The sequence below is a fragment of the Marmota flaviventris genome, chromosome 1, assembly GCF_047511675.1.
Source record: "Marmota flaviventris isolate mMarFla1 chromosome 1, mMarFla1.hap1, whole genome shotgun sequence".
Classification (NCBI taxonomy): Eukaryota; Metazoa; Chordata; class Mammalia; order Rodentia; family Sciuridae; genus Marmota; species Marmota flaviventris.
In genome coordinates this window covers 6,694,743-6,766,831 of record NC_092498.1, presented here as the reverse complement: position 1 = coordinate 6,766,831, position 72,089 = coordinate 6,694,743, and the positions used below count along the sequence as shown (strand labels likewise).

At 40.8% G+C, this 72,089-nt stretch overlaps 2 protein-coding genes and 1 long non-coding RNA gene across 6 annotated transcripts; 1 reads left to right on the top strand and 2 right to left on the bottom strand.

Annotated features, from left to right (window-relative positions):
- Nucleotides 1–23,668: 23,668 nt before the first annotated feature.
- On the bottom strand, nucleotides 23,669–36,344 carry Gimap7 (GTPase, IMAP family member 7). 4 transcript variants are annotated; one of them, XM_027943389.2, is made up of 3 exons: nucleotides 36,239–36,344; nucleotides 24,762–25,681; nucleotides 23,669–23,922 (listed from the first exon to the last, which is right to left on the bottom strand). In XM_027943389.2, the coding sequence occupies exon 2, from the start codon at nucleotides 25,639–25,641 to the stop codon at nucleotides 24,763–24,765; it is 879 nt and encodes a 292-aa protein (XP_027799190.2). In that variant the 5' UTR covers nucleotides 25,642–25,681; nucleotides 36,239–36,344; the 3' UTR covers nucleotides 23,669–23,922; nucleotide 24,762. The 4 variants fall into 4 exon arrangements, with proteins under 4 accessions (XP_027799190.2, XP_071466988.1, XP_027799191.2 ...); XM_071610887.1 differs by having other exon boundaries at nucleotides 24,767–25,681; XM_027943390.2 differs by lacking the exon at nucleotides 36,239–36,344 and adding an exon at nucleotides 36,143–36,226 and having other exon boundaries at nucleotides 24,767–25,681.
- On the bottom strand, nucleotides 30,021–31,141 carry LOC139703369 (uncharacterized). The gene is made up of 2 exons (XR_011705749.1): nucleotides 30,983–31,141; nucleotides 30,021–30,896 (listed from the first exon to the last, which is right to left on the bottom strand). It is a non-coding gene; the product is annotated as an uncharacterized lncRNA (long non-coding RNA).
- A 6,168-nt stretch (nucleotides 36,345–42,512) lies between the features above and the next one.
- LOC114079710 (GTPase IMAP family member 1) lies at nucleotides 42,513–66,749 on the top strand. Its single transcript, XM_034635476.2, is given in 2 exon segments — nucleotides 42,513–42,602; nucleotides 65,976–66,749. Coding segments are annotated over 2 exon segments (849 nt in total). The 3' UTR covers nucleotides 66,735–66,749.
- The last annotated feature ends 5,340 nt before the right edge of the window (nucleotides 66,750–72,089 follow it).

Here is a 72,089-nt window from a genome sequence, read left to right as displayed (position 1 = left end):
CAGAAGGGACAAAGAAGGACATTTCATACTGCTTAAGGGAATTATAAATCAACAAGACATAACAATTATAAATATTTATGCACCAAACAGTGGACCATCTAAATACATCAAACAAATCTTCTCAATTTCTAGAATCAAATAGACCACAACACAATAATACTGAGTGGCTTTAGCATACCTCTCTACCTCTCTCACCACTGGATAGATCCTCCAAACAAAAACTAAATAAAGAAACTATAGAAATAAAAAAAATAATTAATAATTTAGACTTAACAATATATATAGAATATTTCATCCATCAACAAGTGAATATACTTTCTTCACAGCAGCACATGGATCCTTCTCTAAAATAGACCGTATCTTGGGCAACTCTTAGCAAATACGAAAAAACAGAGATAATAACTTGCATTCCAACAGATCATGATGGAATAAAATTAGAAATCAACAATAAAATAAAAAATAGAAGCTACTCTACCACCTAGAGAATAAATAATATGCTATTGAATGATGAATGGATAGCAGAAGAAATTAGGGATGAAAAAAATATTTACGGGTAAATGAGAATAGTGATACAATACATCAAGAGGAAGATGGCCGCTGCATACGGGGGTTGCTGAAGTGCTGAGCGTGGTGCTCAGAACAGCGGCTTTAATAGAGATTTCGCACAGTCTGTTAGAGCTCCTTTCACCATTAATCTGTAGCGGACCACTTTGCCAAGCAACAGGAAGAACAAAGAGATAGAAAAAGAGACGCTTGGCTCCCGGAGGCTTGGCTGCTCAGAGCCGCGGGCGCTTTGCTCCCATCTGCTTCCTCTTTCGCTTCACTCCGGGCAGAGAAGCTGAGTGTGTAATCAGCAGTGGATTGTAAGTACCCGAGGCAAAGAAAGCTCAGTGCGCCCCGCCTTTTTTTTTCTTTTTGAATATTTTTTATACAGGGAGAGTTTGTGGATTGGGATTGTTGGCAGGGCTGTGGTTTCTGTGCCGAAAATCCACTCCGCGGGAGCCGCCATTTGCTTTCTGCTTGCTGTCTTGATGGCTCCGTATACATTGTCCGGCAGCCGCACCTAGAGGTTGGAGCTGGGCTGTGTGCCGAGCCCTGTCCTCCGAAGGCTGGACTGCAGCCTCGAGCTCCTCGGTGGCCTGTTCGCCGCTGCACCTTCGGGCAGAGCCTGCTCTGGGGTCGTTCTGCACCCCCCTGCCAGGGGACCCGTGCTCCGGAGGAGGGGGACGGAGAGCCGCGGCGGCAGCCGCTTGGGCCCCAGGGGCCGGGCACCGGGCTGAAGAGCTGCGGAGGCCAGGGCAGCTCTGCTACGGTCGAACATGAGCGCAGCGCCCGTGAGCGCGGCCCAGAGACGGAGGTGACGGCGGCAGGGTTTCATTCCTAGAAATCTGGACTGGAAACAGAAGCAGCAGTTTGTATAATCCCAAGAACTTGCTTATGCCAGGAAGCTGTAAGGGCAACATGAATATTACTGAGGAGATCTAACATGGTGGCAGGCGCAGAGAGATCAAGTCTCTGACATCTTCAACTGCGCGGGCATAGGGAGCCGTAAACTGTCTAAATGCTGTTTGCTCAGGATCACTAGGCAATGCTGAGCTGACGTGGATCTGGGGTGTACAGGCTGGGCCCCTCAGAGCACACACACAGAGCCCGAATCGGAGGCAATTAAGCTCCAGTTCGCCTGCTTCATGTGACTCAGCACTAACGATCCCACTGAAATAATTGGTCGGCCCTTAGGAACTTACAGAGGTAAAAGCCAACCGAGCCTTCATAGGCAGTGGCCACAGGACTGAAACGGGGATTGGGAGAGACAGGACCCACCCGTTGCATTGGTCACCCGGCAAAGGGAATGAACGGTCACCATTTGCATGGGAAACCACCATGGCAGAGAAATGGCGTCACGGGCGGAGGAGATAACTGCATTGAAACCAGCGCGACAGGTGTGTAATCCCCTAGTCATCTCTCTCCACACAGCGGGGAAACCTTAAGGGCCACTCCCAGCTCTCCTGTGAACGCAATAACCAGACCGAGGGAATCAGGAGTGGCGCGGGACTCGCGGCGCGGAACTCCCGGCTACCGCTCCCACCAGTGCTGACAACTGAGGGCTCTTGCACCAGCTACCGGGGGCATGGCTACAGGAGGGCAAGCAAATTCGCTGGGGGATCTCAGCCCCAAGCTCTACAAACTTAGGGTCTGAGGGAGGCAAACAGGGAGAGTGAGCCCAGGTGTTCATGAAAACAGGGCTCCCAGGAGCAGCAGACCTGGCGTGTAGACAGTATTGTGGTGAGCGCCACAGGTGAGCACGGCCTGGCTTGAGGAAACACAAGACAAGGCCCTAGACACTCAGGATTGGAGACCAGCCCAGTCTAGGAGAAAGAGCTGCTGCACAGTGAATGGTTCCCACCTACTGAGAGGAGAAGCTTGGCCCAGTGGGCACAGCTCCACCTACTGGAAGAGAAGTTAATAGAACTCTAGGACTGCATTTATTATAATTATTATTATTATTATCATTTTTTTTCTTTTTCTTTCTTTTTTTCCTTCTTTTTCTTTCATTTTCAATTTTTATTTGTTGATGTTCTTTTACTTTTTTCAATGTTTCTATTTTTTTAATTTTATTATTATTATTATTTTTTAAATTTTAATTTTCATTTTTTTATTATCATTATTATTTTTGTTAAATTTTTTGTTCTCATCTTTTCTTTCTTTCTTTATTATCTAATCTTTGTTATTTTTGTTCCTTTTGTCTTTTCATTTCTTTTCAATTTTCTTATTCCCCCTTCCTTGAATTCTACCTGCCTACTCTCACTCTCTTTAGTGACTTCTTCCCTTCCCTTCTAATATCTTTCCTCCCAAGCATCAAATAAATCTATAAGAGTAAACAGAAACTCAGAAGTCAAACAGAACAAGAAGTAACATGAGCAGCATAAAAAATCAAGGAAGAAAACGAGTACAAACAATGAAGGACAGCCTAAATATTCAGGAGGACCTAGAGTCAGCAGAAAAATGGTCATATAAAGAACTCAAGGAATACCTTAGACAAATGGAATGGAACCTTAAAGAAGATACGAGACAGCAAATCCAAACAGTGAAAGAACACTTTGAAAATGAATTACATAAACAGATAAAAGAAGAAGTTAAGCATCTTTATCAGGAGATAGAGATTATAAAAAAAAAACAATAATTCTAGAAATGAAGGAAACGATAAACCAAATTAAAAACTCAATTGAGAGTATCACCAACAGAGTGGAGCAAGTAGAAGCCAGAACATCAGATAATGAAGACAAAATATATCATCTTGAAAAGAGCCTAGCCAACTCAGAAAGGCTGGTTAAAAACCACGAGAAAAACATCCAAGAGATATGGGATAACATAAAAAAACCAAACCTACGAGTCATCGGGATAGAAGAAGGTACAGAGATTCAAACCAAGGAAATGAGTAGCCTGCTGAATGAAATAATTACAGAAAACTTTCCAGAAATAAAAAAGGAAACGGATATACAAATTGTAGATGCATACAGGACACCGAGCACACAAAATCACAGTAGACCAACACCAAGACACATTGTTATGAAGATATCCAATATACAGAACAAAGAGAAAATATTAAAAGCTACAAGAGAAAGGAGGCAGATTACTTTCAGGGGTAAACCAATAAGGTTAACAACGGATTTTTCATCACAGACGCTGAAAGCGAGAAGATCCTGGAACAACGTATTTCAAACACTGAAAGACAATGGATGCCAACCAAGAATTCTGTATCCAGCAAAATTAAGCTTCAGGTACGACAACGAAATAAAAATCTTTCATGATAAACAAAAGCTAAAAGAATTTGCAGCCAGAAAACCAGCATTGCAAAGCATCTTGAGCAAAACACTACACGAGGAAGAAATGAAAAACAATAACCAAAACCATCAGTGGGAAGTGCCTCGGTAAAGACAGAGGGCAGGGGGAAAGCTAACCATGGAGAAACAAACTAAATTAAAAAAAGAAGAAGAAGAGGAAGAAGAAGATAAATAATCAAACATGGCTGGAAGTACAAGCCATATATCAATAGTAACTCTAAACATTAATGGCTTAAACTCTCCAATAAAGCAACATAGGCTGGTAACATGGATTAAAAAAACAAATCCAACAATATGCTGCCTCCAGGAGACACATCTGATTGGAAAAGACATACACAGGCTGAAGGTGAAAGGTTGGGAAAAAATATACCACGCACACGGTCCTCGTAAGCAAGCAGGGGTGGCCATCCTCATATCGAATAAAATTGACTTCAAGACTAAATTAATCAAAAGGGATAAGGAAGGACATTATATACTGTTAAAAGGAACCATTCACCAACAAGACATAACAATTATCAATATTTATGCACCAAATAATGGTGCTGCGACTTGCATAAAACAAATTCTCCTCAAGTTCAAGAATCAAATAGACCACAACACAATAATTATGGGTGACTTCAACACACCTCTCTCACCATTGGACAGATCCTCCAAACGAAAGCTGAATAAAGAAACTATAGAACTCAATATCACAGTCAACAACCTAGACTTAACTGACATATATAGAATATACCAACCATCATCAAGTGGATATACATTTTTCTCAGCAGCACATGGATCCTTCTCAAAAATAGACCATATATTATGCCATAGGGCAACCCTCAGTAAATATAAAGGGGTGGAGATAATACCATGCATTTTATCTGATCATAATGGAATGAAACTGGAAATCAATGATAAAAGAAGGAAGGAAAAATCCTACATCACATGGAAAATGAACAATATGTTACTGAATGATCAATGGGTTACAGAAGACATAAAGGAGGAAATCAAAAAATTCTTAGAGATAAATGAAAATACAGACACAACATATCGGAATCTATGGGACACAATGAAAGCAGTTTTAAGAGGGAAATTCATCACTTGGAGGTCATTCCTCAAAAAAAGGAAAACCCAACAAATAAATGAGCTCACACTTCATCTCAAAGCCCTAGAAAAGGAAGAGCAAAACAACAGCAAATGTAGCAGAAGGCAAGAAATAATTAAAATCAGAGCGGAAATCAACAAAATTGAAACAAAAGAAACTATTGAAAAAATTAACAAAACTAAAAGTTGGTTCTTTGAAAAAATAAATAAGATCGACAGACCCTTAGCCATGCTAACGAAGAGAAGAAGAGAGAGAACTCAAATTACTAACATACAGGATGAAAAAGGCAATATCACAACAGACGCTACAGAAATACAGAAGACAATTAGAAATTATTTTGAAAACCTATATTCCAATAAAATAGAAGATAGTGAAGACATCGATAAATTCCTTAAGTCATATGATTTGCCCAGACTGAGTCAGGAGGATACTCACAACTTAAACAGACCAATAACAATAGATGAAATAGAAGAAGCAATCAAAAGACTTCCAACCAAGAAAAGCCCAGGACCGGATGGGTATACAGCGGAGTTTTATAAAACCTTTAAGGAAGAATTAACACCAATACTTTTCAAGTTATTTCAGGAAATAGAAAAAGAAGGAGCTCTGCCAAATTCATTCTATGAGGCCAACATCACCCTGATTCCGAAACCAGACAAAGACACCTCAAAGAAAGAAAACTACAGACCAATATCTCTGATGAACCTAGATGCAAAAATCCTCAATAAAATTCTGGCGAATCGGATACAAAGGCACATCAAAAAAATTGTGCACCATGATCAAGTAGGATTCATCCCTGGGATGCAAGGATGGTTCAATATACGGAAATCAATAAATGTTATTCACCACATCAATAGACTTAAAAATAAGAACCATATTATCATCTCAATAGATGCAGAAAAAGCATTCAACAAAGTACAGCATCCCTTTATGTTCAAAACATTAGAAAAACTAGGGATAACAGGAACTTACCTCGACATTGTAAAAGCTATCTATGCTAAGCCTCAGGCTAGCATCATTCTCAATGGAGAAAAATTGAAGGCATTCCCCCTAAAATCTGGAACAAGACAGGGATGCCCTCTATCACCACTTCTATTCAACATAGTTCTCGAAACACTGGCCAGAGCAATTAGACAGACGAAAGAAATCAAAGGCATAAAAATAGGAAAGGAAGAACTTAAATTATCACTATTTGCAGATGACATGATTCTATACCTAGAAGACCCAAAAGGTTCTACAAAAAAACTACTAGAACTAATAAATGAATTCAGCAAAGTGGCAGGATATAAAATCAACAAGCATAAATCAAAGGCATTTCTGTATATCAGCGAGAAAACCTCTGAAACGGAAATGAGAAAAAACACTCCATTCACAATATCCTCAAAAAAAATAAAATACTTGGGAATCAACCTAACAAAAGAGGTGAAAGATTTATACAATGAAAACTACAAAACCCTAAAGAGAGAGATAGAAGAAGATCTTAGAAGGTGGAAAAATGTACCCTGTTCATGGATAGGCAGAACTAACATCATCAAAATGGCGATATTACCAAAAGTTCTCTATAGGTTTAATGCAATGCCAATCAAAATCCCAACGGCATTTCTTGTAGAAATGGATAAAGCAATCATGAAATTCATATGGAAAAATAAAAGACCCAGAATAGCAAAAGCAATTCTAAGCAGGAAGTGTGAATCAGGCGGTATAGCGATACCAGACTTAAAACTATATTACAGAGCAATAGTAACAAAAACAGCATGGTACTGGTACCAAAACAGGCGGGTGGACCAATGGTACAGAATAGAGGACACAGAGACTAATCCACAAAGCTACAACTATCTTATATTTGATAAAGGAGCTAAAAGCATGCAATGGAGGGAGGATAGCATCTTCAACAAATGGTGCTGGGAAAACTGGAAATCCATATGCAACAAAATGAAACTGAATCCCCTCCTCTCGCCATGCACAAAAGTTAACTCAAAATGGATCAAGGACCTAGATATCAAATCAGAGACTCTGCGTCTGATAGAAGAAAAAGTTGGCGCCGATCTCCATATTGTAGGGTCGGGCTCCAAATTCCTTAATAGGACACCCATAGCACAAAAGTTGATAACAAGAATCAACAAATGGGACTTATTTAAACTGAAAAGTTTTCTCTCAGCAAGAGAAACAATAAAAGAGGTAAATAGGGAGCCTACATCATGGGAACAAATTTTTACTCCTCACACTTCAGATAGAGCCCTAATATCCAGAGTATACAAAGAACTCAAAAAATTAAACAATAAGAAAACAAATAACCCAATCAACAAATGGGCCAAAGACCTGAACAGACACTTCTCAGAGGAGGACATACAATCAATCAACAAGTACATGAAAAAATGCTCACCATCTCTAGCAGTCAGAGAAATGCAAATCAAAACCACCCTAAGATACCATCTCACTCCAGTAAGATTGGCAGCCATTATGAAGTCAAACAACAACAAGTGCTGGAGAGGATGTGGGGAAAAGGGTACTCTTGTACATTGCTGGTGGGACTGCAAACTGGTGCGGCCAATCTGGAAAGCAGTATGGAGATTCCTGGGAAAGCTGGGAATGGAACCACCATTTGACCCAGCTATTGCCCTTCTTGGACTATTCCCTGAAGACCTTAAAAGAGTGTACTACAGAGATACTGCTACATCGATGTTCATAGCAGCACAATTCAAAATTGCTAGACTGTGGAACCAACCCAGATGCCCTTCAATAGATGAATGGATAAAAAAATGTGGCATTTATACACCATGGAGTACTACACAGCACTAAAAAATGACAAAATCATAGAATTTGCAGGGAAATGGATGGCACTAGAGCAGATCATGCTTAGTGAAGCTAGCCAATCCCTAAAAAACAAATACCAAATGTCTTCTTTGATATAATGAGAGCAACTAAGAACAGAGCATGGAGGAAGAGCAGGAAGAAAAGATTAACATTAAACAGATACATGAGGTGGGATGGAAAGGGAGAGAAAGGGAAATTGCATGGTAATGGAGGGAGACCCTCATTGTTATACAAAATTACATATAAGAGGTTGTGAGGGGAATGGGAAAATAAACAAGGAGAGAAATGAATTACAGTGGATGGGGTAGTGAGAGAAGATGGGAGGGGAGGGAGGGGGGATAGTAGAGGATAGTAAAGGTAGCAGAATACAACAGTTACTAATAGGGCATTATGTAAAAATGTGGATGTGTAACCGATGTGATTCTGCAATCTGTATTTGGGGTAAAATTGGGAGTTCATAACCAACTTGAATCTATTGTATGAAATATGATATGTCAATAGATTTATAATGTTTTGAACAACCAATAAAAAAATAAATTAAAAAAAAAGAAAAGTAAATATAAAAAAAAAAAAAAAAAAAACCACATCAAAATCTCTGGGACACTATGAAGGCAGTGCTAAGATAAAAGTTCATTGCATTAATCTCATTCCTTAAAAGAATAGAAAGTCAACAAATAAATAACCTAGCGTTACATCTTAAAGCCCTAGAAAAAGAAGAAAAATTAACACCTAAAGAAATAGAAAACAGGAAATAATTACATCAGTGCTGAAATTAAAACAAAAGAAATAATCCAAAATATTGACAAAACATAAAGTTCTTTGAAAAAAAATAAATAAAATAGATAAACCCTTAGCCAAGCTAACAAAGATTAAGAGAAAACTCAAATTACTAAAATCCATGATGAAAAAGGAAATATCTCATAGGACACAAAGGAAATATAGATGATAGTCAGAAACTATTTTGAAAATTTATGCTCTAATAAAATAGAAAGAAGACATCAATAAATTTCTGGAGACTTACGATCTACTCAGAATGAATCAGGAGGACATCGAAAATTTAAATGAATAAATTTCAAGCAGTGAAATTGAAGATGTCATCAAAAGCACAGGGCCAGATGAATTCTCAGTGGAGTTCTACTAGACCTTCAAAGAAGATCTAGTAGAACTTCCAACCTTCCTCAAATTATTCCATGAAGTAGTAAAGGAGGGAGCACTTCCAAACTCATTCTATGAAGCTAATATCACCCTGATACCAAAACCAGACAAAGACACATCAAAGAAAGAAAACTTCAGACCAATATCTCTGATGAACATAGATGCAAAAATTCTTAATAAAATATTGGCAAATCGTGTACAAAAACATATTTAAAAGATAGTGCACAGTGACCATGTAGGATTAATTCCAAGGATGCAAGGTTGGTCAACATATGGAGGTCAATATACATTATTCTTCATATCAACAGACTTAAAGACAAGAATCATATGATTATCTACATAGATGCAGAAAAAGCATTTGACAAAATACAATATCAATTCATGTTCAAAATACTAGGGATAGTAGGAACATACCTCAACATTGCAAAAACTATCTATGCTAGACTCAGGGCCAACATCATTCTAAATGGAGAAAAATTGAAAGAATTTTTTCTAAAAACTGGAACATGACTGGGATACCCTCATTCACCACTTCTATTCAACATAGTCTTGGAAACCCTAGCCTGAACAACTAGACAGAAGAAAAAAATTAAAGGGATGCAAATAGAAAAATAAGAACTCAAACTATCCCTATTTGCCAGTGACATGATTCTATATTTAGAAGACCCCCCCAAAAAAACAAAATTTCCACCAAAAACTCTAGAACCCATAAATAAATTCAGCAAGGAAACAGGATATAAAGTTAACCCATAGTTCAATTGCATTCCTACATATCTGTAATGAATCAACTGAAATAAAAATTAGAAAAACTATTCCATTCACAATAGCCTCAAAAAAAAAAAAATAAAATGTTTGGGAATCAATCTAACAAAAGAGGTGAAAGTCCTCTACCATGACAACTATAGAACTCTAAAGGAAGAACTTGAAGAAGACATTAGAAGATGGAAAGATCTACCATGTTCTTGGATAGGCAGAATTAATATTGTCAAAATGGCCATATTACCAAAAGCACTATACAGATTTAATGCAATTCCTATTAACTTTCTGATGAAATTTTTCATAGAAATAGAAAAAGCAGACATGAAATTCATTTGGAAGAATAAGAGTCCCAGAATAGCCAAAGCAGTACTCAGTGAAAAAAATCGAAGCAGGTGGCATCACAATACCAGGCCTTTAATACTACTCCAGAGCTATAGTAACAGAAATGGCATGGTATTGGCAACAAAACAGATATAAGACCAATGGTACAGAATAGAAGACACAGAGACAAACCCACATAAATACAGCTATGTCATACTAGACAAAGGCACCATAAACAGACATTGAAAAAAAAAGCCTCTTCAACAAATGGTGCTGGGAAAACTGGAAATCCATAACAAAATGAAATCAGATCTCTATTTCTCATCCTCTGCAAAACTCAACTCAAAGTGAATCAAGGATTTGGGCATTAGACAAGAGACCCTATGCCTACTGGAAGAAAAAGTAGGCCCAAATCTCCATCATGTTGGCTTAAGGAATGAATCCCTCAATATGACTCCTAAAGTACAAGAAGTAAAACTAGGAGTCAATAAATGGGATGGGATCAAACTAAAAAGCTTCTTCCAGCAAAGGAAGCAATCAAGAACTTGAAGAGAGAGCCTACAGAATAGGAGAAAATATTTGCCACATATGCCTCAGATAGAGCATTAATCTCCAGAATAAATAAAGAAATTTAAAAAAACTTAACACCAAGAAAAAAAAAAAAACAAAAACAAAAACAAATAGTCCAATCAATAAATGGGCAAAGAAACTAACAGACACTTCACAGAAGAAATATGGTCAGTCAACAAACATAAAAAACGGTTCAACATCTCTAGTAATTAGAGAAATGAAAATTAAAACTACACTGAGATTTCTTCTCACTCCAGTCAGAATACAAGTAACAATCACATTGGTGAGGATGTGGGGGAAAAGGTACACTCATACATTGCCAGTGGGACTGCAAATTGATGCAACCACTCTGTAAAGTGATATGGAGATGCCTTAGAAAACTTGAAATGGAACCACCATTTGACCCAGTTATCCCACTCCTCAGGATGTACCCAAAGGACTTAAAATCAGCATACTATAGTGATGCAGCCACATCAATGTTTATAGCAGCTCAATTCGCAATAGCTAGGCTACAGAACCAACCTAGGTGCCCTTCAACAGATGATTGGAGAAAGAAAATGTGGTACATATACACAGTGGAATATTACTTAGCCAAAAGTAGGAATGAAATTATCACATTTACTGGTAAATGGATGGAACTGGAGACTATCAATAAACCAATCCCCAAACCAAAGGCCAAATGACCTCTGATATGTGGATGCTAACTCACAATAGGCAGGGGGAGGGAGGAGTGGAGGTTCACTGGGTTGGACAGTGGGGACCAGGGGAAGAGGAAGAGAGGATGGGAATAGGAAAGACAGTAGAATGAATTGGAATTTAACTTTCCTATGTTCATATAGGAGTAGAAGACCAGTGTGACTCCACATCATCTGCAACCACAAAAATGAGAAGTTATACTCCATGTATGTATGTCAAAATACATTCTACTCTCATGCATAAGTAAAAACAACAAACAAAAAAATTTAGACTATTATTACAGTTAAAAATTTGTCACTTTGACTGTTTTCCTGGCCTCTATGTAATTTATTTCTCCTCTGATCTTTATTAACTTCCTCCTTCTGCTAACTTTGAACTTTGTTTGTATTTTCTAGCTCTTTGAGATATAAAGTTAAGTTAGTTGAAATCTTTTGTCTTAATGCACGTGTTTATTTATTGTGCTATGTGGGCATTATCTGAAACATTATTTTGCTGCTTCATAGGTTGTATTATATTTCCATTTTCATTCGTCTCAAGATATTTTATCTTTCCCTTTTGATCTCTGCTTTGATCCATTGGTTTTTCAGGAGTTTGTTGTTTAATTTCCAAATCTCTGTGAATTTTCCATTTTCCCTGTTGAGAGCCACAGCTGAAGGGGCCCCAGCAAACTTCCAGCTGCCAGCAAACTTCCAGCTGCCAGCTGATGATTGGCTCACAGAGTCCCCAGCAACTTCTAGCTGCCAACTGATTGGCTCCTCTGCGGTGATGCTCATTGGGCTGTTTCCCTGCCCTTTCAGACCACGGAGCTGCTCATTGGGGGACTTTTTTGGCTCCGCCCACACGACCCAGCCAATGGGCCTTAAGAGCAGGAGGAGTGGGGGAGGTGGAGAGGCTTGTGGGAAGCTGGTGGTGGCAGTTGGGCTCTGAAGGTTTTTCCTGAGGAGCTGTTTTGTTTGGCATGTGTGGTTCTAAAAATAAAGTTCGTTTCTTTTGACAAGTGGCTCCTGAATTGTGCCCAGCCAGACTGCGGCATTCCCTCATGTTATTGATCCCAGTTTTTTGTTGTTGGGGTTGGAAAAGATATTGGATATGGCTTCTGTCTACTCAAGTTTGTTAAGATGTGTGCTGTGGCCTAGCTGTGATCTATCCTAGACACTTTTCCTGAGCACATGAAAGAATGTGTCTTCTGATGTCATAGGGAAGAGTGTTCCGTGGTGTCTGGTAAGTCCATTTGGTTATAGTGATGTTTACGTTCACTATTGATTCTGTCTGGATGAGCTACCCATCATAGAAGATGGGGTATAAGAATCCCCTACTCTTGGTGTATTTCTACATATTTCTCCCTTCAACTCTGTTCAAATTTGACTCTCTCAGCACTTAGGTGCTCAATATTGAGTGCATGTGTCTGTATAATTGTTATATCCTCTTAATTAACACCTCATCATTATATGATGATCTTGTCTCTTGTGACAGTTTTTGTCTAGGTATATATCCCTTACCGTTTGAATCATGATGTCCCCACCAAATCTATATGTTGAAATCTGCTGAGAGCCACAGCCTAGTCGGAATGGCCCCTGGCATTTTGCCAGAAGTAATGGTTGAGAGGTGAGCCATTAAGATAATGTTGGATTGATTCAATTTTATATTAGACCTTTACTGTCTGGTATAGGGCAGCTGTTGCTGCCTCTGGTGCCCACTACTTTGGAGTTCCCGTTGAGTTCTTGTGGGATTCGGAGAGTGGGTGTGCGCACAGCCCGGTGGGGGGAGTTCCAGTTGGTGTGTGGTGTGTTCCTGGAGAAGCTGAGTGGGTGGCGTTCGGGAGAGTTCCCGGGGAGCATGTGTGGAGTGTGCTGGTGGTGTTCGGAAATAAAGTTTGTTCCTGCTTGAGTGGCTCATGATTTATGCCCAGCCAGACTGCGGCATTTGGTGGCCCATATGGGGAACGCCTGAAGCTCGGAGGTAAGTGAAATTGCTTGCCCTTGAGGGAAGGCGAGAAAATAGGTGAACATTTCAAAAAACAATGTGTTCTTGTTTTGATTTGTTTTGTTTTTGTTTCAAGCTGCCTATCCCTAGAACTTTTTCTTGTTTTGATTTGTTTTGTTTTTGTTTCAAGCTGCCTATCCCTAGAACTTTCTCAGGTAAACTGGGAAAAATGGTTGGCTCAAGGTTTGAAGTTGTTCGGCCCTGAGGAAGAGATAGAGATAGACCACGAAAATACATTTCAAGAAAATAGGAAAATTGATACAATGATTTTTTGTTCTGTTATTGTTTCATTCTGTTTCGGTTTTGTTTTGTGTTAACTTGTTGGGTTGCGTTATCTTTATAGTGGATTATAAATTAGTAAAAAACAAACCGAAAGAGTGTTAAGTAAATTGTTAGAGGTTCAGACCATGGAGAAAGACATTTTAGATCAAGTAAAAGAGAAGGTCTCTTGAGCTAGCCAGAAAAAGGAAGAAAATTTAAAGGAGGAAGAACTATCAGGGAAAAAGTTAAAACAGGAGGCTGCTACTAACACCTTTCTATCACCAGAGGGTGTAAGTGTCCAACCAACAGCTCCACCTATAGAGACAACATATGCTATGGGGCCCCCAACCCCCGTAGTTGATAGATGGGATCCTGAGACAGGACCTCAAAGATTAGCATGCCCTGTACTTGAGCAGGCAGGAGGGCAGTGAATTTACCGTGCTTTAGATTTCAAAACAGTGAAACAGTTAAAGGAGGCTGTAACAACCTATGGTCCCCAAGCACCCTTCACTGTAAGCATGGTCGAATCCATTACCAACTTGGACATGATGCCAGCAGACTGGGCTAGCATGTGTAAAGCTGTGCTAAATGGAGGGCAATATTTGTTATGGAAGGTTGCCAATGAGGAATTTTGCACGGAGATGGCTAGGCGAAATGCAGCAGCTGGTTATCCTCAGAGAAATCTAGATATGTTGTTAGGAAAAGGACCTTATGAGGATCAGCAGCAACAAATTAGATATGATTCTGCTATATACTCACAAATTGCTGCAGATGCAGTTAGGGCTTGGAAGACTTTACAAGGACATGGAGATTTACAAGGTCAATTATCTAAGGTAATACAGGGAGCTAATGAACCTTACGCTGAATTTGTAGATAGGCTTATTCAAACAGCTACCAGAGTTTTGGGGGATACAGAGCAAGCAATGCCATTAATTAAACAGCTAGCCTATGACCAAGCAAACAAAGGGTGCAGGGAGGTCATTAGACCATGGAAACATGAAGATTTAAACACATATATTAAATTATGTAGAGACATTAATGAACAAGGGCAAGTCTTGGCAGCTGCAGTACAACAGGCTTTAGATGCCAGGCCAAAAACATGCTACAATTGTGAACAAATAGGACATTTTAAAAGGAATTGCCCCATAGGAGGAGGGTTTAACAAAACTAGGTATCAAAGGGGTAGAATACCGGGTATTTGCCAACGATGCCATAGAGGGAGACATTGGGCTAATGAATGCTGTTCTCAAAACACCATAGAGGGTACTCCGTTATCAAAAAATGGACAAGGACCAGGTGTTTACCCAAGATATCATGGAGAAAGGCATCGGGCTCCATGGCCAAAAAATGGACAGGGGGGCCCAATGCTCCGGGGCCCATGACCACAAATATATGGGGCACTGGAGGAACCCAGCAACACCATCAGGGTAGTGCCCAGGACACATTATCCATTAGATCTCTCATCAGATGAACCAGAGGGAGCACAGGGTTGGACATCTGCACCTCCACCAGAGAAGTACTAACTCCAGAGATGGGAGTTCAAATCATTCCCACAGGAGTAAAATGACCTCTTCCCCAAGGAACAGTAGGCTTATTGTTAGGATGCAGTTCTTCTACTCTAAAAGGACTTATGATAAGTCCTGGGGTAATTGATCCCAATTATGAAGGTGAAATAAAAATTATAGCCAGTTCTCCAAGGGGTATATCAGTAATTTCATCAGGAGATAGAATAGCACAGTTATTAATAATACCCAGCCTGCATGATAAATTTTCCAGTAGTACTATAGAAAGAGGTTCCAGGGGATTAGGCTCCACAGGTGTAGATTGGGCTATGCTTTCTTTAAATTTAGATTCTTGCCCAATGCTAAAACTAAATATTCAAGGACATGAATTTAATGGGCTACTGGACACAGGTGCAGACCTTAGCATCATCTCTCATCAATAACGGCCAAAACATTGGCCATTACAACAAGCCATTCAAATGCTTTGAGGCCTAGGAGTGGCAACTAATCCCCATAGAAGTGCAATGGTATTAGATTGGAAGGATCCTGAAGGATGTGAAGGAACTATACAGCCATATGTATTGGATCATCTTCCTATAAAATTATGGGGATGAGATCCTAGATCAATTAGGTTTGACATTAACAAATAACATCAATCCAAATGCGCCCACTATTATGGCTAGACAAGGTTTTAGGAAAGGAAAAAGATTAGGAGAAAAAGGACAAAGTATAGTGGCGCCAATACAAATAAATAAATAGATAGACATGGATTGGGTTTTCAGGAGGGGTCACTGAGACACTAAAAATTACTTGGAAATCAGAAAGACCAGTATGGGTTCCTCAGTGGCCCCTGACTAAAGAAAAGATACAAGCAGCCCATGACCTGGTCAAACAACAATTAGCAGAGGGACATATACAACCGTCTGTATCTCCCCATAATACTCCCATTTTTGTCATCAAAAAGAAATCTGGTAAATGGAGATTATTGCAAGATTTAAGAACCATTAATAATGAGATAGTTATTATGGGACCTGCTCAGTCAGGAATTCCTCAATTGTCTGCTTTGCCAAAAACCTGGTATGTTTTAGCTATAGATATTAAAGATTGTTTTTTTTCAATTCCAATTCATCCTGAGGATAGTCCACATTTTGCATTTAGTGTCCCTGCATTGAATCATGAAGGTCCTGATCAGAGACATGAATGGAAAGTACTCCCTCAAGGGATGGTTAACAGCCCAACTATGTGTCAAATTTATGTTAACAAAGAAATCCAGCCACTTAGAAATCAAAATCCTGAACTACAAATATTTCACTATATGGACGATGTATTATTAGCACACAAAGATAAAAACACATTGCTAGAATGTTATGCCACACTTACAAACTTATTAAAAAATTATAATCTAGAGATAGCAATAGATAAAGTACAATTAAATTTTCCAATTAATTATTTAGGAGTTCTATTATCCTCAACCATGGTCTGTCCACCAAGAATTCAAATACGAGTAGATCAACTCAAATCACTTAATGACTTTCAAAAGTTATTAGGAGACATAAATTGGATAAGGCCTTACCTAGGCATACCAACAGGAGAGTTGGGACCTTTATTTGATATCCCAAAAGGTTCATCAGATCCAAATTCACCCCGCATGTTAATGCCTGAAGCAAGAAGGGCATTAAAAGTCATTGAAACATATATGGAAAATATGCATTTGGATAGAATTGATATAAGTTTGCCTTTATTATTTATTGTACTAACAACAAAAAATATTCCTACAGGAGTATTTTGGCAAGAAGGTCCATTATTGTGGATACATTTATCTCATTCTCCTAACACTATTCTTACTAGGTATCCTGAGGCTGTAGGACAATTGATACTCAAAGGAATAAAAGCAGCAAAGGGAGTGTTTGGAATTTCTCCCAATAAAATTATTACTCCATATACTATGGATCAAATTGATGAGTTAAATACTTAGGCAATAATCATGTGTAAATCTAATGTTACATTTGATAATCACTTACCATCTAATCCTTTGTTGTCTTTTTGGTCTTCGCATCCTGTAGTTTTTCCAAAAATGACAAGAAAAACACCTATCATGAATGCTCCAAATATATTCACTGATGGGTCAAATAATGGTACAGCAGCAGTAGTTACCCCTGATCAAACTTTTACATTTTTAGTACCCAAACAATCAGCTCAAAAGGTAGATCTTAATGCAGTATTACAAGGTTTTGTGATGTTTAAAAATTCTGTCTTCAATTTATTTTCTGATAGTCAGTATATAGTTAATGCTATAGTATCCCTTGAAGATGCTGGTAGGATTTCCCCTTCCTCTACTGTCTTCTCTTTGTTTTCCACTATTCAAAGTTTAATCTGGGACAGAAAAGATCCTTCGTTATAGGACATATCAGGACACATACAGGATTGCCTGGAGCCCTTAGTTTGGGCAATGATTTAGCAGATAAAACTACACATGACATACATATTTTCTCTACACTAGAAGAAGCTACAAATTTTCATAAAATGTTCCATGTCAATGCTAATACTTTACAAAAGCGTTTTAAAATAACTAAGGAACAAGCTATACAAATAATAAAAACAATGTCAAAATTGTGTGACCTTTTTACCACAAGTTAATCTTGGAGTCAATCCTAGGGGATTGACACCTAACCATATTTGGCAGATGGACATCACACACTTGCCAGAATTTGGAAAATTAAAATATTTGCATGTTACAGTTGATACTTCTTCTGGATTTTTGATGGGCTCCCTTCATGCTGGAGAAAAAACTAAAGATATTATAGCTCATTGCTTACAAAAATTTGCCACTGTGTGCATTCCAAAACAGTTAAAAACAGATAATGCCCCTGGCTTTACCTCTACCTCTTTTAAAAAATTTTGCTCATCATTTGTCATTACTCATATTACAGGAATCCCATACAATCCACAGGGACAAGGCATAGTTGAAAGAGCTCATCAAACTATTAAAATGTACTGTGATAGTAGGAGCAAATGTGACTCCATTTTGTTTTATGACTTCATCCTGTAAAACAACCATGCCAAGTTGAAGAGTCATGACTGGAGCAAGATGTTCTTTTCCTTTTGCTATAGATTCCTTTAAGAACACGGAACTACCTAACAGGGTATTGTTTCTGTAACTAGGGTAACGGGGCTCTGTTTCTGTAACTGGGGTGACTGGGCTAACTGTGATTGGTTAGGCTTCCCTCTGCTTGACTGCACTGTCCCGCTTCTGTAACTTGGCTTGCTTGCATTGGCTAGACCCCCCGAACATCCCTTTTGCGGTTTTCAGGCTTATAAGGAGTGCCCTTGTAATTGTTCGGGGCTGATCAGGGGAACAGCTTTATGTTCTGGTCAGCCGCCACCGTTGTGCTTCAATAAAGGCTTGATTCAATTATACGTGAGTGGTCTGGAAGTCAGTTTATGAAACCCTGGGACGAAGCTTTAACTATAACAGTACTTATTAAAGCAAAAAGAGGGAATTGGGAAGGGGTATATATCCCCCAAAGATAAATTTAAAATAACCCTTTTTACTCTAAACTTTTTAAATTTGGATTCATCAGGGCTTAGTGCTGCAGAAAGGCATATGTGTCCAAAAAATGTACATAAGCCTAAGGTACTTTGGAAGGATATTCTAACAGGACAATGGAAAGGTCCTGACCCAGTGATTGTCTGGAGTCGGGGATCTGTTTGTGTGTTTCCACAGGGAGAACAGCAGCCGATTTGGATTCCAGAGAGACTAACTAAAGCGATTTCTACAGACCAAAAAGAAGATAACTTGGCTCAAATCCATAACATCTGATATCCTTACATCTGCAACAGTGGTTCTCCCACACCTGGAGGCTATGAATAATGAACACCATTAAGGCCTATTTCAAATACAATAAAAACCTTGGGGCTTGCTTGTGGGAATACCTTCAGACCCATATGCAAGTTACAGAAAAAAGGATGGGATATCCAAAGAAGACTCAAACCCAGGTGGTAACCAGGATGCTTTTTTCAATATCTATTTTATTATTGCCCTTTCCCACATCATGAAGTTCTATTTTATTTTTTGAGCTTATACAGACCTAGGTTAATGTTTTTCTGATCAGTTCTATTTTTTGACTGTGGAGTTTTTAAACAATGCAATGGAGATTTCACCTGTGAAAAGCCACAAGGCCTTTACTATTATGCTATGTGTTGTATGTATTGTATTATGTGTGCACACTTGTGTTTTGTGTTGTATGTCTAAATGTGCGTATGTCCATATATCATATATGAGGAGAGCTTATAAAAAATAGATCCAAATTTTTTTTTTATTCACGTGATTTATATGGTTTAATTTAAATTAGGTAAACAGCTGTTGAGGATTGTTTTTAAAGGTGGTTAACAGATCTGTTTGTTTGCTTTCACCTTTCATTATATTTAATAATTCTGTTCAGGATAATGTAAATTTTCAGAAAATTGTTTTCTTAGTGCCTGCTGGAATGTTACATAATTTTTTTTTAAGCCATCATTGCCAGAATTCCTATCTTCATCCCAGAGCCGGTGAAGACAAAGATAAAACCAAACTACAGCTTCTACAATAGCTATTACAACAAACTGTATAAACTTATGCATCAATGAATAATAACTCAACAAGTAATGCTCAATCAAGGAGTCGATTTACTTTGGGAGGAAATGGACATATTAATGGATTCCTCTGCTTTGAACTGCTTGAAGAACTTGCCTGGACTATGTATCACTTGTATGCATTGTGAACTATCTGTTGGTGCAGCGAATTGTGGTAGTGCTGGGGTATCTTTGCTGATGGTATCATCGGTGGTACAATTTTTCCAAAAGGAACCGTCATTTGGCTTGGTGTCATGGCATTTTGCATCCTCCTCCCTTTTGCTTGTGATGGTCTAAAATTTGGGGGCCAACTGAGGTGAGGCTAAGAACCTCACCCCCTCACTGGTACCAAGGCCAAATTTGGGGGCCAACAGAGGTGAGGCAAAGAATTTCACCCCCCCCCCACTGGCACCAGGGCCAAATTTGGGGGCCAACAGAGGTGAGGCAAAGAACCTCCCCCCCACTGGCACCAAGACCAAATTTGGGGGCCAAGAGAGGTGAGGCAAAGAACCTCACCCCCCACTGGCACCAAGGCCAAATTTGGGGGCCAACAGAGGTGAGGCAAAGAACCTCCCCCCCACCACTGGTGCAAAGGCCTATCCACAGGTGTGGCTGTATGCTGGACAGGTAGTCAGTGACAGGTATGATCCAATTGCAATGGTACCAACCTAGACAGGAGGCTGACGCCTTGAGGTCAGCTCATTCGATGACGGGTAAGGACCATATGTAGTATTGGACAACCTAAGACAGGCACGGTCCCTAAGCCACATGCTTGGTGTTTAATTAAACAGAAGGGGGGAGATGTTGAGAGCCACAGCCTAGTCGGAATGGCCCCTGGCATTTTGCCAGAAGTAATGGTTGAGAGGCGAGTCATTAAGATGATGCTGGATTGATTCAATTGTATATTAGACCTTTACTCTCTGGTATAGGGCGGCTCTTGCTGCCTCAGGCGCCCACTACTTTGGAGTTCCCGTTGAGTTCTCGCGGGATTCGGAGAGTGGGTGCGTGCGCAGCCCGGTGGGGGGAATTCCGGTTGGTGTGTGGTGTCTTCCTGAAGGAGCTGTGTGGGTGGCGTTCGGGAGTTCCCGGGGAGCGTGTGTGGAGTGTGCTAGTGGAGTTCGGAAATAAAGTTTGTTCCTGCTTGAGTGGCTCGTGATTTGTGCCCAGCCAGACTGCGGCAGAAATCCCCACTGCTAAGGGGAGGGTATTATGTAGTCAGGATTTGGGGAGATGTACAAGTCAGCTTCTATCACTATGATGAAAATCTGATGCAATTCAATTATCAGAAGAAAAATTTATTTAGCTTATGGTTCTGGGGTCTATTGCTTTGGGCCTCTGGAGAGGACATTAGATGGCAATGGCAAGAAGGACGTGGTAGAGCAAGCTGCTAACAGCATGACCCAGGAAACAGAAAAACTGGGAGACTGGGGTTCTACAGTCCCCATCCAGAGTACCCAAGGGCCTCCCTAGTCCCCAGCTCTCATGGTTTCACCACTTGCCAATAGTGTGTTCTTGGGGACCAAGTCTTTAACACATGGACTTTTGGAAGACACTTGTCCAAACCACAGCAGGTGATTAGGTCTTGGGGGTGGGGACCTCATGAAGGGGATTACTGCCCTTATGAAAGTACTGGCAAAATCTCTCACCTCTTCTAGTATGTGAAGTTAGATTGGGAAGGCCATTCTCTGTATGGAAGTGGGCCCTCATCGGACGGAGGATCTGCTGATGCCTGGACTTCCCTACCTCCAGACCTGAGAGAAGTAAAGTCCTGTGTTTAGGACCCACTCATTTCATCTTGCTACAGCGACCCGAACAGACCAAGACGGGGAAGTGGCTTTGGAACTGGACAGTGAGTAGAGACTGAAAGAGTTTGGTCCATTCATGGAAGTGTAGTGTACAAGCTACACTTGATATTGATGAAATGCCTGTAGTGTACAAGCTACACTTCCATGAATGGACCATCAAGGGTGATTCCTGTGAGGGTTCAGAAAGGAAGAGGAGAGGTTTAGAGTAAGTTTCAATTTTTTGAGAGAACACTTAGGTACTCATAAAAAATATATTGGAGAGTCTTCAACAGAAAAGAGGAACGTGTTATTGGACAATGGGAGAGAGGCCATCCTTACTATACAAGTGGCAAAGAACTCAACTGAATCATGTTTGTGTTCTAGTGCTTTGTGGAAGATAGAATTTGTGAGCAATGAAATTGGGTATTTGGCTAAGGAAAATTTTAAGCAAAGTGTCGGAGCTATGGTTTGACTTCACTTCCTGCAGTAAAATATGAGAAGAGAGAAATGACTTTCAAGATGGAGTTAATAAAAAGGGAATGAATGTTAAATTCAGAAAATTCTCAGTCTACCTGTACTGAAATAAATAAGATGGTCTGTTCAGGGGAGAACAAGGGTAAAGCTGAGCAATCATTTGATAAAGAGGTTACTCTGAGTTGCCCATCTCTGTGGAGGCCAGGTGCTCTTCATTAAGACAGGCTGATTAGTTGGCCATCTAAACAGAGCCCAGGACTTACTGCACGAGAAAAGGGAAGAGTAACCTGAAAGACATTTCAGAAATCAGGGCTGCCTGTACCTTCCAAACCTAGATGCTACAAAACTGAAGACATTAATGCCCAGAGATGCCTCATATTGAAGGCTGTGCTCCTCATAAGCCACAGCTGTGCTCCTGGGCTGCCCCATGTGCAGCTCCATTAGGCTACAGCATGGTGTGTGCTGCCCCAGCGGAAAGTACTGACAAAAATCTATTAGGGGTGAGGCTTTCCAAAGCTGGGCAGCTGGCAAATCTTCAGAGGCAGGGCTGCTGATATTAAGGGTCCAAAAGACAGGACCCTGGGGGGAAGGTGGCTCAATAGTGAGCACTTGTCTGGCCTGCGTGAGGCCCTGGGTTCCATCCCCGGTACTGCAAAAAAAACAAAAACGATCAAACAACCCTCCATGTCAGTGGGCTTGAGGGGCAAGGTATCAAATCAGAGGAAATAATTCTTGGGATTTAAGATTTTGTACTTGCTTGAGAATGATTACACTTTTCCTTTTTTTTTCCAGAATGGGAATGTCTATCCCATGCCTGCCCACCATTATATTTTGGATGTGCGTAACATATATGATTTCACAAGTTCACAACTGGAAAGCAGTTTACCTCAGAATTAATTGTAACTTCTCACACCCAGATCTGATTTACATAAGAATTACCTAGTACTTTGCGTTTAGTTTTTAAAATTGATGCTGAAACAAGCTAAAACTTTGGGGTGAGGCTACTGGAATGGAATCGATGTTGTTTTATGAAAGGAGGACATGTATTTGGGATGCCAGGACCTGCACTATGGTTGAATGTTTACATCCCCTCCAAATTCATATGTTGAAATTCTCCCTCCCAAGGAGGTATTATTAGGAGGTTGATTCTCAGGGAGGTGATCAGGTCCTGGAGGCAGAGCACTAATGAATGAGATTGGTTCCCTTAAAAAAGAGTTACAAGGGGGCTGGGGATGTGGCTTAAGCGGTAGTGCGCTCGCCTGGCATGCACAGGGCGCTGGGTTCGATCCTCAGCACCACATAAAATAAATTAAAGATGTTGTGTCCGCCGAGAACTAAAAAAAATAAAATAAAAATATTAAAAAAAAAGAGTTACGAGGGACTCTGTGTTCCTTCTTCCGAGTGAGGCTAGTGAGGTGGCTGTCTATGAGGAAGCGGGACCTCACCTGATCTGAATGTTCCAGTGCCTTGATCTCACACTTCCCACCCTCCACGTTTGTGAGAAATAACTCTGTTGTTTATAAGCTGCATCATTCATGGTATGTTGTCAAAGCAGCCCAAATGGACTGAGACAACAGTCAGAAGAAACGTACTAGGCATCGAAGACACATCTGCACTCCCAAGTTCATTGCAGCATTATTTACTGTAAACAAGACATTTAGACCGCCCAAGTGCATGCACTCAGATGAATGGAAAGGGAGATGTGGCATGCATATGTGTCTGTGCACGCTGTACCATACAATATTATCTAGGATTTTAAAAGGATATTTTTTAACTCAGTGTTCCTAAAGGAAGAGAACCAACAGGAGGTATGATCATAAAAAGCAGATTTATTAGATTGGCTTACACAACTAGAAGCTGGATAGTTCACAATGGCCATCTGCAGGCTGGAGAGCTAGAGGAACCAGTAGCTGCGCAATCTAAAGCCTCACAACAAAGGTTTCAACAGTGCTACCCCAGTCCAAGACCGAAGGCTTCTGGAGAATCAGTGGCAGAGTCCACTTTGGAAGAGTGAAGGAGCAAGAGTCTGATATCCTCAGATGATCGCAGCAGCAATCAAGAACCTAGAAGAACATAAGAAGAACAGAGCTTGCATCTGCTGCTGCTTCCATATTCTTCCAACCTTTATTCCATCCAAGTTTCCAGCCTATTGGATGATGCTGCCCATCTGAAGGAGGGTCTCCTCTTTAGTTTGCTATGCCACATGCCAATCATTCTTAGACACACCCTCATTTGACACACACAGAAGCCTCTTAATCTTCCACATCTCTTAATCCAATCAAGTTGACAATTCATATCAACTGTTGCAGATATCCTGTCATTTGCAACAATATGGATAAACTAGAGGACATTATGCCAAGTGAATTGAGTTAAACACAAACACTGCATGGTCTCACATATACATGGAATCTGAAAAGTCAAAATCATAGAGGCCAAGAGTACAATGTTAGTTTCCAGGGACTAGAGATTTGTGGAAATGGGGAGATGTTCATCAAAGAGCACACATGTTCAATTATGCAGGAGGAATCAGTTCAGGAGATCTAAAGTACAACACAGTTTCTATAGTTATGATGCCATCTTGTTTTTGTTTGTTTGTTTGTTTTGTTTTTTGTTTGTTTTTTAAATTTGCTAAGAAAATAGACTTTAAATTGTTTTCACTGCACTAAAAAGAAGACCTACATGAGGTGACAGGTGTATTAACTACCTTGAATAAATAATTTCACAAGGTATACATATGTCAAAACATCACACTGTACACAGTAACTATATGCAATTTTTATTTGTCAACTATATCTCCATAAATCAGGAGATGGGAAATATTGTCGTAGTCATCTTTGGAAACATACAGTAATTCACGACAGTAACAAATGGTACTAAATTAAAAGGAAAGAATGAAAATTACATTACTTCCAAAACGTATGCCAGACTCTTGAAATTGTCTTCGAAATCACACTTAACACATCTTTGAATATATTCTTCTCAGCTTCTGCCCTTATATTTCTAATTTTTTCTTCATATCTCATCATTGTTAATTTTATTTGTTCCTCCTTTTCTTCCTCTAGCTTAGTAGCATATTCCTGTTCTATTAGTCGGATTTCATTATCTCGTTCTTCAGCATAAATTTTCTTCAGAATCTCTCCACGCTTTTGCAGCTTTTCCTCTATGTTCTCATATATGCGGTGAGAAAAGTAAGCCCTTCCATTGTTCTCCACCATCTTATCTATCAGCTCCACCAGCATCTGCACTTGAACTTCCTTCTCGACCTTGTCTGCTTTGTTGCTAATGGCAAAATAGCGGTTCCCGCACTCCTTGATGATGCTTCTTAGGTTCACATCCGCACTTTCCAGGAAGCTATCAAGGCTACAGCCCTCCAACTCTTCCTTGCGAGTGAACAAGACTATCATGTTCTTTGTGACTTCCGGCCCAAAGACTGTCTTGATCAATGCAACAGTGTTCTGCTCTTCCTTTGTGTAGCGGCCCAGCTGCATGACCATGATGATGGCGTGAGGTCCTGGGCAGGAGTAAAGGACACACTGACTGATCTCTTCACATGTGGTCTTCAGACTCTGCTTGGTGTCAAAGAGCCCTGGAGTATCAACAACAAGAAGCTGTCCTCCCTTCCATGCTCGGGTTTCTTTTTGACAGGTCTTGGTAACAGCTTGGGCAGAAATCTGAGATTTAAACTTATCTTCCCCAAGGATGGTGTTTGCTGAGGCACTTTTCCCACTTCCAGTTCTCCCGACCAGAACAATTCTCAGAGTGTCATTTTGGTGGTCAGCCATCTTCCTGGAGAGAGGCCCTGGAGCTTGGGCACACACAGACCTGAAAGAGTGAAAGGAGAGAAAAACGCCAGTTTAGCTCTATGGGGATGATTCCCCATCCCCTTTTCTTCTCTTCTTCCCCCACTGAAATTTGGAAATATTCTATCATCCTTATTTATCCCAGTAGATAAAAAGATGAAATGGTCCATTTACTGTGGAAGAAATAAAAGAAAAATAAAGAGTCCCCCACAAGAGAGTACCTGGTCCGGATGATTTCATGGGGAGGCCTGTGAAACGGACAAATCTGATCATCTCAATGCTACTTAAACTGCTCCTGATTATATAAAAAGAAGGGTGCCCCCCCACCAGCCCACATGCCAACATAGGGAGTACTGCTCATGTGCCCCTGCCCTGATGCTGTCCTGCATACAGGTATGTGCACCTGCATCCCTATCCTGCCACTTGCCTCAGTGCCAAAGCCAAGACTGAGGCCAAGCTCCTGGGCTCCAATTTCTACTGCCACTGCCACCAGTTACAGACAAAGAAGCTATGGGGAAGCTATGCTGTGCTGTCCAACTAGAACCAAAGCCAAAGTAGTTATCACACTGACAGCTAAAATACATCTTCAGGTCGATGCTTGTTACTACGAAAGCCATCCTTTAAAAATAATAGAAACAACTGATATACCAGATATGCAAATATGATCCTACAGACAGAAGAAATGGAGAAAAGCAAAGTAACATGATTCCTTCCCAGGAATACAATGACTCTTCAGCCAGAGACCCCAAAGAATGATATTGATGAAATGCCTGATAAAGAATTTGAAAGAGCTGGGTTCGCTTGCGCACGTCAGTAATCCCAGCTGCTCGGGAGACTGAGACTAGAGAATTGCAAGTTCAAAGCCAGCCTCAGCAGTGGTGAGGTGCTAAGCAACTCAGTGAGATCCAGTCTCTAAATAAAATACAAAATAGGGCTAGGGATGTGGCTCAGTGGTCCAGCACTCCTGAGTTCAATCCCTGGTACCAAAAAAAAAAAAAAAAAAAAAAAAGAATATGAAAAGAATGTTTATAATGAAATTCAATGAGATACAGGAGAATACATACAGTCAGTTCAGTAAATTTAAGGAATTTAGCAAAGAGATGGGAATCTTGAAAAAGAACCAAGCAGAAATATTGGAAATGAAGAGCTCAGCAAGTTGCAAAATACAGCTGAAAGCCTCAGCAACACACTACATCAATCAGGAGAATTTATGTAATCCCAACTACTCAGGAGTCTGAGGCAGGAGGATCACAAGTTCAAGACCAGCTCTGGCAATTTAATGAGACATGTCTCAAAAGAAATCATAAATAAAAAATGTCTAAACTTGAAATCAGGTATTTTGAAATAGCCCAACCAGACAAAAAAGAAAGAAAAATCATAAATAATGAATACATCCTCCAAACCTTGGGACACCATTAAGCAAATAGTCACATGTTGAGAGTACCTAAATGGGAAGAAAAGGAGAAAGGCATAGAAAATCTATTCAATGAAATAATAGTTGTAACTTTCCCTCATCTTGTGAAAGATATGGACATCCATGTACCAAAGACCCACAGGACTCCAAATAGACATGACCAGAAAAGATTCTCAATATGGCACATAGTCATAGTCAACCTGTCAAAAAGTACAAGACAAAGAAAGAATTCTAAAAGCTGCAAGAGGAAACAGCAAGTTCACCTTACAGGCCCAGAGGGAAATAAAATGACATATTCCAACTTCTGAAAGAAAATCACTGTCAACCAAAAGCACTATACCCAGAAAATCTAGGTTTGGGAAATGAAGGAGAAACAAAGACTTTTCAAGACAAGCAAAACTGAAGGAATTCATCACCACGAGACCAGTTTTATAAAAGAAGCTGAAGGGAATCCTGTGTCTAGAAGCAAAAGAAAAGGAACTAACAGCATTAGTTAGTTCCTACAGAAGTATTAAAACCACTGAAAGAGCACATGTCAGAGGGGAAGAGAAAAGAACCAGAAGTTATCAATAAAATAGACCACCAAGCCACCAAGTTGAGTAAGGGGCAAGAACAGAACAAAGTGTATTCAAAACCATTAAGCCCTTACCTGTCAGTAATGACCTTGAGTGTAAACAGAGTAAACTCCTCAAGTAAAAGACACTAGCTTCATAAAGGGGTACAAAATCACCATCCAGATATATGCTGCCTGTAAGAAACTCTTTTCACCAGTAAAGACACACAGACTAAACGGGATAGATAGAAAAATATATTCCCATGCAAACAAGAACCAAAAATGAATAGTAGAAGCTAATTTTATATCAGGCAAAAGAAAGAAGACAACGATAAAGAGGCAACAGAGGTGATTCACCATGATCAAGTGGAATTTATCCCAGGATTCAAGAATTACTCAACATACAGAAATCAATAAATGTAATACAGCACATCAATAAATAAAAAACAATATGTAAGGAACTAAAATAACAAAGGAACAATCTGATTTTAAATGAGCAAATGATCTGACTAGACTTATATAAAAAAAAGAAATACAAATGACGAACAAATATATGAAAAAATGCTCAATATCCTTATTCACCAGGGAAATGCAAACAAAAACCACAATGCAAAATCATTTCCCTCCAGTTAGAGTGACTACTATCAATTAGACAAAAAGAACAAGTGTTGGTAAGGATGTGGAGAAAAAGGAACTCTCACACGCTGTTGGTGGAAATGTAAATTAATACAGCCATTATGGAGAAGAGTAGGAGGGTCCTCATAAAACTAGAATAGTCCACCATATGATCCAGATGTTGTACTTCTGGGTATGTATCTAAATAACATAAAATCAATATACAAAAGAAATACCAGCACTACCATGTTTCTTGCATCACAGGTCACAATAGCCAGGATTAAAAACCTAACCTAGCCAGGTGTGGTGGTGCACACCTGTAATCCCAGCAGCTCGGGAGACTGAGGCAAGAGGATCACAAGTTCAAAGTCAGCCTCAGCAATTTAGTGAGGCCCTAAGCAACTTAGCAAGACCATGTCTAAAAATAAAAAAATAAAAAAGGGCTGGGAATGTGACTCAGTGTTTAAGCAATGCTGGGTTCAACCACTAGTATGAGGAGAGAAAGGAAGGAAGGAAGGAAGGAAGGAAGGAAGGAACGAACGAACTGAGAGGGGTGGGGGAGGGAGAGGGAGGAAGGGAGGGAGAAAGAAAGAAAAAAAAGGGAGAAAGACAATAAGGAAAACACCGAGGTCCCTATGAATGGATAAATAAATGAAGAGAATGTGGTATAGATGTACAATGAAATATTATTCAGCCATAAAAGGGGGAAACCTGACATTTGCATGAAAATGGATAGACCTGGAGGACATTGTTAAGTGAAATAATTCAGACCCAGAAAGATAAATGCTGCATGTCCTCTCTCATATGTGAGAAATTAAAAGTCAGCCTGAATGTGGACTAGTGATCCCTAGAGGCTGGGAAGGTTGGGGGCACAGAGCATAAAGAGAGGATACAGAGTAGGGCCACCCGAGGTGGACAGGAGGAATGAGTTCTAGTATTCTGCAGCACAGTGGGATGACTGTCGCTCCCAAAACCTATTATATATTTTAAGAGGAAATAGAAGAGAGGAGTTCCAAGGCTCCAAGAAATGACAAGGAAGCCAGGCACAATGGTGCTCAAGCCTGTGATCCAAGCTCCCAGGCAGGCTGAGGCAGGATTGCGGGTTCAAGCCCAGTCTGGACAACTTAGGGAGCCCCTGAATTTAAAAACAAAACACTAAAAACTGGTAGGAGGTGGCTGGGGATGAAGCTCGGTGGTAGAAAGCTTACCTAACATGAGGAAGGCCCTGGGTTCTATCTCCACTACCATGAAAAATAAATAATAAAATAAAACAAAAAGGAGTTGGTGATGTAGCTCAGTGGTAGAGCAAAAAGAAATGATAAGGATTTGATAAGTACACATTGTATACATGTGTTGCAATATCATGCTGAACCCCAAAATGTATACCATTATTTCATGTTAATCAAAAATACAAAGAAAGAAAAAATTTAATTCCTTCCATGAGGCAAGTATACTATTGATTCTAAGAGCTGGTAAAGATTTTACCAATAAAGAAGGCTACAGTTGTATCTCATTTAATACTGATGTAAAAATCCTAAATGAGTTATCAGATGCCAAAAAATAATATACCATGATTGTGATTCAATGCAAAAATATTAGAATGGTTACTTATAAGACAATTGACTGTTATAATACATCCCATAAATAGATTCAGAAGAAAATCACCTAGATGCAGAAAAGATATTTGACCAAATTTCACATTGATTCATGTTTAAAGCATTTTATCTAATAGTAAATTTGCAATTAATAGACACTTCTTTTAATATGGTTTAACATACATACAAATTTCAAAAATTTTATTATCATTTTTTTCTTCTGGAGGTTAAAAAATTCATTATAAAGTTCATTTGGATGAAGAAAAATGAGTTATCCTGAACATCAGAAAAGAAAAGTATGTCTATCTGCCAGAAAATGATTCCAGTCTCCGTGACTGCAGCAGGAGGACGCTCGGGCAAGAAGAGTCACAGAGGAGAGAATTGTCCGACTGGTTTTCTTTTATATTGATCTGACCATACTCAGCTACATCTATATTCCATAAGGCAGCATCTCTTTTCAAGATAAACAATTTTAGAAGCAACGCTGGGGTAACTATATAATCTTGCAGAAAATGATTAAATTGCATTCATCTTCTCACACCCCGGGACTTCCAAATAGGTTGGAAATTTAAATGTAAAAACGTTAACTTGGGTTTTCTCAAAGTGCCTTTTGAGAGATTCAAGATGGCAGAGCAGAGAAAGCCGCATTCCTAGTTGCTCAGTGACTGGGTATTCAAGCAGCAGAGTGCAGCTTCTCAGTGAGGTGGGTGAAGGAGGGATTTCACTAAAATTTAATGCTGGACAGTCAGAATGCCTTAGAGACTCAGAAATTCAGGTGCGTTGAACAAAGAAGAAGGTTCACTGGAGCCAGGCTGGTTGTGGCAGTGGCAGGGCAGCTGTGGTGGCACTGGGTCACGGGGGGGGGGGGAGAACAGAGAGAGAAACACAGGGATCAGAGTCGGCATGGGAACCCGAGATCAGTAAAGCAGCAGGCACTTAGCTGAACCAGAGGCTGCACCTCAAGCTGGTGTCTGAACACTGCCGAGTTGCTCAGCTGCTGTGGAGAGCCGAGGCTGGGCCGTCCTGAGGTGGCCATGCTGCAGCTGCTGCTGTGGGAACCCTGGAGATCAGAGCAAACAGCCCCACAGTGCCCCACAGTGCCCCAGCAGGGCCCCAGCAGTGCCCCCCGTGGGACCCAGGGAGTACCTAGCAGAATGAGAGTGAAGCAGGGAGACAGAAGAGTTCATCCAACAACAGCAGAATACACTTTCTTCTCACTCTTCATCCCTCTGGGAATCTTCTCCAAGATATACCATATTTTAGACCACAAGGCAACGCTTAACAAATACGAAATAATTGTTATAATTCCTTGTATCTTATCAGATCAACAAAATTAGAAATTAACACCAAAAACCCTATGGGAAACTATATGAATACATGAAGACTGAACAATACACTTTGGGGCTTTGTTTGCTTGCTTGTTTTGCTTTTCATACTGGAGATTGATTGAACCCGGGGGCATGGCACCACTGAGCAACATCCCCACCCCTTTTTAGTTTTTATTTTGAGGCAGTATCTCATTAAGTTTCTTAGAGCCTCACTAATTTGCTGAGGCTGGTCTCAAATTTGCAGTCCCCCTGTCTCAACCTCCCAAATCACTGGGATTACAGGTGTGCACCAAAACATCTAGTTAGAATAATGCACTTTTGAATGATGAATGGATAATAGAACAAACTGGGAAAATCTAAAAATTCTTAGACTCAAATGAGAATAGTGACACAACATACTAGAACCTCTTGGTCATTCTAAAGGCAGTTCTTTTTTAAAAAAATGTTTATTTTTTAGATATAGGTGGACACAATATTTTTATTTTTATTTTTATTTTTATGTGGTGCTGACAATCGAACCTAGTGCCTCGTACATGCTAAGCAAGAGCTCTACCTCTGAAGTTCTAAAAGGAAATTTATAGCTATGAACGCCTACATAAGAAAAATCAGAAACATCCCAAATAAACAGCCTAATGATACATCTCAAGGTCCTCAAAAAAGAGAATGAAACAACTTCACAACCAGTAAAAAAAAAAAGGAAATAATTAAAATCATAGCCAAAATCTATGAAATTGAGTAAAAAATTACAAAGGATCAATGAAACAAAGAATTGGTTCTTTGAAAATATAAACAAGATTGATAAAAACCTTAGCTAAAAGAGCAGAAGGAAAAAGAGAGGTGACCCAAACTATTAAAATGAAAGACGTAAAAAAAGAAATCACCACAGACATCACAGAAATCCAGTGGGTCATTAGGGACTAAATTGAAAAAACTCCAAGAAATCAGAAAATCTAGAAGAAATGGATACATTTTAGTGCACACTCAATTTGCCAAGATTTAATTAAGAGGACATAAAAATGGAATAACTAGTAATGAGAAGCAGTAATAAAAAGTCTTCCAACAAAGAAAAGCCCCGGACCAGATAGATTCTCAGCTGAAGTCTACCAGACCATTAAAGAACTAATGTCAACACTCCTCAAATTATTGTGTGGAATAGAAAGGAATGGAACACACCTGAATTCAGTGTACGAAGCCACATTGACACTCATACCCAAACCAGACAAGAACACATCAAGGTAAGAATACTACAGACCAAAACTTAGACTCTGATGACCTTGAATGCAAAAATACTTAATAAAATATTAGCAAAAAATATTCAACAACATTTAAGAAGGTTTTGCATTCTGACCAACTTGGTTGTATCCCAGAGACACAAGAATGTTTTAACATATGCAAGTCAGTCAATGCAATTCATCAACTAAATAGAATTAAGAACAAAAAACTCAGTCACCTCAAATGCAGAGAAAACCTTTGACCAAATCCATCAACCATTCATGATAAAAACACTGAAGAAACTGGGATAGAGGTGACCTACCTCAACATCATAAGACAAAACCCAAAGTGGGAGAAAACTGAAAGTATTTCCTTTAAAATCCAGGGCAAGATAAGCATGTCTCCTCTTACCACCCCTATTTAATATAGTGCTAGAAATCAAGTCAGAACAATTAGGAAAAAGAAGGAAATAAAAGGAATAAAAATTGGAAAGGAAGAAGTCAAATTATCACTGTTTGCAAATAATATGATCCTTTAATGGGAAGATCCAAAAAATTCCCCAGAAGATGACTGGAGCTAAAAAACAAATCAGCAATGTAGCCGGTTACAAAAGCAACAATACAAATATCAATAAGCTCTCCTATTTGCCAACTATGAATCTGCTGAGAAAGAAATAAGGAAAACAATCCCATTCACAGTAGCCTTAGGGAAAAAATAAAACTAGGAATAAATCTAATCAAGGAGGTGAGAGAACTCTACAATGAAAACTATAGAATACTGAAGAAATTTAAGAAGACCCAAGAAGATGGAAAGACCTCCCACGTCCATTAATAGGCAAAATTAATGTTTTTAAATGTCTTCATTAAATGTTTTTATTACCAAAAGCAGTTTACAAATTCAATGCAGTCCTCACCAAAGTATCAACGACATTCTTTACAGAACTAGAAAAAAGAGTCCTGAACCTCATTTGAAAAAAATAAAAGACCCAGAATAGCCAAAGTAATTCTTGTTTGTTTGGTGCTGGGGATTGAACCCAGGGCCTTGGGCACCGGAGGCAAGCACTCTACCAACTAAGCTATCTCCCTAGCCCAAGCCAAGCTAATTCTAAGCCAAAAAAGCAATCTGGAGACATCACAATACCTTCCTTCAAATCATACTACAGTGTTACAATAACAAAAACTACATGGCACTGGCATAAAAACAGACACCTGGATCAATGGCCCAGAACTGATAATAACACAGAGACGAACGTAACACAGCTAGGGTCATCTGATCTTGACAAAGGTGCCAAAAGCATACACTGGAGAAAAGACAGCCCTTTTAACAAATGGTGCCGGGAAAACCCGTGATCCGTGTGCAGAAGAACGAAACTAGAGCCTTATCTCTCCCCCTGCAAAAAGATCAACTCAAAATGCATCAAATGCCCAGGAATTAGACCAGAACCCGTGCAACTCCAAGAAGAAAACACAGATCAACACTCCAAAATGTAGGCACAGGCAATGATTCTCATAGGACCCCTGAAGCTCAGGAGAGAATGCTAAGAGTTAGTAAATGGAAAGGAATCAAATGAAAACCTTCTGCACAGCAAGTAAACAAACAAAAAACGGTTAAGAATGTGAAGAGAGATGCTACAGAATGGGAGAAAATCTTTGCTAGCTACTCTTTTGACAGAGGATTAATAGCTAGAATATATACAGAGCTCAAAAAACTTTACCCCCAAAAGTCAAGTAACTCAATTAATAAATGGGCAAATGAACTAAACAGACACTTCTCAAAAGAAGAAACACAAATGGTCAACAAATACATAAGAAAGTGTTCAACATCAACAGCAATTACGGAAATGCAAATCAAAACCACCCTGAGATTTCATTTCACTCCAGTCAGAATGGCAGTCATCAGAATACAAACAATAATAATTGCTCAAAAGGATGTGAAGAAAAAGGAAGACTCTAACACTGCTGGAGACTGTAAATTATCACAAACACTATGGAATTAGGATGGAGGCTCCTCAAAACACTAGGTATGGAACCACCACATGGCCCAGCTAGGCCACTTCTGGGTATTTACCCTGAAGCATTAAACTCATCTCACCACAGTGATATCATGATATCCATGTTTATGGCAGCACGATTCACAATAGCTGAATTACGGAACCAGCCTAGGTGTCCATCAATGCATGAATGGGTAAGGAAACTGTGGTCTATATGCACGATGGAATTTTATTCAGCCATAAAGAAAAATGAAATTATGTTATTTACAGGAAAATGGATGGAACTAGAGAGCATTATGTTAAGTAAGCCAAACTCAGAAGGTCAATGGCTGTATGTTTTCTCTCATATGTGAAAGCTAGAGAGGAAAAAAAGGAAAGAAGGAGTTGGAGGGGAGGGGTGCAGGGGACCTCATGAAAAAACAAAAGACCCAGCAACTTAATGAGATCGTTTCTCAAATTAAAAAAAAAAAAATGTTAAAGGCTAGCACAGAGTGGCTCAGAGGTAGGAAATCAGTTGAGGAAAGGGACCAAGGAGTAGGTGGGAGGGAGTGGGGGAGTGCTGGGAAAGGATATTGACCGAATTACATTGTTACATTGTGTACATATTCTCATATATAAGAGCATATTATCATGTGTAAGAACTATAATGCACCAATTGAAAAAATGTGGAGAAGAAAGTTAACTCAGATTCTTTGCAACCTGGGGATGATGAAAATGTTTGTAATGTAAGACTTAAAATTGTATAAGGAAACACTGATAAATTGATTACATAAAAATAAAAATAAATAATAATGTAAGACCAAAAAAAGCAGACAAATTAAAATACAAATGTAAAACTACAAAAAAATCCTCCTAAATTATATCAAAGAGATTTAATTTTACTAATACACAAAGAATATCTAAAAGCAGAGAAAGAAAACATCAACAACTTGATTTTTAAAAATGGACAAGAAATGTGTAGGGTGGCATACAACTGTAATTCCAGCTACTGGAGAGGCTGAGGCAGGAGTATCACAAGTTAGAGGCCAGCCTCAGCAACTTAATGAGATCCTTTCTCAAAATTAAACAAAATAAAAAATTTAAAGGCTAGGGCAGAGTGGCTCAGAGGTAGGGTACTTGCCTAGATCGTATGAGGCTGTGGGTTCACTCCGTAGTATAAAAGAAAGAAAAAAGCAAACAAGAAAGGAAGGAAGGAGAGAGGAAATAAAAATAAAAATTGAGCAAGAGATATAAGTAAATTTTAAAAGATTCCAAATGCATAGAAAATGCATAAATAGAGCAAAGCGACTCTCCTCGGTCCTGCTATTTCTTCAGAACAGCTAATTCTCCGTCCACAGCAACCCTCCCCCACCCGCAGGTCACACTGCTAGGACACAGCTTCCATCTGTTGAGTCCTGGGAAAGAGTCTGAATCCCAGCTTCCCTCTGACCTGAGTGACCTGCGGAACCCACAGAGGGTCACCAAACTTGCTGGGATCCTGGTTCTTTTTCAGTAAAAGGAAGGATTTCAACAGACAGTGTCTAAATGGATTTCCAGCCCCCAAATTCTACCTTGAGCGCACGGAACCTCCTAGGGAGAAAACCAGGCAGCGCTGTCTGGAGCGAAACCCCACTGCCCGGAGCCTGCCCTGCCCAGCAAAAGTTCGCCCTGTGAATATCTGGATGAAGGACACCACGCTAATAAACCTCCTTGCGCTCCCCCGACCCGCGGCCAGCCACTACCACCCGGAAGCACACTCCTAGGGTGCTGCTGGCGCTCAGTAGGGAGGAACCGTACCTCGCCCCTCTGCAAACCAGAGCCCACCCCGTGCAGACGCCCCTGACTGCCCCTCACAGCTCCTTGGCTCCGGGTCCTCTTCACAGGCAGCCTCACCGTTAGAGTATGTTGATAAGTTCTCAAGTTTTCTCCAAGAAAGTTGCTTGAGTGGATGCCTCTGCTTCACCTGTGACAGAAATGTTTGCTCCCCCAAACCTCTGAGTCAGGAAACCCAATTGGGTGGAGTCAGTGATAACACTCTTGCCTTTAAGGAAACAGAAATACTCTCTAAAATTGAGTGGGAGCTTCTGTTTTGCCAAGTTGAAATATTTTGTCTGTGTGCCTGTTATAACACCAAAATTTTCAAAGTTATATTTTTTGTTTGAGGTCACATTGATTTTGCCCAACTGTAGACAAATGTAAGTGTCCTCAGCAGGTAGGCTAGGCTAGGCTATGACACTCAGAGGCTGTGTGCATTTTCAACTTATGGTGTTTTCAACATGAGATGAGTTTGTCAGACATAACCGTACTGTAAGTTGAGGAGCATCTGTGTGTGTGTGTGTGTGTGTGTGTAAACCCACATATCCATATATACACACATATATATATATATATATATATATATATATATATATATATATACATTAAAAACTCAGAGCTTTTTCTGATGCTTGTTAGGTGCAGGACAGGCTGAGTAAGCTGTCTGCAGGGCATGCCAAACAAAGTTAGCTGCAGGATGACCTGGGCACTCAAACCCTCTGTCTGGTTCTTTATCGACTATTTGCTTCAAGCCCAAACACCCAAGCCCCGGCTCAAGGCTGAACACTTAACCCCCCTTGTGCCAACAGGCAGCTTGCAGACCCAGAGACCTCATTAGATTTGGGCTATAAAAACTCCCTCCTGCTGGGCCCTTCTCTCTCTTGCTTTCTCTGTCTCTCTTGCGCACGCTTCCCCCCCCCCCCCCTTCTCTCTTTTCTCCTCTGTTGCACTGCTGCAATAAAGCTCTCTTGGTCACTCTGAGTGTTGTGGTCACTTTTCTTTCAATGCTATGATGTAAGACAAATTCAAGTTTAACTTATTAAGACATTGCAAAAATAATACCAGGAGATGAAAAGAATAGCATCCTGACTCTTACACAAATGCATTCAACTGTCAGGAAAAACTACTTAGGATATATTAAAAAATAGAAAATGTAAAAAAAAAAAAACAAGTAAAGTAGTTATTGAGGTCAGCCTCAGGGTCACAGCTTCCTCTTGTGAAGTTCACATATTGTACACTTACATCACGGGTGCCCAAATATGTAAATAGAACCAAATAGCCTTCTAAAGAGGCAAAGGCGGAAAGCTTGTAAAATCTTTACTTCATGTCACCACACACTGCAGACAGCTTTGCCCTCCATCTCTGGAAAGCACTGCATCTTATTAAAACAAATCTGAAAATTCTCGGTTACTGTTGGCTCCTGGTCCAGCATCTCTTCCCCTGTGTGTCTAAAAACACTTCCCCCATAAGTCTGAAAAAAGGCACAAGCCACCAGCTTCTCCCAGGAAACACTCCTCCCTTCAGTCAAGCGTCAGTGTGGGGACAGACACTGCCCCTGCCCCTGCCTGTCTTCGCAGGACTGGCAGATCACGGGTGATGAAAGCAGTGGGGGATCAGCGGGGACATCCAACCTGCCACCTAACCCAGCGGCCTTAGTTCATTCCATGTTCAGCACAGCTTCCTTCCGGTTTCCTGCTTTGCTTTGGGGTATTGCACAGGTTTCCTGGATTGTCCCTCTCCCTTCTCACCCAAATAGGGTCCGCATGAATAGGAAGATCTGGTGCCTGCACCCCTGGGACTATGACAAGGAATCTAGAGAGTTTGATGAAGTAGTCTTTGGCTTCCCAGGTGCTCAGGAAAACTGTCTTCTGCAGCTGGGGTGGGGCAGACTGTAAGGAAAGAAAACGGTGCTGGGTGTGAAAGCACTCTTGAAGCTGGATCCCCCAAAGAAGCACTGACCCAACTCTCAACAGAGTTAAATGCCATGCCCAAAAGAGACCTTTACTGTCCTCCCCTCTGGTTCTTGTTGCTGTAGTAAGACAGCCACAGACATTCAGTCTCATTACGAAACAGGTCTCTGCTTTCTGTTAATGCTTGCCTGAAGACTCCGCTATAAGCTTCCAGACAGGACTGTGTCGTCAATAGAGAAGTACTCTCTTGGAGCTTAATGCAGAGAATTGTACTAGGTCCTGTACTGGTCTTGGTCCTCTAGAGGAACAGGATTTTATACATATGACTGAAAGGGTGGTTTATTAGGTTGGCTTACAGGATCAGAAGGCAGTTCCACATGGCCAACTGCAGGCTGAGCTGCCAAGAAACCCGTGACAGCTCAGTCCGAGAAGCTGGAGCCTCAGAGAAAGAGGGACAATGACGCAGCCCCACTCTGACTGAAGGCCTGCAGACCCCCTGGAGAATCGCTGATCGGAGTGGGCTTTGGAGGGAAGGGCCTGGAACCTGATGTGATCGCAGCGGCAATCCAAGCACCCTTTCAAGAAGAATCAAGCTTGTGCCTGCGTCAGCTTTCTCCTTCCTCCACCTTTTGTCCCATCCAGGCCCCTAGCCTACTGGACGGTGCCACCCACATTCAGGAAGGGTCTCCTCCCTCAGTTGGCTGTCCCATATGTCAATCATTTCTGAAAACACCCTGCATCTACAGTTCCAGAAGTGTCTCAGTCTTGGGCATCCATTAATCCAATGAAGTCCACAATCCAGATGAAGCCTCACAGTTATCCTCAGCTATTGCTCCTTCACAGATATCCTGAACTATGGATTCTCCAGGGGGTCTGCAGGCCATCATTGGTCCCTCTTTCTCTGAGGCTCCAGCTTCTTGGACTGAGCTGCTGCTGATTCCTTGGCATCTCCAGCCTGCAGTTGGCCATGTGGAACTGCTAGGGACAGGTTTCCAAGACCACAACACTTACCAACTTTCATGCTGTGCCAGTGAACTCAGCCTGGATTTCCAGGATTCTTTCCATTTGAAAGCAGATGTTCTTGAAATCAGATTACTGACCCAAGATCTTGTAGAATAAGAATTAATTACAAAGTATTGAATGAAACATTTAAGAAATATTCTTGTGGTTAGTTGTTTGGAATACTATTGGTATTATTTCTAGCAATCTATATCTCACAATTAAGTAGACTATGTACTTAGAAACATACTTTGTATACAACCAGAGATATGAAAAATTGTGCTGTATATGTGTAAGAAGTTGTAATGCATTCTGCTATCATTTATTTTTGAAAAAAATCAATAAAAAAGAAACTACTTATTATTGTGTGTTTTCCACTAGCTCTCAAAATTCAAAAACAAATACTTGTGCTGAGTCTTCTTATTTTTCAAGGTTATATAATCATATGTTCAGTATCAGATGGGCACAATGGTGCACACCTGTAATCCCAGTTACTCAAGAGGCTGAGGCAGAAACATCACAAATTCAAGGCCAGCTTCAGGGACTTTGTGAGACCCTGTCTCAAGATAAAAAGACCTGTGGATGTAGCTCAGTGGTAAAACATCTCTGGGTTCAACCCCCAGTACCAAAAAAAATCTATACTGTTTTAAGTGAAGATATAACCACACAAAGCAATTTTGCATCAACACTGTATCTAGAGTGTGATATTTGATGGACACTATGCCTATAATCTGAGTGGTTCAGGATGCTGAGGCAGGATAATTGCACGTTCAAAATCTGTCTCAGCAACATAGCAAAGCCCTAAGCAACTCAGTGAGACCCTCTCTCAAAATAAAATATAAAATATAAAAGTTATGGGGATATAGCTCAGGGGCTAAGTGCCTTTGGGTTCAATCCCTGGTACCAAAAAAAAAAAAATCACTCCTAAGGAACAATGGTGATGTTACTGGTGGAGCTAATGTCTCCAAGCCCCCGTCACAAGAAAATCAATGAGGCACTTGGCTTCCAGGGTCCCAGTCTAACAGGCATAAAGTCCACTCCATGGCAGACCTCAAGAAAAGGGAAATTCATGCAGATTTATCAAAACTGCATGCCAAATTTACTGGGGGAAATTAGTTTCTTTCCTATATTGTGATAGAAGAACAAATAATAGAGTTTTTAAAAGCCTAATTCTAGATTTTGGAAATTTTGGAAAATCTCCAAATAGAAGTTAATTCTTTGTGCTTGGTAGTTACTTAATATTCTTTGTTGGGCCATAGCACCCACACATCTGGCCAGATGCACCTTGAAATCTCAATGATGAGAGAGGCAACTCTGGCTTTCTCAGGAGGTCATTTTAGACCCTGCCAGAGGCTGTGCCTTAGGGACCTTGCCTTTCCCAGGTTTTCTACTCTGTAGTTGCCACCATCCCTCTTGTTTGACTTTGACTTCCTCCTATAAATAAAGCGTTCTCGGCTTTCTTACAACTGAAGGATGCTATAGATCAAAACTTAGCAAGGGATAAAGGAACCATTGCAGCATACATCTCAGCATAACACGGCATGAAAACTTTTATTTCCTATAAACCTTCATATCTTCAAGAAATGAACCACAAATGTTTATTGTAAATTCATTTGTGCATAGAAAAACATGTATCTTAGCTCGGCCACAATCATTTCCTGCCTCACCTCCTCCCCATTCTGTCTCCTCTGTCACTCACGTTTGTGGTCAGACCACAGGAAGAAAGGCCAGGTAATAGGGCCCATGTCCCCTTCCTTGTACTGCTAACGCATTCAGCAGAACGGGAGGAGGAGGGTTGGGCCAAGAAGAAATACCACCATGCAGATCACACCAAACCTCATTCTGGACCCTCCACAGGTCCACCTGAGGACAGTGCATGGGTAAAGCAGAAGACCTTTCCTGAGTCCAACCCACACAGTGGCCTCATTCAGAGCAAGCACAACAGTTGAACTTCTGACTCTGACTCAAGTGCTTATAGGTATGGATGCCTTTCTAGGTCCTACCAATTCTGTTCTCAAAACCAAGTAGCTAGTAACCAGCTGAGCAGACTCATAATTTTTTACTACAGTTTATTGTGAAAAAAAATGACTTGAGGCCAGATGCAGTGGCACTGGCCTGCAATACCAGCAATTTGGGAGGCAGAGGCAGGAGGATCACAAGTTCAAAGCCAGCCTCAGCAAGTTAGCAAGGCCCTAAGCAATTTAGCAAGACTCTGTCTCAAAAATAAAAAGGGCTGGGGATGTGGTCCAGTGCTAAAGTGCCCCTGGCTTAAATTCCTGGTACCAAAATAAATAAATAACTTGAAAATAATATTTAAATGATGCATTTCTAAATGACTGTACTTGGAAATACAGACAGCAGCATTTCTCTTATCCTCTGTCGGTGTAACATATTTGTTCTAGTAAAAGACCAAGGACTTCTAGATCAAGATAGCAGTGGGGCAGAGAGTGGCAGATGATAACTCCATCCCCATTAGGCAATTCTTCATTCTAACACAAAAAAATCACAAGAAGAAAGGCTAAACAAATCTCCATAAAATCCATACATTCAGCAGGAAGAAAGAAGGAAGCTAGCTATTTGGCCAAAGTTTGATCTAAAGTAACCCACAGGGTTTCCGTTCCCACACTGTAGTGGGAGCAACCCTGCAGAGGTGTTACCAGGCGGGACCATAACTGGTGATGATTTGTTTTTAATTTTAAGTCTCTAAAAATTGTCTTAAGTGCATTTGGCAAAGAAAACCTATGACATCTTAGTAAGAACAATGAGATTCTGTGACATTGGAGCCATTTCTCCCTCCTCAACCTACTCCCAACTCCACTTTACGGAAGATCCACTCTGGGCAAGTGTGTCCAATACATTGGGACTCCCTCTCCCCTCAGCTACCAATCAGGGGTGCAAGCCTCCTGCTGGGTCAGTATAGCAGCATTTCTCTTCCTCTATGTGTGGTAGAGATTAACCTCCCGTGGACGCATCCAGGGCACTGCTCTTCCAGTCAGAGCAGGCCAAGCACACTGAGTCCCAACTACCCAGATCTGGGCTCCCAGCCCCCAGAGGGTCAAGGTCTACACAAGCCAAGAGGAGCAGAGGCTGACATTGCCTGTCCGGGGCTTGGAGCTGGTCAGAAATTTCACAGGGAGAAAGGCAGCCCATAATAACAGAGAAACCCAAACAACTCCTCAGAGGACACAGAATATGAAAAATTTCAAGCCAACGTTGTTTTTTTTTTAAAAAATGAAGATTTTGATAATAACTAATTTAAAGAAATCCAATAACCCTGTGAGTGCCAAAAGAGAAAGTATAGGCCAGCAATTTTACCAGAGAGAACTAGAAGAAAGACAAGTAAGAAGAGTCCTCCTAGGGTCAGAGAACACCTGAAAGACCAGCTTCAAAAGCTGCCCCTGCAAAGGGGAAGAAATTGAGTGAGATCAGACTGCAGCACAATAATGCCCCAGGACGCTGTCAAGAACATGAGGGCCATCAACTGGCAGCCGGAGGGCCTCGCAGATGGACGCAAGGGCAACAGAGGCAGGCAGGTAACCGAAAGAGCAGGGAAAGAGGTGGCACCAGACAGCACTGCTACAGCTGCCGTCCTCCCACAGTGACCATGGGCATGTACCAGGCTGCACCTGCGAGGGGCAGGATCAGAGGCTTCACGCCACAGGGAAGGGCTTCATGAAAAGAGTGTAGCCGGGTTTTTAGGTAAACAAATAACAACAATAAAACAACCCGAGAAAAGCAGAAGGAGAATTCATATCCTTTAACAGGGCTACACTATATCACCTAAAATGTCCAGTTTTCATTAAAAACTATAACATATGCAAAGAAACAGGAAAGTGTGGCTCGTACACTGGGAAAGGAAGTCAGCAACACAGGCTGCCTGGGAGAAGGTCCAGATGTTGGACAGGATTTCAAAGCAGCTCTCATAAGTATGTTCCAAAAGCTGAAGAGAACCATACTTAAAGAAATAAAGAAAGCTACAATAGTGACGTCTCATCTAATAGAGAACATTAATAAAGTGGGAAATTATTTTTCTGGAATCCAAAAATACATTAATTGAAATAAAAATGTACTAGAGACCTTCAGTGGTGGATTTGAACTGACAAAAGAAAAAGTCACAATTTGAAGAAATAACTGGTACAAACATATATGAGCCCCCAAAATACATAAAGCAAAAATTAACAGAAGTCAAGGGGAAATACACAATTCAATAATTACAGTTGTAGAGTTCAATACCCTACTTTCCTAATGCCTAGAGTGACTAGAAGGAGGTCGTCAGGAAATCGAAGACGTGACCAACATTGTAAGCAATGGGACCTAACAGACATCTTCAGAACACTACCCAGGAACCAAATACGGTCCTTCCAAGCAAACACACCAAACAGAGCATAAGTAAGGCCCCAAGATAAGCCTCAATCAATACATAAAGTTGAAATAATGCCATTTATGTTCAGAATGAAGTGAAATTAGAAACCAATAGGAGAAAAAGTGAAATTCACCAATAGGTGGATAGTAAACAGCTTACTTTGAAGAACCCATGAGTCAAAGAAGAAATCAAAATAAAATCAACACAAATGGAAGTGAAGAAATAATGCAGCCAAATTGATAAGGAGAAAGCAATACTTAGAGGAAAACTTATACCTGGAAGTGTTTTTATTAAATAAAGAAGACAGATCTCAAACCAACAACTTAACATTCCACATTTAACAGAGTGATAAAATAAGAAAAAAGTAAGCCAAAAGCAATCAGAAAGAAGGATAGAGTAAAGTTTAGAGCAGAAATAATGAAGCAGAAAATAGAAAGCAGCAGAGAAAATAAACAAAAGTAAATGTTGCTTCTTTTAAAACATTGACAGATCTTTAGCTAGTTTGACAAAATATAAACATAGGCTTAAACTCAAATTTCTAATGTTAGGAATAAAGGACATTACTAGTGATCTTACAGAATAAAACAATTATAAGGAAATACTATGAACAACTTTATGCCCCCACAATTAGATAATTTAGACAAAATGGACAAATGACAAATTACTAAAACTGACTCAAGGACAAATAGAAAGTCTGAACAGACATACAGCACATAAAGAGATTGAATTAGTAGTTTAAACACTGCCTACAAGGGAAAACATAGATGGAGATGCCTTTATTAATGTATTTCACCAAATATTTAATAAGAATTAATACTATTTCCTCACAAATTCATCCAAAACAATAATATAGGAGGAATACATCCCAGGTCATTCTGATACTGCATTATCCTGATACCAAGTCACAAAAATATTACAAGAGGAGGACATTGCCTAGCAACATCTCTCATGACACACAATATCCTCATCACATACCAGCAAAGCAAAGCAAGCAATACATGGAAAGGAGTGTACAATGACAGTGTGGGCTTCCTCCCAGGAAAGCCAGGGTGGTTTAACATCCACACCAATGAACCAAGGCACCACATCAACACAGCAAAGGAGGGGAATCACGCAGGGTCATATTTTCCTGTGAACAGAGCTTTCACCACCTGGGAAAGGATCTCCGTGAATGCCTGACCCTGAGACCATATTTAATGGGGAAAGACCAAGTTTTTCCCTTAAGATCAGGAACAAGACAAGGACTCTGCTCTGTTGCGTGGAGGTTCTTGTAGTTATACTATAGCTCTTTTATTAAATTTTCTTATAGCTGTATTGGACAGAATGCCTTTACTTTATTTGTTTATTTTTATGTGGTGCTTGAAAGGAAAGTGACCACAACACTCGGAGCGACCAAGAGGTCTTTATTGCAGCAGTGCAACAGAGGAGAAAAGAGAGAAAGAGAAGTGGGGGGGGGGGGCTGGGGAAGGCTTTTACAGCCCTTCTGCAGTGCTGCCTAAATCTAACAGGGTCTCTGGGTTTGCAAGCTGCCTTGTTGGCACACAAGGGGTTAAGTGTTCAGCCTTGAGCGGTGGGTTGAGTGTTCAGCCTTGAGCAGGGGGGCGAAGCGCTTAGCCTTGAGGGGGGGGGGGCTTGGGCGTTTGGGCTTGAAGCAAACAGGTGATAAAGAACCATACAGAGGGTTTGAGAAGCCAGGTCATCCTGCAGCTAACTTTGTTTGGCATGACCTTCAGACAACTTATTCAGCCTGTCCTGCACCTAACAGTGCTGAGGATGAAACCCAGTGTCTCACGCATGCTAAACAAGCGCTCTTCCGCTGAGCTACAGCTCAGCCCAATAATACACTTCTTTTTTTTTAATGTTTATTTTTTATTTTTATTTTTGAAAATTTTTATTATTAGTTGTTCAAAACATTACATAGTTCTTGACATATCATATTTCATACATTTGATTCAAGTGGGTTATGAACTCCCATTTTTACCCCGTATACAGATTGCAGAATCACATCGGTTACACATCCACGTTTTTACATATTGCCATACTAGTGACTGTTGTATTCTGCTATCTTTCCTATCCTCTACTATCCTCCCTCCCCTCCCCTACCCTCCCATCTTCTCTCTCTACCCCATCTACTGTAATTCATTTCTCCCCCTTGTTTTTTTCCCTTTCCCCTCACTTCCTCTTATATGTAATTTTGTATAACAATGAGGGTCTCCTTCCATTTCCATGCAATTTCCCTTCTCTCTCCCTTTCCCTCCCACCTCTCATCCCTGTTTAATGTTAATCTTCTTCTCATGCTCTTCCTCCCTGTTCTAATCTTAGTTGTTCTCCTTATATCAAAGAAGACATTTGGCATTTGTTTTTTAGGGATTGGCTAGCTTTACTTAGCATAATCTGCTCTAATGCCATCCATTTCCCTGCAAATTCCATGATTTTGTCATTTTTTAGTGCAGAGTAATAATACTCCATTGTGTATAAATGCCACATTTTTTTTATCCATTCTTCTATTGAAGGGCATCTAGGTTGGTTCCACAGTCTAGATATTGTGAATTGTGCTGCTATGAACATCGATGTAGCAGTATCCCTATAGTATGCTCTTTTAAGGTCTTTAGGGAATAGTCCAAGAAAGGGAATAGCTGGGTCAAATGGTGGTTCCATTCCCAGCTTTCCCAGGAATCTCCATACTGCTTTCCAAATTGGCCGCACCAATTTGCAGTCCCACCAACAATGTACAAGTGTACGCTTTTCCCCACATCCTCGCCAGCACTTGTTGTTTGTCTTCATAATGGCTGCCAATCTTACTGGAGTGAGATGGTATCTTAGGGTGGTTTTGATTTGCATTTCTCTGACTGCTAGAGATGGTGAGCATTTTTTCATGTACTTGTTGATTGATTGTATGTCCTCCTCTGAGAAGTGTCTGTTCAGGTCCTTGGCCCATTTGTTGATTGGGTTGTTTGTTCTCTTATTGTCTAATTTTTTGAGTTCTTTGTATACTCTGGATATTAGGGCTCTATCTGAAGTGTGAGGGGTAAAAATTTGTTCCCAGGATGTAGGCTCCCTATTCACCTCTCTTATTGTTTCTCATGCTGAGAAAAAACTTTTTAGTTTAAGTAAGTCCCATTTGTTGATTCTTGTTATTAACTCTTGTGCTATGGGTGTCCTATTAAGGAATTTGGAGCCCGACCCCACAATATGTAGATCGGAGCCAACTTTTTCTTCTATCAGACGCAGAGTCTCTGTTTTGATATCAAGCTCCTTGATCCATTTTGAGTTAAATTTTGTGCATGGCGAGAGAAAGGGATTCAGTTTCATTTTGTTGCATATGTATTTCCAGTTTTCCCAGCACCATTTGTTGAAGATGCTATCCTTCCTCCATTGCATGCTTTTAGCCCCTTTATCAAATATAAGTTGGTTGTAATTTTGTGGATTGGTCTCTGTGTCCTCTATTCTGTACCATTGGTCCACCCACCTGTTTTGGTACCAGTACCATGCTGTTTTTCTTACTATTGCTCTGTAGTATAGTTTGAAATCTGGTATCGCTATACCACCTGATTCACACTTCCTGCTTAGAATTGCTTTTGCTATTCTGGGTCTTTTATTATTCTATATTAATTTCATGATTGCTTTATATATTTCAACAAGAAATGCCATTGGGATTTTGATTGGCATTGCATTAAACCTATAGAGAACTTTTGGTAATATCGCCATTTTGATGATGTTAGTTCTGCCTATCCATGAACAGGGTATATTTTTCCATCTTCTAAGATCTTCTTCTATTTATCTCTTTAGGGTTCTGTAGTTTTCATTGTATAAGTCTTTCACCTCTTTTGTTAGGTTGATTCCCAAGTGTTTTGGTTTTTTTGAGGATATTGTGAATGGGGTGGTTGTCCTCATTTCCATTTCAGAAGATTTGTCACTGATATACAGGAATGCCTTTGATTTATGTGTGTTGATTTTATATCCTGCCACTTTGCTGAATTCATTTATTAGCTCTAATAGTTTCTTTGTAGAGCCTTTTGGGTCTTCTAGGTATAGAATCATGTCTTCCGCAAATAGTGATAATTTAAGTTCTTCTTTTCCTATTTTTATGCCTTTAATTTCTTTCATCTGTCTAATTGCTCTGGCCAGTGTTTCGAGAACTATATTGAATAGAAGTGGTGATAGAGGGCATCCCTGTCTTGTTCCAGATTTTAGAGGGAATGCCTTCAATTTTTCTCCATTCAGAATGATGCTAGCCTGAGGCTTAGCATAGATAGCTTTTACAATGTTGAGGTATGTTCCTGTTATCCCTAGTTTTTCTAGTGTTTTGAACATAAAGAGATGCTGTACTTTGTCGAATGCTTTTTCTGCATCTATTGAGATGATCATATGGTTCTTATCTTTAAGTCTATTGATGTGGTGAATAACGTTTATTGATTTCCATATATTGAACCAGTCTTGCATCCCAGGGATGAATCCTACTTGATCATGATGTACAATCTTTTTAATATGTTTCTGTATCCGATTTGCCATAATTTTATTGATGATTTTTGCATCTATGTTTATTAGAGATATTGGTCTGTAGTTTTCTTTCTTTGAAGTGTCTTTGTCTGGTTTAGGAATCAGGGTGATGTTGGCCTCGTAGAATGAATTTGGAAGTTCTCCCTTTTTTTCTATTTCCTGAAATAGCTTGAAAAGTATTGGTATTAGTTCTTCTTTAAAGGTTTTGTAAAACTCTGCTGTATACCCATCCGGTCCTGGGCTTTTCTTAGTTGGTAGTCTTTTGATGACTTCTTCTATTTCCTCAATTGATATTGGTCTGTTTTGGTTGTGTATATCCTCCTGACTCAATCTGGGCAGATCATATGACTTAAGAAATTTATCAATGCCTTCACTATCTTCTATTTTATTGGAGTATAAGGATTCAAAATAATTTCTAATTATCTTCTGTATTTCTGTAGTGTCTGTTGTGATATTGCCTTTTTCATCCCGTATGCTAGTAATTTGAGTTCTCTCTCTTCTTCTCTTCATTAGCATGGCTAAGGGTCTGTCGATCTTGTTTATTTTTTCAAAGAACCAACTTTTAGTTTTGTCAATTTTTTTAATTGTTTCTTTTGTTTCAATTTCATTGATTTCAGCTCTAATTTTAATTATTTCTTGCCTTCTACTACTTTTGCTGTTGTTTTGCTCTTCTTTTTCTAGGGTTTTGAGATAAGTGTGAGATCATTTATTTGTTGGTTTTTTCTTTTTTTTAAGGAATGAACTTCAAGCAATGAATTTTCCTCTTAGAACTGCTTTCATTGTGTCCCATGGATTCCAATATGTTGTGTCTGTGTTTTCATTTATCTCTAAGAATTTTTTAATTTCCTCCTTGATGTCTTCGGTAACCCATTGATCATTCAGTAACATATTGTTCATTCTCCAAATGATGCAGGACTTTTCCTTCCTTCTTTTATCGTTGATTTCCAGTTAAATTCCATTATGATCAAATAGGATGCATGGTAGTATTTTTACTCCCTTATAATTTTGAAGAGTTGCCCTGTGTCATAATATATGGTCTATTTTGAGAAGGATCCATGTGCTGCTGAGAAAAAAGTGTAGCTGCTTGATGTTGGGCGGTATATTCTATATATGTCAATTAAGTCTAGGTTATTAATTGTATTATTGAGTTCTATAGTTTCTTTATTCAACTTTTGTTTAGAAGATCTGTCCAGTGGTGAGAGAGGTGTGTTGAAGTCTCCCATAATTATTGTATTGTGGTCTATTTGACTCTTGAACTTGAGAAGAGTTTGTTTGATGAACATAGCTGCACCATTGTTTGGGGCATATATATTTATGATTGTTATGTCTTGTTGGTGTATGTTTCCCTTGAGCAGTATATAGTGTCCTTCTTTATCCCTTTTGATTAACTTTGGCTTGAAGTCTATTTTATTTGATATAAGTATGGACACTCCTGCTTGTTTCCGAAGTCCATATGAGTGATATGATTTTTCCCAACCTTTCACCTTCAGTCTATATACGTCTTTTCCTATCAAATGCATCTCCTGTAGGCAGCATATTGTTGGATCTTTTTTTTTTTTTTTGATCCATTCTACTAGCCTGTGTCTCTTGATTGGTGAGTTTAAGCCATTAACATTTAGGGTTACTATTGAGATATGGTTTGTACTTCCAGCCATATTTGTTTATTTATGTTACTTAACATGATTTGTTTTTCCTCTTTGATTATTTTTTCCCTTTACTCTACTACCTCCCGCTGTTGGTTTTCATTGTTATATTCCATTTCCTCTTCCTGTAATTGTTTTGCCAAGGATGTTTTGAAGAGCTGGTTTTCTAGCTGCAAATTCTTTTAACTTTTGTTTATCGTGGAAGGTTTTAATTTCATCTTCCATCCTGAAGCTTAATTTTGCTGGATACACGATTCTTGGTTGGAACCCATTTTCTTTCAGCGTTTGAAATACGTTGTTCCAGGATCTTCTAGCTTTCAGAGTCTGTTTTGAAAGATCAGCTGTTATCCTGATTGGTTTACCCCTAAATGTAATCTGTTTCTTTTCTCTTGTAGTTTTTAAATTCTCTACTTATTCTGTATGTTGGGCATCTTCATTATAATGTGTCTTGGTGTGGATCTCTTATGATTTTGCACATTCTGCATCCTGTAGGCTTCTAGAATTTGGAATTCTTCTTCAAGTCTGGGAAGTTTTCTCATATTATTTCATTGAATAGATTGCTCATTCCTTTGGTTTGGACCTCAAATCTTCCTGTATCCCAATAACTCTTAAGTTTGGTCTCTTTATGTTATCCCATATTTCTTGGATGTTCTGCTCATGGTTTCTTAACAGTCTCGCTGAGCTGTCTATGTTCTTTTCAAGTTGAAATACTTTGTCTTCATTGTCTGATGTTCTATCTTCTAAGTGTTCTACTCTGCTGGTAGTACTCTCAATTGAGTTTTTAATTTGGTTTATTGCTTCCTGCATTTCTAGGATTTCTCTTTGTTTTTTATAACCTCTATCTCCCCTTATAATTGATATTTTGGTTCTTGGATTTGTTTATGTAATTCATTTTCAAAGTGATCTTTCATTGTCTGATTTTGCTGTCTAATGTCTTCCTTGAGACTCCAGATCATCTGAAGCATGTATATCCTGAATTCTTTATCTGACATTCCATCTGCTGCAGATATTACCTCTTCTAAAGTTGAGTTTATCTGCATTGCTTGTGGTCCTTTCTTTCCTTGTCTTTTCATACTGCTCACATTTCTTTCTGCTTTGTGAAACTGTGGTGTTATTGATTTTCCCCCTATATATTTATATTGCTCTTGTATAGTTGCAAAGTCTCCCTTTTGTGGAGAAAGACAATGTTAACAGTTCTCAATATCAATAGTACATCATCTAAGCACACGTTTTCCTTATTACTACATTTATAGCTAGACTCTATGTCTACAAATGTTGGTTTCGATTATCGTTTACAAATATAGTCATTAGTTTCCTGAAAGGCATACCGTTTCTGGTAGCTTGAAGAAAACTGAATTTCAGGTGTAAGATGTTATGTTTAGGGGGAAAGGAGTGAGGGTATGGGGTTAATCTAACTTAGTATCTTTGGAAAGCTCTAACCAATAGATGGGTAATTTATGGAAGAATGTATAGATTCAAATTCCTATCTGTATTTATAAGATTACCCTACTTATAAATAGTAAAATTTAGGGGTTGCAAGTGGGATAGAGGGAGTAAGAAGGAGAAAAACAAATAACAAGGAAAGAAAGAGAAAAGAGAGAGTGAGAAAAAGACAATACAAGAAAAAAGAAAAGAAATAGAAAGGGGTGAGGGAGGTGGAGCATATGCAATTCCTCTATATTATATTATTCTGGTGATTCAGTTGTTAAAGACCTTTTTCATGCACAATTCTTGGTTTCACATATGTTGAGGTTGAGAGGACCAGAGAGGGAAGGGTAGAGGAGACTGGATGAATGGATGAAAAGAGAGAGAGAAGACAAAAAAAAAGAAAGAAAAAAATGTCTCTCAGAACTCTGTTTTCTTTTCTTCCAGTTGGTGGCGTTGCCTATTCCTAGCTTGAGTCTCTGGGTTCAGGGTGGTGGTGGTAGTCAGTGTGAGAGGACTTGAGCTTCCACCTGTGGCCTCTCTACTCTTATTCTGAGATGTAAACCAGGTGCCTGATCCGTTGCAGAACCGAGCTGGTAGCCACGCCCACCAATTGGTGGGTTTTAAGGGTTGGTGGGATTTTCCAAGATGAGTTCCATCTTCTCATAAGGTGTTTGATGAGGTGGGGGGTGTTGGGGAAACCTTATGTTTTTCCAGAGCTCCATCAGGTGACCGCACGGGCGGGCGGCTGGGCCCCTCCTCCAGTTGGGGTGGTCTGTCTACCATGCCGGTGGGCCCAATACTACACTTCTTACAGTCTATTTAAGCTGATAACAACTCCACTTTAATGGCATAAAAGAACACACTTTTATGAACTTAAAAACAGCATACTAGGGGCTGGGGTTGTGGCTCAGTGGTACACCACTCGCCTGGCATCTGTGAGGCTGGGTTTGAGCCTCAGCACCACATAAAAATAAATAAATAAAATAAAGGTATTTTGTTCATCTGCAACTAAAAAATAATTTTAAATAATTTTAAAAGAACAGCATACTATAGTGACACAGTCACTTCAATGATTGTAGCAGCTCAATTCACAAGAGCTAAACTGTTGGAGCAACATAGATTCCCCTCAATAGATGAATGGGATCCTCTTAGCTCCTGAGTCACTGGGATTGCATATATACACAATGGAATATTACTCAGCATTAAAAGAGAATAAAATTATGGCATTTGCAGGTAAATGGATGGATTTGGACTATCATGCTAAGCAAAGTAAGCCAGTCTCAAAAACCCAAAGTCCAAATATTTTCTCTGAAAACTGGATGCGGATCCATAATGGTGGGGGTGCGGTGGGGTGATGGGAAGAATGGAGGAACTTTAGTCAAAGGGGACAGTGGGGAGAGGAAGGGACATGAGGGAAGGAAAGATGGTGGAATGAGATGAACATTATTACCCCAGGTACATGTATGACTGCACATATGGTGTGATGCTACATCATGTACAAGCAAAGAAATGAAAAGTTGTGCTCCATTTGTGTACAATGAATCAAAATGCATTCTGCTGTCATTATACCTAACTAGTATAAATTGAAACAAATAAATAAATAAATAAAATGGAAAAAAAATCCATGTTTATTCAAGCCCTTTCCCCACATTTCATTTTTTATATCACAATTTATATAATTTGATATTGTGTTCTCCTGAGTTTCTGTTGCTATACTTATTTTAATTCTTTCCTCTTCTAACCTTCATACCAAAGATACAAATGGCTTCCACACCACCATTACACTATAGAATTAGAATATCCTGAACATGACCATATATTTACCTTTACCCATGAAATTGATACTTCCTTATGTTTTCATGTCACTAAATAATGTCCTTTCATTTCACACTGAAGAATTCCAAATAGCTTTTTTCATAGGCAGCTCTGGTGGTGATGAATTCCCTCACCTATTGTTTGTCTGGGAAAGTCTTTTTCTCCCCTTCCCCCTTCCCCTCCTCCCTGTCCTCCTTAATTTTTGAAGGTCAGCTTTTCTGGGGGAAATATTCTTGGTTGGCATCTTCTTCTTTCAGCACTTTGATTACATCAGCGCACCCCTCCAGCCTGCAAGGAGTCTGTTGAGAGGTGATCACTGACAGCCTTATTGGCATCTCCATGTACGTGAGACTCCTTTTTCTCCTCCTGATTTCAAAATTCTCTTTGTCTTCGGTTTTATTTTCTTGTGTGTTGGCTTTTGTGTTTTCTTATTGTAAGAGGATGAACCCAGGGGTGCTATTACCACTGAGCTACATCCTCAGTTCTTTTATTTTTTATTTTGAGACAGGGTCTCACTAAGTCCTGAGGCTGGCCCTGAACTTGGGATCCTCTTAGCTCCTGAGTCACTGGGATTGCAGATGTGTGAGCCACTACCTCTGGCATGGGTAAAATCCTTGAGTTGATTCTGACCTAAGACCTGTGAGCTTCAGGTACTTAGATATTCATATCTTTCCCGTATTTCAGGAATTCTTAGTCATTATTTCTTTAAATGAACTTCATGTGTTTTTCTCCTCCTCCTCCTCCTCCCCTCCTCCTCCTCCTCCTCTTCCTCCTCCTCCTCTCCCTCCCTCCCTCCCTCCCTCTCCCTTGCCTTAAAACTCCTGTAATGCTATAATGCAAATGTGAGCTCTCCTAATGAGGTTCCACACATCCCAGAGTCTTTCTTCATGCCTTTTCATTATTTTTCTTTTTTCTCCATGGACTGCACGATTTTAAATGTTCTGTCTTCCAGTTTGTTATTCTTTCTTCTGTTTTGATTTTTCTTTTTGTTCTGTTCGACTTTTTTGAGGTGGAGTTGCACCGAGTTGCACCAGGCTGGCCTCAAACTCATGATCCTCCTGCCTTGGGCTCCTGGGACCTGGGATGACGGTGTGCACCACCAGGCCTAGTCCCTTTTTCCTGCTCAATCTAGTCTACGTTGAAGCAAATCCGTTGCATTTGTTTTAATACTTTCAGTGTATTTTCAATTTCAGATTTGAACTTTTGTTTGCTTGTTTTCTCTTTGTTGAGCTTTTCATTTTCTTCTTGCATTGCTTTCCTGGTTTGGGTAAATTGTTTATCTGTATTCTCTCCTAACTTTCTGAGCCCCTTAGGAACATATTTTAAAGGAATTTGAATTTTTAGCAGGCAGTTAGTTCATGGATCTCCAACTCTTTGGATCAGTTGCTGGAAGGTAATTGGGTCCTTTAGTGGTGTCTTATTTTCTGGATTCTTCATGACCCTGGAAGCCCTGCACAGGTGTCTGCCCATTTGAAGAGGCACTCACCTCTTTGGGGTCTATGGATTGGAGTTATTAAGGAAATGCCTTATGTGTGCTGGCATGGGGGAGGAGAGGCTGGAATACTGCGTCATCAGGCCTAGGTGTGGCTGGTCAGTTCTGGATGTGTGCAGGGGACTCAGTCTGGGGGGATGTGACTTCTCATGAGCTCATGTAGCTGGGCTCTACAACATTGTCAACTGGGTAGTCCTTGGTAGCAGGAACCAAGGGGGCTGAAAGAGGGCCATAATAGCTGCAAAGGGCACTCAGCAATGCCTCTGAACAGGATGGGCCACTGGGGAGCCAGTACCTGCCGTGGATCCATGCTTGGTTGTGAATTGGTTGTAGGCATATGCATGTGAGAAAGCCAGAATAGGCATGAGGACAGTAGTGACGGCCAAGGGCAAAGGAATTGTTAGGACCAACTGCAAGTACATGCATGGCAGCAGGGGCCATGGGAGTGTGTGTGCCACCCCAGGAGTCGGGATTGGCAGTGTGCACATACCCGGCCAGACACAAGTGCAAACACAGTGGTTGAAGTGGGCACCATGGGGCAAGGTCAGCTGTGGACATCTGAACAGTTACAGAAGTCAAGACAAGCAGCGAGCCTGTGTGCAGCTCCACGGGCTATCTGCAGAGGCAAGTCTGCTGGTGAGGACTGGCGCTGGCAGCTGCAGAGATGGATCACAAACGCACAGACCCGCTAAGTGCCAGAGCCTGTGGTGCAGGCCTGAGGTGACTTGTGGGCATGTGCTCAGTGGCTGCACTCAGCTCATGGAGCAGCAGGTGACTCCAGGTGGTGTTTAGAGAAGCTGGAGATTGAAAGAGAGAAACTAGGGCCCCTGCTGGGAAACTGTGGGTAGTATATGGGGGCCACAAGGCTGTTGCAGTCCTTGGCACAGAAGAGTCCTGTGCAGCAGGCTGTTGGGGACCATGGTGGTTCCTGCCACGTGTCTATACTGACAGTCACTCTTTGTTCCCAGGTGTCTCCAGATGCCCCAGGTATGCCAGTCTCCCTAGGGTCCTGGGTGGGGTGAAACTGAAACTGACCATTCAGGCTCTGCCCTGAAAGGCTGAGGAAGCTAATTTTTCCTCCATTCTCCTTTTTCCTGAAATTGTTATTTCTTCTCTTACTGTCTGGCTATTACCAGCATTTTCCCCTTCTACTATTTTTCAATAGCTCCTTAAGTGGATTCTTGATCTCTTCTAGTTATCCTTGTTCATAGATAGCTGTTCACTTGATCTTCTTTGGGGGAGGAGATGAAAATGAAGGCTGAGACCTCTTACTCCACCATCTTGCTGATCTTAAAGTCCATTTCAAATTAACTTTTGGTGTGAAGTGATACAGAAGTGAGATTTATTTCTTCCATACAATTGTATATAGCTATCCCAGGATCGAAAATTCAAGGCCAGCCTCAACAACTTAGAGAGACCCTGTCTCAAAAAATAAAAAGGGCTGGGGATGTAGCTCTATGGAAGAATACCCCTGAGTTCAATCCCCAGTACCAAAATAAAAGGAAAACAAACACACACACACACACACACACACACACACACACACACACACACCACATGCATGCACATTTGAAGAGACAGCAAGCATCAGAATTAGATATGAAAGAGATATTAGAATTATCAGAGAATTTAAGACTGATAAAATTAACATGCTAAGGACCCTAATGTGATGTGCCTGGCAGGTGGTGGTACTGTCCACACTGATGCTCAGCCAGGAATTTCTCTTGGGATTCCTGTACTGAGAAAGGGGACTCGGGATACCTTTTAATAGGAAAGGACCTAAAAAGCAAAAGGCAAGAGAGAACATTAATGGTCAGAGTCTAGAAAAATAAAGACAGGCCTCAGAGACCTAAAATGTTCTTCCCCTTATGGTGCATCTTCTGTTGGGGACTAAAAGACACCATCATAGGAACCTTCTGAAACAACACCTTAGTCCTAAGCAGAGGTTGGATTCTGTGATAGAAACGTCTCCTGCCCACTGCCTCACTGGTGAGGGTCTCTGTCACTTTAAGTTGTCATCAGCAGGCCTTCCCTGAGCTTCCTGAGCTCAGCTCTGAGGTCTGGGTGACTCCTCTGTGAGGCAGAGGGAAGGTGTCTCCTGAACTCACATCAGAGGCCACTCCTGAGCCTGTCCCCAGGAAAGGTGAGCCTGAGCCAGGGAAGGGGACAGACTGGCAAGAGCTGTGAGGAGATGGAGCTGCAGCAAGAGCTGCAGAGGCACTGTTCAAATGAAGTTGGCTGATGAGCACCTCTGTTCTACAAAGCAGGGGACCAGGAATTAGAGGGAAGAGACTTATGCTTCCAGGGCTTCAAGAATGTTCTGAGTTTCCAATGGAGTTGGTGTGGAAGATGCAGCGGGTGTCTTTGCCAGCTGAATGCACACATTCCTGGTTAGGACTAGCTTCTTTCCCTTTCCCTAGTCCCCAAAGGAGTAAGAGAGCTGTTTTCCAGAATTATTAATACACTACACAAGGTGGGAAACAGTCCCCAAGTGCACATTCACAAAGGTGAAAGATATTTCTGAGGGCATATGAGCAAGTCTAACCTCTGAACAAGTCTGAAAGAGAATTCTGTACATACCCGAGCTTCGAACTCTGCTTCTCCAGTCTCCTAGGCTCAGTGGATGTGGGGGTCTCCCAGGAGGCATCTGAGGTATTGAACTTGAATCTTCAAACTCTTCCCTTCACATGATCCATCAGAATGTCCTCATCTGCATAATAAGAGGCTGGACTATGACAAGAGATTCCCTAACTCGGATCCATGGATGGCTGCATCTGACATACCCCAGGGGAAAGAGGGACTTATTAAAAACAAAGAATTTAGGGACTTATTATTATTATTATTTTAATTGGTTGTTCAAAACATTACAAAGCTCTTGACATATCATATTTCATACATTAGATTCAAGTGGGTTATGAACTCCCATTTTTAACCCAAATACAGATTGCAGAATCACATCGGTTACACATCCACATTTTTACATAATGCCCTATTAGTTAGTACTGTTGTATTCTGCTACCTTTCCTATGCTCTACTATCCCCCCTCCCCTCCCCTCCCATCTTCTCCCACTACCCCATCTACTATAATTCATTTCTCTCCTTGTTTATTTTCCCATTCCCCTCACAACCTTTTATATGTAATTTTGTATAACAATGAGGGTCTCCCTCCATTTCCATGCAATTTCCCTTTTCTCTCCCTTTCCCTCCCACCTCATGTTTCTGTTTAATGTTAATCTTTTCTTCCTGCTCTTCCTCCCTGCTCTGTTCTTAGTTGCTCTCATTATATCAAAGAAGACATTGGTATTTGTTTTTTAGGGATTGGCTAGCTTCACTTAGCATAATCTGCTCTAGTGCCATCCATTTCCCTGCAAATTCCAAGATTTTGTTGTTTTTTAGTGCTGCGTAATACTCCATGGTGTATAAATGCCACATTTTTTTAATCCATTCATCTATTGAAGGGCATCTAGGTTGGTTCCACAGTCTAGCTATTGTGAATTGAGCTGCTATGAACATTGATGTGGCAGTATCCCTGTAGTACACTCTTTTAAGGTCTTCAGGGAATAGTCCGAGAAGGGCAATAGCTGGGTCAAATGGTGGTTCCATTCCCAGCTTTCCCAGGAATCTCCATACTGCTTTCCAAATTGGCCGTACCAATTTGCAGACCCACAGCAATGTACAAGAGTACCCTTTTCCCCACATCCTCGCCAGCACTTGTTGTTGCTTGACTTCATAATGGCTGCCAATCTTACTGGAGTGAGATGGTATCTTAGGGTGGTTTTGATTTGCATTTCTCTGACTGCTAGAGATGGTGAGCATTTTTTCATGTACTTGTTGATTGATTGTATGTCCTCCTCTGAGAAGTGTCTGTTCAGGTCCTTGGCCCATTTGTTGATTGGGTTATTTGTCTTCTTATTGTTTAATTTTTTGAGTTCTTTGTATACTCTGGATATTAGGGCTCTATCTGAAGTGTGAGGAGTAAAAATTTGTTCCCATGATGTAGGCTCCCTATTTACCTCTCTTATTGTTTCTCTTGTTGAGAAAAAACTTTTTAGTTTAAGTAAGTCCCATTTGTTGATTCTTGTTATTAACTCTTGTGCTATGGGTGTCCTATTAAGGAATTTGGAGCCCGACCCCACAATATGTAGATCGGAGCCAACTTTTTCTTCTATCAGACGCAGAGTCTCTGATTTGATATCAAGCTCCTTGATCCATTTTGAGTTAACTTTTGTGCATGGCGAGAGGAGGGGATTCAGTTTCATTTTGTTGCATATGTATTTCCAGTTTTCCCAGCACCATTTGTTGAAGATGCTATCCTTCCTCCATTGCATGCTTTTAGCCCCTTTATCAAATATAAGGTAGTTGTTACTTTGTGGATTAGTCTCTGTGTCCTCTATTCTGTACCATTGGTCCACCCACCTGTTTTGGTACCAGTACCATGCTGTTTTTCTTACTATTGCTCTGTAATATAGTTTGAAATGTGGTATCACTGTACCGCCTGATTCTCACTTCCTGCTTAGAATTGCTTTTGCTATTCTTGGTCTTTTATTTTTCCATATGAATTTCATGATTGCTTCATCTATTTCTACAAGAAATGCCGTTGGGATTTTGATTAGCATTGCATTAAACCTATAGAGAACTTTTGGTAATATCGCCATTTTGATGATGTTAGTTCTGCCTATCCATGAACAGGGTATATTTTTCCATCTTCTAAGATCTTCTTCTACTTCTCTTTTTAGGGTTCTGTAGTTTTCATTATATAAATCTTTCACCTCTTTTGTTAGGTTGATTCCCAAGTATTTTATTTTTTTTGAGGATATTGTGAATGGAGTGTTTTTCCTCATTTCCATTTCAGAAGTTTTGTCGCTGATATACAGGAATGCCTTTGATTTATGTGTGTTGATTTTATATCCTGCCACTTTGCTGAATTCATTTAGTAGTTCTAGTAGTTTTTTTGTAGACCCTTTTGGGTCTTCTAGGTATAGAATCATGTCTTCCGCAAATAGTGATAATTTAAGTTCTTCTTTTCCTATTTTTATGCCTTTAATTTCTTTCGTCTGTCTAATTGCTCTGGCCAGTGTTTCGAGAACTATATTGAATAGAAGTGGTGATAGAGGGCATCCCTGTCTTGTTCCAGATTTTAGAGGGAATGCCTTCAATTTTTCTCCATTCAGAATGATGCTAGCCTGAGGCTTAGCATAGATAGCTTTTACAATGTTGAGGTAAGTTCCAGTTATCCCTAGTTTTTCTAATGTTTTGAGCATAAAGTGATGCTGTACTTTGTCGAATGCTTTTTCTGTGTCTATCGAGATGATCATATGGTTCTTATCTTTAAGTCTATTGATGTGGTGAATAACGTTTATTGATTTCCATATATTGAACCATCCTTGCATCCCAGGGATGAATCCTACTTGATCATGGTGCACAATTTTTTTGATGTGCTTTTGTATCCGATTCGCCAGAATTTTATTGAGGATTTTTGCATCTAGGTTCATCAGAGATATTGGTCTGTAGTTTTCTTTCTTTGAGGTATCTTTGTCTGGTTTCGGAATCAGGGTGATGTTGGCCTCATAGAATGAATTTGGAAGAGCTCCCTCTTTTTCTATTTCCTGAAATAACTTGAAAAGTATTGGTATTAATTCTTCTTTAAAGGTTTTGTAAAACTCCGCTGTATACCCATCCGGTCCTGGGCTTTTCTTGGTTGGTAGTCTTTTGATTGCTTCTTCTATTTCACCCATTGATATTGGTCTGTTCAAATTGTGTGTATCCTCCTGACTCAGTCTGGGCAAATCATATGACTTAAGAAATTTATTGATGTCTTCACTATTCTATTTTATTGGAATATAGGTTTTCAAAATAATTTCTAATTGTCTTCTGTATTTCTGTAGCGTCTGTTGTGATATTGCCTTTTTCATCCCGTATGTTAGTAATTTGAGTTCTCTCTCTTCTTCTCTTCATTAGCATGGCTAAGGGTCTGTCAATCTTATTTATTTTTTCGAAGAACCAACTTTTAGTTTTGTTAATTTTTTCAATAGTTTCTTTTGTTTCAATTTCGTTCATTTCTGTTCTGATTTTAATTATTTCTTGCCTTCTGCTACATTTGCTGTTGTTTTGCTCTTCCTTTTCTAGGGCTTTGAGATGAAGTGTGAGCTCATTTATTTGTTGGTTTTTCCTTTTTTTGAGGAATGACCTCCAGGTGATGAATTTCCCTCTTAAAACTGCTTTCATTGTGTCCCATAGATTCCGATATGTTGTGTCTGTATTTTCATTTATCTCTAAGAATTTTTTGATTTCCTCCTTTATGTCTTCTGTAACCCATTGATCATTCAGTAACATATTGTTCATTTTCCATGTGATGTAGGATTTTTCCTTCCTTCTTTTATCATTGATTTCCAGTTTCATTCCATTATGATCAGATAAAATGCATGGTATTATCTCCACCCCTTTATATTTACTGAGGGTTGCCCTATGGCATAATATATGGTCTATTTTTGAGAAGGATCCATATGCTGCTGAGAAAAAAAGTATATCCACTTGATGATGGTTTGTATATTCTATATATGTCAGTTAAGTCTAGGTTATTGTGATATTGAGTTCTATAGTTTCTTTATTTAACTTTTGTTTGGAGGATCTGTCCAATGGTGAGAGAGGTGTGTTGAAGTCACCCATAATTACTGTGTTGTGGTCTATTTGATTCTTGAACTTGAGGAGAATTTGTTTTATGAACGTCACAGCACCATTATGTGGTGCATAAATATTGATAATTGTTATGTCTTGTTGGTGAATGGTTCCTTTTAACAGTATATAGTGTCCTTCTTTATCCCTTTTGATTAACTTAGTCTTGAAGTCGATTTTATTCCATATAAGGATGGCCACCCCTGCTTGCTTACAAGGACCGTGTGCATGGTATATTTTTTCCCAACCTTTCACCTTCAGCCTGTGTACGTCTTTTCCAATCATATGTGTCTCCTGGAGGCAGCATATTGTTGGATTTGTTTTTTTAATCCATGTTACCAGCCTATGTCGCTTTATTGGAGAGTTTACTATTTAGAGTTACTATTTAGAGTTACTATTTAGAGTTTACTATTTAGAGTTACTATTGATATATGGTTTGTACTTCCAGCCATGTTTGATTATTTATCTTTTTTTGTAATTTAGTTTGTTTCTCCATAATTAGCTTTCCCCCCACCCTCTGTCTTTACCGAGGCACTTCCCACTGATGGTTTTGGTTATTGTTTTTCATTTCTTCCTCGTGTAGTGTTTTGCTCAAGACGCTTTGCAATGCTGGTTTTCTGGCTGCAAATTATTTTAGCTTTTGTTTATCATGAAAGATTGTTATTTCGTTGTCATACCTGAAGCTTAATTTTGCTGGATACAGAATTCTTGGTTGGCATCCATTGTCTTTCAGTGTTTGAAATACGTTGTTCCAGGATCTTCTCGCTTTCAGCGTCTGTGATGAAAAATCCGTTGTTAACCTTATTGGTTTACCCCTGAATGTAATCTGCCTCCTTTCTCTTGTAGCTTTTAATATTTTCTCTTTGTTCTGTATATTGGATATCTTCATAACAATGTGTCTTGGCATTGGTCTACTGTGATTTTGTGTGCTCGGTGTCCTGTATGCATCTACAATTTGTATATCTGTTTCCTTTTTTATTTCTGGAAAATTTTCTGTAATTATTTCATTCAGCAGGTTACTCATTCCCTTGGTTTGAATCTCTATACCTTCCTCTATCCCGATGACTCGTAAGTTTGGTTTTTTTATGTTGTCCTATATCTCTTGGATGTTTTTCTCATGATTTTTTTACCACCCTTTCTGAGTTGGCTAGACTCTTTTCAAGATGATATATTTTGTCTTCATTATCTGACGTTCTGGCTTCTACTTGCTCCACTCTGTTAGTGATACTCTCATTTGAGTTTTTAATTTGGTTTATAATTTCCTTCATTTCTAGAATTATTGTTTGATTTTTTTTATTATCTCTATCTCCTGATAAAGATGCTTAACTTCTTCTTTTATCTGTTTATGTAATTCATTTTCAATGTGTTCTTTCACTGTTTGAATTTGCTGTCTCGTATCCTCTTTAAGGTTCCATTCCATCTGTGTAAGGTATTCCTTGAGTTCTTTATATGACCATTTTTCTGATGCCTCTGGGTCCTCCTGAATATTTAGGCTGTCCTGCATTGTTTGTACTCCTTTTCTTCCTTGCTTTTTCATGCTGCTCATGTTACTTCTTGTTCTGTTTGACTGCTGAGTTACTGTTTACTCTTATAAATTTATTTGATGCTTGGGAGGAAAGATACTAGAAGGGAAGGGAAGAGGTCACTAAAGAGAATGAGAGTAAGCTGGTAGAATTCAAGGAAGGGGGAATAAGAAAATTGAAAAGAAAAGACAAAAGAAAAAAAATAGCAAATAGAAAAAGAAAAAAAATTAAAAAAATTAATAATAATAAAAATGAAAATTAAAATAAAAAAATAATAACAATAAAATAATAAAATTTTAAAAAATTAGAAAAAAAATTTTTAAAAACAACAACAACCAAAAAAAATGAAAATGAAAAGAAAAAAATTAATAAATGTAGTCTTAGAGTTTGATTAACTTCTCTTCCAGTAGGTGGAGCTGTGCCCACTGGGCCAAGCTTCTCCTCTCAATAGGTGGGAACCAATCACTGTGTAGCAGCTCTTCCTCCCAGACTGGGCGGGTCTCCAATCCTGAGTGCCTAGGGCCTTCAATTGTGTCTAGTCACTTCCCCACTTTTCCTCAAGCCAGGCCCCGCTCACCGGTGACGCTTACCACAATACTGGCTACACGCCAGGTCTGCTGCTCCTGGGAGCCCTGTTTTCATGAACGCCTGGGCAACACTGTTCCTGTTTGCCCTTCCCTCAGACCCTAAGTTTGTAGAGCTTGGGGCTGAGATCCCCCAGCGAATTTGCTTGCCCTCAGGTAGCCACGCCTCTGGTAGCTGGTGCAAGAGACCTCAGTTATCAGCACTGGTGGGAGCGGTAGCCAGGAGTTCGGCGCCGCGAGTCCCGCGCCACTCCTGATTCCCTCGCTCTGGCTATCGCACTCACGGGAGAGCTGGGAGGGGCCCTTAAGGTTTCCCCGCTGTGTGGAGAGGGAGGGCTAAGAGGTTACACACCTGTCGCCGCTGGTTTCAATGAAGTTATCTCCTCCGCCGCGTTATGGTGACGTCAGGTCTCTGCCATGGTGGTGTCCCATGCAAATGGTGACAGTTCGTTCCCTTTGCCGGGTGACCAATGCAACGGGTGGGTCCTGATTGTCTCTCCCAAGCCCCGTTTCAAACCTGTGGCCACTGCCTATGAAGGCTCGGTTGGCTTTACCTCCGTAAGTTCAGAAGGGCCGACCAGTTATTTCAGCGGGGTCGTTAGTGCTGAGTCACGGCAGTTTGGCTGCAAGAAGCAGGCGAACGGGAGCTTGAATGCAGCCAGTCCGGGTTCGGTGTGTGTTCTGAGAGGTCCAGACTGTTCGCCCCAGATCCACGTCAGCTCAGCATTGCCTAGTGATTCTGAGCAAGCAGCATTTAGACAGTTTACCACTCCCTATGCCCACGCAGCTGAAGAGGTCAGAGACTTGATCTCTCCGTGCCCGTCGCCATGTTGGATCGACCCTTAGGGACTTATTAAAAACAAGAAATTAGGGTTATAGCTCAGCGGTAGAGCCCTGCCTCCTATGTGTGAGGCACTGAATTCGATCCTCAGCACCACATAAAATAAATTAATAAAGATACCGTGTTCGTCTACAGGGAGCTTCTGCAGCCCAGAACACCTCAGGGTTGGACACAGCAAACCCGTTCTCACAGATCCTCAGCCAAAGGCAAGCTGTTCAGCCCTCTCTCTCTCTGCTCTCCTTTGTGTTGGTGCCCAGGAGACAGAACACATGCCCTGCAGTAACCAGGGTGGCAGGCATAAGGCGGCAGAATTTGAAACAACGGGGAAATGTAGATAGGAACTCTGAAAGAAACATGGGAGAGGATGGCTGGTCATAGGAGTGAGGGCACAGAGGGGGCAAGAAAGGCCTTGAAGTTGGCTCTTTGTGGAGTAGCTGAATGAGCAGGGATTGGCTGGAGAGCTAGACTGAGGGGAGACCATGCATTTGTGCTCAGGTGCGGGGAGCCACTCTGGATGATTCGCCTCTTCCATCCAGGAGTGGAGAGGCTTTTGACCATCACTACATCTCAAAGTGACATGGACATTGCCCTGGTCCTACTGCTTTCAGACATAGGCGTGCCACCCCATAGATTGAACTACACTCACCTATTCCTTTGTGATACTACCCCTTTGCCCTGTTTGAGATAGAATGTTCCATTCAAACGCCCTTTGTGCATCCCCTTCTCTTGCTCTGCCTTTGGGTGTGGCCTTCCTAGATGTCAGTCAACCTGCTGACAGCAGACATCTTGAAGCTAGACTCAGCCCCTTGAAACCTGACCCCTTGCCTCATTTGGATGGCTTCTCCTCAATAAAAGTGTTCATCACGTGCTCTTTCTGCCAACCCTTAATGTCAGAGGAGAAGTCACAGGACTGTAAAGAAAAAGGTACTTCTGCCTCTGTGTGGTTATTTCGTGCAGCCCAGTACACGTGGAGGGACCCTGAGTGTTTTAATGGAAAGGAACACTACACTCAGGGACTTGTGGGATCATGGAAACGTGACCAGAGTGTCCACTGTATGAAATAATGCGAGAATTGGGCATATCCCTTTACTTTAAAAGCTTCACATTTAGTGGTTGAGGGCAGCGTCCCAGGCCCCCCAGGCACAGAGCACAGGTAGATGTGTTTGGACAAGGCAGGGCTTTGGCTGGAAGACAGCAGAGGCTGATTCTGCAGGTAGGCTTGGGAGGTGACTGTCTTCCAGTTTCCAAAAGAAGGCTTCCCATTTTCTTCTTGCTCCTTCTCCAGTCCAACCACCCTAAAGTAGGTCTGTAAGTCCCTTGGTAAACTTCCCAGTCCTCAGGATTTAACTAAGTGTCTTCTGGCTGCTGAATCCCCTGAACTTATGCCATTGACCTTGTTTATTATCTGGGAAAATTAATACCTCAGGCTTAGTATAAATTACACAGAGTAAATGTGAAAATTTGCCCTTGGCTGTTTGCATTTGAGTCCCTGAAAAGAAAAACCCACTGAATATTCTCATGGGTCTAAGCCACCCAGGTGCTGGCCCTTCTGTTATTATTCTCCAAAAAGCACTAGCACAATTTACTATAACTCACAACATGTACCTGCCTCTCCTCTCTGGACACCTGCCCCTCCCCAAAGCACACACCTGCATGTTCCCACCCTCACCAGCAAGGGCCATGTCTTGTCACTGTGACATCCCCAGCTCTTTGGACTTTTCCTGGCATGAGATAGGTGGTTATACTATTCAGAGGGATAATACGTGAATGAGCCAATCGTGTTTGGGACTTTCAGGGACACCTGAGAGGGTGGAAGATGGCAAGAGATGAAGAAGACACCTATGGTAAGAACAGATCCCAGCAATGCATCCTGTGGTTCAGCTCAGGGTAAGAGGATACTGGGCTCACTCATAACCAAATACACATAAGTCCCAGAGGGGTCTCCAGCCTGGGGTGAACTGGCAAGGCCCTTGGCTGGAAAGCAGAGGAGCTGCCCAGTGGAAGTTGGTTAAACTGATGTCAGATTCTAACCCTTGGTCCTCCAGGTTCAGAAGACGACACCGGGTCCCCACAGGAACTTCCTGTCCAGGCTTGGAGCCACGTTGGTGACCAGAGCCTGCACCATGGCCTGAGGGCACTGGGACAGGTGGCGCGTGCACGTCATCGACACCCCCGACCTCTTCGGCTCCGACGTGCACAACACAGACCCCGAGTGCTTGCAGAGAGCGCGCTGCTACCTGCTGTCGGCGCCCGGGCCGCACGCGCTGCTGCTGGTCACCCAGCTGGGCCGCTTCACCGCCCAGGACCAGCAGGCGCTGCGCAAGGTGAAGGAGCTGTTCGGCCAGGCCGTGGTGGCGCGAGTCGTCCTCGTCTTCACCCACAAGGAGGACCTGGCCGGCGACTCTGTGCAGGACTATGTGCGCTGCACGGAGAACCGGGCCCTGCGAGAGCTGGTGGCCGAGTGCAAGGGCCGAGTCTGTGCCCTCAACAACCGCGCCACAGGCAGCAAGCGCCAGGCGCAGGTGGAGCAGCTGCTGGACCTGGTCGAGCGCCTGGTGCGCATGCGCGGAGGCACACACTACACCAACCAGGTGTATGGCCTGGCGCAGGTGCTGCACGGAGCCCACCCGGAGGAGAGGCGAGGTCTGGCTTGGTTTGCAGGACGGGATAACCTCAGTTCCTCCCATTTTGCTGAAATGGCAGAATTTATTTTTCTTCATAGCGAATGCTCCCTTGTATGTGTATATGCCACATTTCTTTATCCACCCACCTGTTATGGGCATCAGGCTGATTCCATGTCTTAGCTACTGTGAGTGGTATCACAGGACCCTGGGCAGGCAGTAACTCTTTTGCATGCTGCTTTCATTTCCCTTGGAAATACCCCCAAGAGTGGGAGAACTGGACATGGGGTAGTTCTGGTTTTAGTTTTGTGAGGAACTTCCACACTGTTCTCCACAGGGGCTGCACAGATTTACATTCCCACCAAAGAGTAGGAGTTCCTTTTTCTCCATATCCTCTCAAGCATTTGCTATTTTGTTTTTGTTTTTAATTATAGCCATTCTAACTGGGGTGAGATATAGTCTTAATTTGCATTTCCCTAATTGCCGCAGTCTGGCTGGGCACAAAATCAGGAGCCACTCACAGCATTGTAGATTCAAACAGCAATTCTTTATTCCCGACCTCTCACCGGCACTCTACACGCACGTTCTGGGGAAATCCACACTCTCCACCGGGCTCTGAATCCCAAATACTCTCTGAATCCCTCGAGAACTCAACAGGAACTCAAGGCGCCTGAGGCAGCAGGATACGCCCTATTCCCAGCAGGAATCACCTTAAACCTGGAACTGCCCTAAATCTGGATTTCCCTAAACCCCGATCCACCCTAAACCCGGATCCGCCCTGGTCCTTGAGCAAGGTCACCTTTCATGCAAAGTCACTGCAAATGACCTGGGTCCACAATGGAGAGTCCTTCCTCTAAGCAACATGGGGTAGGCTGACAAAGAAATTGCCATGCGTCATTCCTACTTGGCAATGGCTCTCAGCACCTAATGGCTAATGATATTGACAATTTTTTCATTTATTTATTGGTCATTTGTATTTCTTCTTTCAAAAAGGTGTTTATTCAGATCATTTGCCTAGTTTTATTATTATATTTTTTAAATTTATTCTTTTTAGATGACAGTAGAGTGTATTTTGAAATATTATACATAGATAGAGTATGACTTATTCTAATTAGGATCCCATTCTTGTGGTTGTACATGACGTGGAGTTACACTGGTCATGTATTCTTATATGACATTTGCCCATTTTTCAGTTCGAACACTTTTGAACCTAGTGAAGTGCACTCTCTTCACGAGCATGAAAATCACAGTAGAAATAAAGGGGTTTAAAACTATACTGAAGAAAAAAATGCACACTTATTTCCCTGTGCTTTATGAATTCCAGAGTTTTACTAATCTTACAGAAAATGAAATTTTTTAAAAAAATTATACAATGCCTATTATTCTTAAAATCTACTACTCAATAATTTGATCAAAATGTGTAACACCAAATACTAGAGGTTGGGAATTGGGGAGAAACAGGGAGGATGGATAAGAGGCATGAAAACGGAGCCATATAATAAGAACTGGTGTTCTACAGCACAGCATAGCTCACAATATCCTAGCCTCTGTTTTATAAATAGCTAGAAGAGAGGAGCTCAAAGACTCCAAGTACAAAGTCATGATAAGAAGATGGAAACATTTCCACCACTTCTTTTTTTTTTAAAGAGAGAGAATTTTTAATATTTATTTTTTAGTTTTCGGGGGATACAACATCTTTGTTTGTATGTGGTGCTGAGGATCGAACCTGGGCTGCACGCATGCCAGGCGAGCGCGCTACCACTTGAGCCACATCCCCAGCCCAATTTTTCCACCTCTTCTAATTGCTCAAAAGGATATGAAAAACTGAGGTATAAATATAGAAAAACATTTACAAAATTTTCATGCTGAATACTAAGCAAAACTAATAAAAGAAATCAAACAAGATCAGTTAACTGTAAACACCCAATTAGGCTGCAAGATACAACATGGTAATGAAATCAATTCTCTTCTAAACATATGTACAGCAAGATTTTTTGTAGGTATAACAAGTTTCTTCAAAATATCATACAAAAGAGAAAAACTAGAATAGAGAATGAACTAGAATAATTCTATTTTCAAATAGAACAGTTTTTTAAAAGAATAATAAATGAGGGGAGTCAGTCTACTCAATTTTAAGACCTCCTATGTAATTAAATAATCAAAATGAACACAACAAAGAGGACTCAAAAATACATTCTTACAAATATACCACACTGATTTTTGGCAAAGTACAAAAGCAAGTTGTTGGAGAAAAGCTCTCCTGTCAAATGGTGTTAGACAAATTTGTCTTCCATAGGCAAAGAGAAATGAACCTGGACTCAGTCTCCCTGAGTTCAGCGTCAGTGACAGTCACCGTGCCTACACTGTAAGACCTTGCCACTATTGCTCTTTGACTTCCTGCCTCCATTCTCTGCATTATCATTGTTATACATTTTACATTCACCAAAAATACACTCAATGACATTGCTTTCAAGGCTCAATCATCTTTTAAAAAATCTTTTACATGATACAAAGAATGTTTTCTCTTTATAGAAATATTTACTATTTTTGGTTTCTCGTTCCTTTGGGAGCCCAGTTACCTCCCTCTTTCCTTTCCATCTACCCTGTTAGCTCATGGATGAGTCCTGAGCAGCCTATTGTCCAATGTTGGGAGACGGTTCCTTTCTACATTTTGTCCATTTTTCTGACTGGAATGGAAGGAGAGTAAGTAGCAATCCCAGTTACTCCATCACAGTTAGAGAGCAGCTTTCCTCTGCACACCCCTCCACCATGATGCCTCTGCCTCTGCTAAAAGCCATGGCGTCAGCCAACCATGGACTAAAACCTCTGAAAACTTGAGCCAAAATAAATGTCCCTACCTTGAAGTTGTTGTTGTCTGGTGTTTTGTCACAGCAACAGAAAGCTGACTTATACAGCTGAGGTCTCAATTACCCTTCAAGGACACACCCCCAGTGTCCTAATTTCCTTCCACTAGGTCCCATCTCCTGTTCCACCACCTCAAAATAGTGCCACAGGCTGGCAACCAAGTCTTTAATAATGGGTCCTTTAGGGGACACTCCAGGTCCAAGCCCTAATGCACTCCTCATAGAAGGAGTGTTTTGGGGAAAAGAATTTGAGAGAAAGCCTGGCCTCCATTCAGTCGTATCTCACTACAAGATTGAAGCACCCCTAGCTTCAATCCCCAGTACTGAAAAAAAAAAAGAAGAAGAAGAAGAAAAAGACAATACTTACTTTGCTTCAAACATGTAAATAGGTTCCCTGAGCTCTCCCTAGGGTTTCTGGGTCTCTCTGTGTCTATGTACGTAAAACCTGCTCTTGGCCCCCAGCTCCCTGTTAGAGTCTATCTAGAGCAGGTCTCAGTCTGACACGTCTTGGATGCTGGCTAAGTCCCACTCCCTGCTCACATTTCCACTCAGGTAGGAGGTTTAGGAAGTCTCACTTTGAACTTTGCCTGCTGTTTCTTCATGCCAACTTACTAGGGGACTCTGTGCTTTGTGTAAAGAGGTGACAGTTTAAACCAGATGACTCCACTCTTTGAGTGTATGTGCTATTTTTTAGAATTAGGAGGAAACAAAGGATCCATTGGCACTCTGAAATCTAAACAGTGACATCTGGACTGTGGAGAGTAGTTTAAGAACATTCACATGTTTGCCTTTGGGACTTTCTAAACACAGGAATGTGGCTAAAGTCTGTTATAGGCATCCATCTGTCCTTGGAAAGATGAAGGCATGTTTAGTTATAAAAGAAATAAGATGCTGGGTGCAGTGGTGCATGCCTGTAATCCCAGCAACTCAGGAGGCAGAGGAAGGAGGATTGCAAGTTCAAGACTAGTCTGGGCAACTTCTCAAGAGCTTCTCTCAAATTAAAAAACAAAAAGGGTTGGAGATGTAGCTCAGTACAGGAACAGCACCCCTGGCTTCATCCCAAGTACTAAAAAAAAAAAAGAAGGAAAAGACAGATTCCTTTTTCTCATACATTTTTTAAACTGGGAGTTAGTCATGGTTGGTTTGCTGAGAGAGATCAGAATCAAGTTCAATTTTTTTTTACATTGTTACTCGTAGATGGAATAGATAGGACACTGAGATTTTGTTCAAACTTGTTTTCAGAATATATCCCATCACTACAGAAAGTTCTGTTGGTGCAATTCAGGAGTAAGGTGTGCAGGTCCCTTGCACAAGCAAGTTTAGATAGCTCCTCCCCTCACTTCCTTTCTGCTCCTCCTCCTCCTCCTCCTCAATATCCTGGCTTAGCATTGCCTGCAAAATCAGAAAAGGGTACAAGACCCAGATTTTCCAGGTAAGGGAATGCGGGTCTGTTTTGGGGAGGAAAATGTTAAATTTGGTGGGGAGGGGACCTCTCTATTGGCTCTATGTCCTAAACTTTTTGGCAAACTTGTTTTCAGAATATGTTTCTTGTTGGCTCCTGTTTCCTGTCTTTGCTGATTTGAGGTTGTAATCTGTTTTGAAGGCTGAGCCTTAAAACTTGATGGCTTTTTCAGGGGTTACTGTTTTGAGGATACTTGTCTTACAAATAAATTATTCCTGCCCTGGTTGTAGAATTTATGAATAATCTTGGCTGTTCCAGGGTTAGAGTCGGGTGAGTGGACCCAATTAGCCCTGAGGGGCTGGTGGGAAGAACACTGATACCTGTAAAGGGCACAGCTTGGTGTGCAGCTCCCCAGAACTGACCCGTAGGTCAGGATCAGAGGCTGTGTAGTGGGAGGCCTTGTGACCCCACTAACTGTCTGCTCAGAGCTGCCTGCTAGGGACCTGCTGCCTCAGAGACAGTCCCTTCCTGGGTTCAGCCAGAAATGAGCTCTCCCTAGGAGCGGGGAGAAGGGGTATGCTTTCCTGTGTGACTCGCAGTTCAGGAGAAGCTGGGACTGATGGGTGTTTAATTCTTTAGGCAGAGTAGGAGAACTTAGCTACCCAAGATCAGCACTCACAAAAGCACTTTCCCCTAGTTTTGCATTTAGATTAGGGTCAGTAGAGCAGCATTAGAGAGCCCATGTGTGGAAAGCAGGACCTTAAGAAACACCCAGGCCAGATGTGGTGGCACACACCTATAATCCCAAATGTGGAGAAGCCAATTGGGAGGCTTGAGACAGGAAGATCAGGAGTTCAAAGCTAGCCTCGGCAACTCAGTGAGATGAGTCTTGAAATAAAATACAAAAATTTTTTTTAAAAAAGGCTGAGGTTGTGGCTTAGTGGTTAAGTGCCTCTAGGCCCTGAGTTCAACCCCGGTACCCAAAACAAAACACAAACAGCCTGTTTTCCTAATGCTGGCCTCCTATATCCACTCCTAATACCAATCACCAAAATCAACTCTGTGGTTTCAGCTTATTTTTAAAAGTTCTATGATTTCTCTTCCAGGTTTACAGGAAGCTGTTTCCTCTCTATTCCTAAAGAATAAAGAAATACTTACCCCCTTTTTCCTTTTTGAAAAAGAAGTGCTTGACTTTCTGTTTCAAATCTATAATTTATGGCTCCCTGCCTGGTGACCTTGTCCTTAACAAGAGCATTTTCAAACTGTCCTGGC

Excerpts from the sequence above, each read along its gene's own strand:
- Gimap7 (XM_071610887.1), bottom strand. The coding sequence starts at position 25,641 with ATGGCTGACCACCAAAATGACACTCTGAGAATTGTTCTGGTCGGGAGA. Across the intron at positions 23,923-24,766 it reads GTCTGGCATACGTTTTGGAA|GTTCTTGATTGCTGCTGCGA; the intron begins GTAATGTAATTT and ends ATGTTCTTCTAG.